This window comes from Durio zibethinus, chromosome 1 (assembly GCF_047325235.1).
Source record: "Durio zibethinus cultivar Kanyao isolate XHJ-2024 chromosome 1, ASM4732523v1, whole genome shotgun sequence".
Lineage (NCBI taxonomy): Eukaryota > Viridiplantae > Streptophyta > Magnoliopsida > Malvales > Malvaceae > Durio > Durio zibethinus.
Window position 1 is genome coordinate 32,730,761 of NC_143162.1, and position 72,089 is coordinate 32,802,849.

Genomic DNA, 72,089 nt, shown 5'->3' on the forward strand with positions numbered 1-72,089 from the left:
AAATAAAGGTATGGTTTACAAAACTAGCTTTCTTCACATGTAATATGACTCTTCATTTTTACATAAAGTAGTTGTAAGCAACCACTAAATCAACCTTTACCATTTTTATGATAAAAATTCAAGGAACAAATGGTTTTTGTTAAAATGGTTGGTGTTGTATTAACTTTCATTCTAACTTATCGACAAAATCTATCACTATGACATCAACATAACCAATGACTTTTGGAAAGATTACCAATCCATATAGAGCTATAGCCATTGCCACTAACCTCTAATCATCATCCAAGTACCCCTGGATGAAGTCTCACAAAAACTCCATGGGATAGCCTTACTTCACCTTTTGTCTTGACATTTGCATCTACTTGAGGCAAGCTAAGTCCATTCCACGTCATTTCACTACTTTTTTTTTCATTCATCTTATTCCTCGTAAAAGATTCTCATTACTTTACCCTTAAATCATTTATAGCATTCATTTTTTTTTTTTTGTAAAAATGATTTTTTTTTGCTCTCTATCTTTGAGATCTTTTATGATCTTTTGCCTATTTCTTTTTCAAGTAAGTTATTCCCAAAACTTATTTCCTAGTATGAAGGATGATCTTTGGTTGGAGTTTTTCTAAAAAAATCATAACGAATACAAAGAGGTAGCAATTGATCGTTTTATAAATGGTAAAAGAAATACAATCATTTTTTATCTCAAATGTGAATACTTTCTTTGAAAATCATTTATCGGACAAAGATAAACTCATAAACCATTATAAAAGATTGCATGCTTTCGAGACATATCTATTTGATATCTACTCACAGATTACTTCTTTTGCTCAAACGGTCTTCATAGATCAATATAAATGAGTTTCCAAAATTAAATCCTAGAATTATTGTTATCATTGTCTAAATAATTATCATTTAAAATTTAAGAATGGGAATAAGAAGATATGAAAAATAACATTACATGAAATAATGACTTGGATGAAAGAGAAAATGTAATGAAATACATCAACTTGTCTTTTTATTAAAATGATAAAAGATGAAATCTTATTACATATAAAAAATCCTAACATTACTTTAAAAGAAATCTCAAAATGACAAGTAACTTTCAACCAGCCTTAACATCCTTATCCTTTTTAAAATTATGCCTCTGTGTGATCAAATAAAGAATTTTTATTGACATTCGACTTCTCTAATTCGTCGAAGCTCACTAAGCCTTTTCAGATTAAACTTTGCACCTTGTGCTTTAAAACATAACAAGTTTCTATAGAATGTCCCACATTCCTATTATGGTAATTACATATGGCATTAAGATCATACCATTTAAGATAAGATTGCTTCAATGGTTCTAGAATAACTAAAGACACCAAGTCATTCTTAACCAATTTTGAGAATAATTTAATGTAAGTCATAAGAATAAGATTAATGTGGGCCTTTTCTTGGTTATTCCAAGATCTTCTCAAACCATTCGCTTGGTTGTTAGGTTTTAAAGCTGATGTAGTGGTATGACTAGACCCATATACAGGTATTTGAAAAATTGATTAGTAGATTAGTGGGTAAGCTAGTTGTGGATATGGTTGGTAAAGGACTTACGCAATCTATTAATTGTAGGGTGGTAAATAGGATAAACATGTGATAGATATAGAGCATAGCTTTTGAATTATTGCCTATCAAAATTCACAGCTTGGGTTTCAATTTTTTTTTAGGCAACCTTATTTTTTTATTGGTTTATCTTTCTTGAAACTTGTCACTCTTGATAACATTTTCAATAGTCTCTCATGAGATCACCATATCAATGAAGTTCTTTATTGCATTCCTTATGATCTTTTCGTAGTATGAAGCTTTCAAGGTATTGACAAATAGGATGATGATTTTTTTTTCAGTAAGAGGTGGTTGGACTTGAGTAGTCATATCTATTTACCTTTAGGCATATTTTTTGAAAGATTTTATAGCTTTTTTCTCTTTCTTTATAAAAAGAAGTGATCTAGAGCCAAATCTATGATATATCAATACTGGGTGATGAATGCCTTTGTCAATTTCTTCCATGAAGTAATGTGAGTTTTATTAATTGAACATACTATTTTGCTACAAAACCCATAAGACTATCTTGGACACATGCATTAACAGTTTCTTATTACTTGTGTAAGCTGTCATTTTCTGACAATACATAGTAACATGAGTTATAGGACATTTTATACCATCGTACTTCTCAAACTCTGAACTTTAAATTTCAACAGGATCACTACATCCGAAACTAAATAAAGGTCATCTGCATCTATTGAGCCATAAAAATTCATCCCCTTAACTACTCATAATATCTTCTTGTCGTAACGGTTTTGAGACTGCCAGACATAAAGAATTCTAAAATTGAAAAAATAAAAAGAGTCACCACCAATCTTTTTTAGGGTGTGATTGACCACTCAAAAGTTTATCTTTTTAATAAAACTCTAAAAACAGGTTTAAAGTTTATCAAAAAGGTAAGTTTTGATCTACGAAAAATCAGGTTGAGCTCGAGAGTCAGTTACGTGTGGGAAAGGTTAGCACCCCCACAGAGCCCATAAATTGGTACCATTTAATCATGCGCTATTTTTGGTATTGGATGAAATATTTTTTGATTTGAAATTGAATAATAATCCCTTTTTATTATTTTAAAAGAAAAAATTAATTTTATCAAAATTTTTTATTTAGGAGTATTGAGAAAATCTTTAAATTAAAGAATTATCTTAAAATTCTCTAACATCTAGGCAGAACTTTGAAGATAACACTTTTAACTAATATTTACCACGACATCCTTTGAAAATGAAAACAACAATTTTTGGGAAAAATAATCGTTGAAAACTCTCCAACATCTAGGAAGAGTATCTAGAATTATTCTCCTCAGGACATTATTTTTGTTTTATTTCACATTTTTAAATAAAAACATTTTAAGCAAAAAAAGTAAATGATGGCATTATTAGATAGCAAGTAGAAATTAAAAACAAAGAAACACAAACGAGTACAAACAATAACAAAATAAATACATATAAACTAATAGGTGCTGTGTATGATGATGAAATGCAAATTTGAAATTGGGTTCTTAAATATAATGAGACCACTTTGACTCCCTAATATTTAGGTAAAGTTTAAGTGCGACTATTTATATTTAAGATCCTATTTTATTAGTATACTTTTATTATTAATTGATTTTAATCCCATTGTTAAAGCGAATTAAGGACTAGTATGAAAATTTAATGGAATAAAGTTTCCTAAATACCCTATCATTTAGGTAATATTCAAAAATAAATTATTTCACTTGAGATTTTTACACGTATCCTTAGAGTTTCGAAATGGTTTTGAGTATAGATTTAGGACGATGTTTTAAGATTTTGTGATTTTCGGGTCATGATTCGGGATTGTGTGCCAAATTTAAGGTTTTTAGAATTTTAGGGTTTGGGATTTTGAATTTTAAGAAATAAAGTTTTGAGTTTTAGATTTTGAATTTTGAATTTTAGAGTTTTGGTTTAAGTTTTAAGGGTTTGGATTTTAAGTTTTTGAAATTTTAGGTTTTGGTTTTAATTTTTTGAATTTTTTTAAAAATGCGAACATCTCTAAAAAACCCCTCCAACATTTAGACAGACTTTCGAAGCAAGTTTAATTTTTATAATTTTTTAAAATTAATTTTAAAAAATTCTTTTTTATGAAAATTTATTATTAATAATATTATTAATTTATTTAGTATTTTTTTTAATAATAATAATTCTCAACATCTAGGCTGAATTACCATTATTTAAAACACGATTGTATTTCCTTCAACATCTAGGCAAGGAACATTTTCTTATTACTAATTCATTTTATAAACATTTTATGTATTTATTATTATTTATTATTCTGTAAGGTTCATTAGAAAAATAACTATATATTTCATTACTTACTTTTTATTATTATTTTTTTATGTTGTTTCCATTTTTATTATTATTAAAAACAATCAAATATTTATTCTAACAAATTTAAAATTTTATCATACATAAATATTAATAATAAAGCTCAAAATAATAAAAAAATAAAAAATTTAAAAATTTAAAAAAATAAAAAAAACCTAAACTAGATCGATCAACACTTGTCTGATTGGCTCGATAGTTCAAATCGATTCGAACTGGTTCACTGACGGTTCATCTAGATCGATTCAACGCTGGCTAAAGCGGGTCATCAGGTCAAGTTATGTAGATCCGAGGTCGGATCCAGGTCCACGCGCGGATCTTTCTTGGCCTAAAACGATGTCATTTTAGGCTTTAGCTTTCTATATAAAATCAAATTTTTTTCAGCTCATTTTATCCTTTCTGTAAAAAAAAAAAAAAAAAATTTCAGAGCTCCAGGGAGAGCTCAAGAGGTTCTGCCGACATTCGATTACTAGCGTCCATGTCGTGCCGGTTGTCGGGTAGGTCACCGTCGGTGGTCGAAAAACATAAAAAAAAAAACTCTCAAATGTTCACCTCAACGTGATCTTTCTATATTTGATCTTCTTTTCACCGAAAAAAGCCCTGATCAACGTAGATCGGAGCTCAAAGTTTCGATGTTCTTTTTTTTTCTTTTTCTGAAAACCTAAACTGACGATCTCTTTTTTTTTTTGTTTCAAGAGTGCTTTGGTGCTGAGGTTCCTCCCTACAATGAGGACTGTATTTTTTTTTTTTGTATTTTATGTTTTTGTGTGGTTTTGGCTTAAGTGTCTATGTGGGTGGAAGCTTGGCACTGAGGTTTGTGGAATGGTATCTTGAATGGGCAAAGGTTATGGGTGAAGCGCAGACTAGGCAGAGGTACAGTTGGGGTTAAGCTTGGGTTCGATTTAGGTGCTAGGACTTTGGATGCAGGCACAAAGACCCAGGTCGTCTGAGCCTTGTGGCTTCGAGGTATGGGGAATTTAGGGGTTTCTGGAAGTCTAAGAACTAGGCATCCGAGCTTGGGGTTTCTGGTGTGTTCGAGAGTTTTGAGGATGAAAAAGGGAACTAGGTTCTTTAAGGAGCTAGGTGTATGGGAAACATAGGGTGTTGATGGGGCTACAATGCTCTGGTAAGGGGACTGGTCAAGGGGCGGCAGTATTGGTAGGGTATGGGAGTGGGTGTACAAGGCATGGCAAATGTGGGTGGTGCCGTGCACGGCACCAAGCACTAGCCCCTCTACATTTTTGTTTTTTCTTGTTTCCTATTTTTTATTTTTAATTAGTTATTTATTTATTATAATAATAATTATTTAATATTATTGTATTTTTAATATTACAAGAAAAAATGGGTTGGCTTAGGCCCCTAAAAAAATGAAATTAGACACCAGCTCAAATGGATTAAATTCGGGTCTAACCCATCAATATGATAAAACCCAAACTAATTTAAAACTAGGATTCGATTCGATGAACCGGGATAAAATTTGGTGTCTACACCCCTCTAACAAGTTCATCTTTTATTTAACTTTTAAGCCCTCTAAAGTCTCAACCACCTTCGGTCTCAATTTTTTTTTCTCTTTCAGATCATCTAAGTTGGAAACTTGTATTGATTTTTCTCCATTTTTTTGTAAAAACAGGATTGACATAACTTTGAAAATACCTCTGAGTTGATGTAGAAAGCACTTTCGGGTAGGTATATCCTGATTGGCTTGAGAATTGCTAAAAGAATGCCTTGGGTAGATTGGACCTAATATGGGCCATAACTAGAAGGATAAAAAGGATCAACAACATCCTATAATGGATGGTCTTATGGGCTGACATCTTTTTCTACGAATTTCTCTTTGTTTAACTTGTTTAAGACTTCTAAAATTTTATTTAACTCCCATTCGAGTTTTTTTTTGGTTTTCTTGATTTCTTAAGATGATTTGTATTTTTTTATTTCGTTTATTTGGCTCAAGCTTTAGTGTTGTATTGATGGTAGATAGTTTGAGCATGGTTATATTACACAGTTGAGTTATCCTTGAACCTTATGTACCACAATTAGCATGCTTAGGTTTTAAATGTGTATGCAAAAAAGCTTTCAAAATTAACCTAACTTTTTGAAGAATCCTATATGCATGAATGAATGAATGCATTGAATGCTTGACACAATAAACTATGATACATAAACACATAAATGTATGCATAACAATGTACGAATGCATGTACCGATGCTTGTCACATTATGATACATGGATGAGTACATATGTTAGTGATGCTGGATTATAATATAATATACAACATATAACAACTTAATAATAAACAAGGATCAAATAACATTTGTTATGAAGTTGATATGAATGAAGCTCAAAAGGCCCACTCATACGTCTTAATTAAGGTTACATTATAATAATAGGTAGATATGGCTCTAACCTAAGGTTAGCTTCTTATGTTTTATTACATATGTTTTGGGTTAAATTTAAAAGTTTGTTCTCACTTCATTGTCTATCGCAAACTAGTAAGACACTCCAATCCTCGCCCATCATAGGTTATAAACAAAAAAAATTCAGTTTAAGTAAGAGCATTTTGCCAGCCATTATGAAAATTATCATCTCACGAGAACATAAGTATTTTATTCTCCCCTAAGAAGGATAAAGCCCAAGTATAGAGCTCATGTGATGCACATGCATGTGATAGTGTGTGTGAAAGAATACATATATCTTTTTTCGTAATTTTCACAAGTCAAGTCAAAGAATGCAAAACAAACGATCAATAATTTAAGACCAAGTAAACAAAAAGTTAAGATAATTCAAAATTAATTAATGGTCTAACTCTCAGAGTCCCTAGTGAAGTTACCAAAATGTTATAACGTATAAATCTATAGACCTATAGCTAAACATAACCTAAAGAGTTGCCACCAATCTTTTATTAAGGTATGATTGATCATCTAGTGAATCTATCCTTTTAAAGAAATCCTAAGATTAACTAAAGGTCCCTAAAGAATAGGTTCTAACTTTCTAAACAAAACTAAGTTTAGGAGTTTGGTTACATTTAAGGAAGGTTATAAGACCCTTATAATGTCCATCCTAAAAGATGATACAATTTAATTTTAAATTATCCTAAAAGTTTATAGTTATAATGGTCTTAAATTTAATATTGAAAATAACTTTTAAGATTCTCTATCAATCTGACAGAATTCTTAAAAATACTTCCTCACCTTGAAAGTATTTAACAATCTCATTTGTTTTCTTGAAAAGGCTCCATTATTGGAAAAACTTAATCATTTACTTTTTTGTTAAAATTTTATTTTATTAAAAATATATATAATGTTTCCACCATTTGGGCTAAAATTAGAAATATTTTCTCACCTGAAAATCTTTTAGATAATCATCCATTTTTTATTACTAAGAATTTTATCATCGAAATTTATTCTTTAATCTTAAAAATTTTATTTTTAAATTTTTCACCATTTGGGTCTATTTAGAAATACCTTACAAGTTTCATTTCTAAATTTTTCATCATTTGATTTAAATTTAGAATATAAATTCTTGTTAGTCATCGTATGATTCTTAATCTTAAAAAAAAAAAAAGATGACAATTATTTTTGAAATCTCCTCTAAATTCTTTCACAATTTGGGTTGAATTTAGAAAAAAAAAAAAAAACTTTTACCTAGAAATCTCATAGAAATTTAGCCATTTGTGACTTTCCTTGAAATTTCATCCTTGGATAATCATCATACATTTTCACACCAATATTTTTTTAAGTTATAATTTTTTATTTTAAATTTTTATTTGAGAAAGAATATAATTCTTTTATTGAAATTTTGTCTAAATTATCTCATTGTTTGGGTCAAATCTAGATAAATTCATCACCTAGAGATTTTAAAAAAATTTACCATTTGAAATTTTTAAAAATCTCATTGTTAGATAATTGTTAATTCAACCCTAAATTTTTATTAAATTTGCTTATGCATTTTTTATTATTTGTTAAATGAAAATAAATATTAATTAATGTTATTAAAACTTTACCTAAATTTTTCCTCCATTAGGGTTAAATTTAGAAAAACATTTTCACCTAAAAATTTTCTAGAAATTAACCATTTGTAATTTTTAAAAATTTTATCATTGGAGAATTATTAATTATTCTCAAGTTTTTATTAATGTTTTTATTTTATATTTTTTTATAATTATTTTTCTCTAATTTTTCCTAAAATTTAATTATGCAAAATATTTAAAATAAATAAATAAATAAAATAATAACATGAAACAAAAATAAATAAATAAAAATAAAAAATAAAAACAAATACCAAAATAAAAGAATCGACTCGGCTCCACTTTAGCACTGGCTCGATGCAGAGATGATGAGCGGCTGAAACGCCTAGATTGAAGCTCGGCTTGGTTTTTCTCGGCTCAACAACATGCAACTAAATCGGATTATGAGTTCAGGATGAACGCAAGCGTGGGTCAAGTAAAAAAACATGAATTTTTAAAAAATTAAACGTCAAAACGACGTCATTTGGCAAATGTATAAAAACCCTTCAAAATCCTCTTTCCTTCGGATTTCTTTTTCTCCCTCTTATCTCTTCTCACAACTTTTTTCTCTAGGATGAAGGCTTATGTCGTTTTCTGCAAATCTTTATCGGATTCTAGAAAAACCCATTGAAATATGAGAAATCAAGCTATAAAGTCATTGAAAAATTCAAGCACCATCGGGAAATACAATGGAAACTAGAAATTTACAAAAGAAAAAAAAATCCAAAAAATTTAAAAAAAAATCACAACACCCCAAATCAACCCTCTAACCTTTTGAAATCTTTCAAAACACTAACTCTAAATCAAACTAACAACTCTAAATTCCAAAAAAAAAAAAATCCTAACAAAAACTTCTTTCCTTTCTCTCTCAATTTTGTTGCTTTGATTGTTGTCCTTGGGTTTTTCTTTGCTCTTGATTGTTGTGATTTTTGGCACTTGTCCCTTTTGTCAATCTATTCATTGGTTTTTATAAGACAATGTCCTAATTATGATCGAATCTTAATTTTTTCTAAAAACAATCTCATCACTAGATTAAGACATTATTTTCAAGAAAATTTTCTTTTTTTTTTCAATTATTATATGGGAATAATGATTCAACCAATCACAATCATCCTCTTTTTTTATTTTTAATTTTATTTAAAACCTCAAATCAAATAATATTCAAAGATAAATGCAAATTAATATAAATCAAAGATAAATAAATAAAAATCACAAAAACTAATAATAAAATAATTTATAAATAGATGAAAATCAATATATAAAGATAAACATAAAACATAAAAAATTCTAATCATAAAATAAATAAATAAATAAAATTGGACTTGAATTGGTTTAAGCCCAACTAATTTGGGTCAAATTAATTTAAATCTGAACTAAATAGGATGTCTAGACAAGATTTCTCAATCATTTCACAACCGTCAATAGATTTCACCCGCAAGAACGACCTCGTACCATTCCTTGCCAACCATAACGCCCAAAATGTAGAACCACACGCAGAAAACCATCTTTCCTAGCGAAACCACTGAGTAAACCCCCTCACACTGTCTCATCAAATCCTCCACTATTTGGCCAAACCCATTTTAAACCCCAATTTAAGACGGAGCACTAAACTCTCCAAGAGAAAGAACATGACATGTCCAGAGAAGACGTAATTGTTTCACAGAGAAAGCCCCTACCGATCGGTTCCCAAACAAGTTTATCCTTTTACATTAGTCCTCAATATTACTTCTTTAACCAAATTCATCAAATTCTTCAATAATTCATTTTCTCATCCAAATAGCTAGCGCCTGAAAATGATCATGTAATTGTTTGAGGGTGCAACATCATTGAGGGTAAAAAAAAAAGTATGGGTTGTCTATTAACTCTTTTTTTTTTTTTTAATTTCGTAGCAATGGTAGGACAGTCTGTTTCTCATTGTCGTGCCCAAAATTCAGCTACCAAAGATTTTTTTTTTTTTCAAAAAGCTAGTAATTCACAGTTAAGTCTAGTTTTATAATTCCTTTAAAAAAAAAAAGGTCTAGCCCTAAATTATGTTTGCTTCCTAGATTAGTTTCTTAGGAAAAATATCACAACTACCATATATTTTTAGTTCGTGTTGCATGGCTAAATGTCATCCATAACTTTACATGTTTTGCTTAATCTAGCATTGTTACAGTATCATTCAATCTGCTCAATTGTCAACACTGCATGAATTTTTTCTCTAAAAGTTGAATTGGAACCCTGCTTTTTCGACAAAGATTCTGCATTAGTTATTGAGCTAAATGGTCAAGTGTTATTTACATGGTTGTTAATGAAACAAATTTTTACAAAATATTTCTGGAATAACACTTGGACAAGATTATTAAATATATACACTTGACTGTCTCATATATATATATATATATATATATATATTATTCCTACAGCATCCATGACAGTGACAAGAAATGCGTTGATGAAGTGCAAAGTTGGGGATATATGTAAGCTCAATTATGAGATTTTGAGCTATCAAAATCTTTAAGTTCCATTTTTCTTAAAGCATTTGGTTCTTTCAAAGTAGAGAATATGCCAGAAATGAGAAAAAAAAAGGAAGTGCATAATATCCTTGTAGCATATATATAACTTTTTTTATTATATCATAAGAGTGATAACTGTTTTGCTTCAAATCTGAGATTTCCAACCCCAAGTTTTGAAGATGCAAATCAGTTTGGGGAAAGCATATGAAATATATATACAGGATTACATAAAGATTTTGCTTGGATATTTGGCTTCCAAAACACAGTTGAAATCTTCAAATAGTAGTTTCACTTTCTATTTTATATATATATATATATATATATATATCTGTGTGTGGAGTCTTTTCCACTCTTTTTTTCAAAAAGAATATATATATATATATATATATAATTCTTTCTTTAAAGTAAATCCACTTTTTCTCTTCGGAATAATGACCTAAGAAAGAGATGGACCTGGAGACAGAAAGAGGACATGGAACAAAATTTTAAGAATCCTCCATCCTGGTTTTGTGAAGCAGAAAGCAATGTGAGCGTGCAAAGTGCCGGCTCTGCCTGTACCAACATGCTATTTGTTTGTTTGTTTTTTAAGTTTTTAACTAAAAGGCTTGACTGGCTTGAGGCCCGAGGGTTTAATTTAATTAAAGGTCAGAGTTTTCCATAATCTTTCTCCTACCCACATGTAAATCCAAGTGGCAGAATATTTATGCTTGCTTATAGTTTATAGCCTGCCACTTGGAATATAACCCAAGTACTTTCTTTCCAAAGATTGTACTCTATATTTTGATATCCTAGCATGAAGATCTTCATTGTCTGTTTCTGCCTACCAGGCACATAAGTCTTAAATTCTTTATTTTGGAAATTGCTTTGGGTTAAAAACATCAAGGTGGTGATCAAAGTAACTTTTACGGTTGGGGATACTTTGGGCGCATAGATATAACAAAAGCTACTCTTTTATTATTAATTTATTTTAAGTCTAATGTTCATCTTAAAATTTATATCATGATATCAAGGTAGGGATTGTACTCGTTCGTTATTCCTTTCATGATAGGCCTACATGTGAGGCTGTCCTGGACACATAATTAAATATAACAACGGGTAATTTTTTACCTATTACAACTAGATGGCTATCTTAAAATTTATAAAAACATTGTGGTTCAAACTAAAATGATGATTAAAAAGCATGATATTTTTTAACTGCGATTCCAATTTGTGTTGAAGATAAACTGGATCAAAATGATATTCAATGTACTAATCAAATTAGTTTTTAAGAACCCGAATGTAATGCCAATATTCACCCTTTGTAAGCACATATAAACATCTTGATATTGGAAGGCTGTAAACTTGGTTGAAGTCAACGTCAGGCTAAAGGGCTCCGCAATTGATGATAATTAGGCTGACACCCTGGCAATGTAACAAAACGATTTGGACCGTTAAGTAGGAGAGAGAGATTGATTCATAGCTCAGCTACAGGGGGGTTTTCTTGTTTTCTTGTACATTTCTTAATTGAGTTATTTACACGTTTGGTATTTGAATTATAAGAAAAATATAAATTAGTATCTGAATTTTTAAAATATATTAATTGATATTTGAACTTTCAAATTTTTTATTAAGTTAAACCAATAATTGACATTGTTTGTACACATTTTGAAAGTTCAAGCATTGATTAATACATTTTAAAAAATTCAAATATCAGTTTGTGCATTTTATTATAATTAAGGTATCAAACATGCAATTAACTCTTTCTAATTCTATGTTATGATGCCTTTCCCATAAATATATTTTTTATTTGAAGATAATATATATATATATATATATATCAAATGGATGAATAAAAAATAATGATTGGTAGATGTTGCTATTACTTTGAGCTAAGGAGTTATCTTTTAGGGCTTTGGACCCATTTCTATTAGTGGTCCATATCCTTTAACTTGAGAAACCCTACATGTGAACAGCTAAGTTGAAGTTGAGATGTCTATATTTGTGCTACAAATTGTTGTTTTCTTAATAATTTTGCGAATGAAATTGTTAAGCAAAGGTGAAGTTTTTCTTGTGAGCTGCGCTTACTCTCTCTCGAGTGGGAGATTTTCAAAGGGCGTCATCACTTGCTTTTACAATGATCGGTTATTGTTTGGCACCCACAATCACATAAATAAAAGTCTATTCCATCTTCTTCAGTATTGTCTCTTTCTGAAAAAAAAAAATTGTAATCAATAAAAAATTAACATGGAAAAGAAGAAAACCTTTAACATAATTACTTCCAACTTTTTGGCACTGTTTTATGTTAATTGTGTTGATGTAATTGTCATTGATGTAAAATATCATAAAGTATAGAAAAATGCAATGATAACTGGTTTTAGTGGTATATATGAATTATGTTATATGCCATTATTGGCCTATGAATATAATCTCCTTCAGTAGGGTGCCCACCAACAAAACGAAATATCTTCATTGAATCATAGAATGCAAAGGTCTCATAGTAACGATATATATACAAATGAAAAAAAAAAAATTAACCAAAGTAAAAAAATATAAAATATCATATTTAGTTCAATTAATTTAAATAATTATCTTTAAATTTTCAACGTTTATAATTTATTTTTTTATCTCATGTTACAATTTACTTTATATAAAAAATTTTAATAAAATCTAAGAAATAATTAATAAATGGTTTACTCGATTGCTTAAAGAGTGTTGGTGGTAATTTCTCCTTTGCGTTAACATCGAATGTAGTTAATGATACTTTTTGACAGCAATATTCTTGCTCTGGTCTAGAGGTTGGAGCAACCTATACCTATCTGTCCCAAAGTTTTGTAGAAAAAATTGTTGGATGACAGATAAAGTTATGATGTAAATTGTAATAATTGGTGTCTGCCAATTAAATGGACATAGACAAATACCTATGATGCATTGATGTCTGCATGAAAGGTTGTCACTTCTTTCTTCCATGGATTCCACTCAAACTTGGTTCTTGAAAAAAAAAACGCTGTTTTGCACTCAGCAAAGTGCAAACACATCATTGGTAGCGAGAAGCAGCAATTAAAAAGACTCTTCCCGAAGCTTTTTTGCCGATTCATCCCTGTTGTTTTTTTTCCCCAATATTCATCCCTGTTGTTCACTGATTGTTTCCAGGTTGTTCAAGCTGTTACATTCAAATTCAATTTTGTGACTTGGTTGGAATTTCATGTTCCCCATGTCAAATGCTACAACATTTGGATCTATTTTGAAAGGTTCAAAGTTTCTTATAATTCTTTTTTCTAATCCTCAAGTTGGGTCCCTTTGTGTATCACCGAATCCTAATTGTCTTTGGATTACAGCTCACAACAAATGGACTAGAGGACCCAAAAACATATATGCTGACCAACAAACAAAAACACGCATACACACAAAAAAGACATAAAACATGAATTGTGCTACCTCTAAGGTACAAATTAATAAATTATGGGGACATATTGTACTCTGTTATACAATTATATATTAACTACAATGGAAAGAGGACATAATTTTCAGTTGAAAAAAAGAAGAAAAAAATTTAGAATTATATAGATGAAAAATATATATCGGCTGGTCCAAATTTTTAATTTAGATGAAATTCATGAAATATTGTGATGAAAATTAGTTGAAAAAAGTTAAAATTAAAAAAAAAAAAAAAAGGGAACTTGAGAGTGAATGTATATCCTCTGTTATATTAGTGGTATAAAAAAATTCAACTTAATATAGACATTCATTTTGTTCAATCTCATTTTAACTTAAATGTAATTTTTTTCATTTATTTATTTATTTATTATTATTATTCATTTTTTTTTCTTGTTTGGTTTTTTCTTTCCCCAAAAATCTTTGATCTTTGGTGTATTTATTGCATTACCTACAAGTCCACAGGCCGTGACACTCACCTAATCGTGCAACAAAAATCATGGTACCTAAAAGTTACCAACATGGCTCAAATTTCTTTCTCAAATCTCAGATTTTTTGAGATTTGAATCTCTCGTGATTATAAATTGAGCCTTATAGTTGCAAACAACTAAGACAAACAAAGAGAACAGAAAAGAACCTTGCAAAAGAAAAAAAAAAAAGATTGGAAGCTCTACCAAATCAAAACCAAACCAAAAAAAAGAAAAAAACATTTCTATCAAAACAAAAAAAAAAAATCTAAACCAAACACACCAACAACAAAAAAAAAATCACACCTCTTGGAATGGGGAACTCAGCACCAAGATCCAATAAAAAAAAATAAAAAAAAATTTGACCAAAAGTTTAAAGGTTAATCTAGGAGATTTTTAGGAGTTTTGGAAAAAAAAAGAAGTTAAATTGATGCTCAGGAGGCAAAACGATTTTTTTTTATTTTACTTTTGTATTTTTCAGCGATCGATGATGGTGGCTAACAAATGGTAATGGTTACGAACTGCTCGAATAGCTTCAGAGACCAGTTGTTTTTGGCAAAGGCTTGGGAGATTTTTTTTTTTTTTGGGTCTGAATTTTTTCTTTTTAAAGAAATGGTGGAAATGAGATTAAAAAAATGGGTTCTTTTATAACTAAAAAAAAAAAACCTAAAACGACGTCGTTTAAGATAAAAAGATAATGTGTGTACTTACAATTCAACTCACGGTCCGCACACTTGACTGTCACCACTACAATTGATCAACCATTGATCGGTCCAACCGAACCGCCTTTCAATCACTTTAGATCTGGACAAACCGTTCCAAATTGCATAAAAACTGCTTAAACCATTGATCGGCCATTTTTGGTATTTTATGTTATTTTTTCTATTGTTTTTCTATTTCTGTTTTATATATTTATTGAATATATGCATGTTTATAATTTGAATTTGTTAATGTGCAAGATATGTATAAAATAAAAAATATTTAAATTAAAATTTATTTACATAATAATTTAACAAATTTCAAGAAAAAATTGAAAATAATAAAAGAAATAAATAAAATAGGAATAAATATATTTCGAACAATAAATTTTCAAACAGTTGCAAATGTGCAACTGATAAAAAAAAACCTTTTTAATTTTACCAGAATGATGGTGAATTTAAAAGAAAATTCTAAAAATATTTATTTTGAAACAATAATAAAAAAATGAAACAAATAATAAAGATTAAATAAATAAAAGATAAAACCAACAATAAAAATCTAGAAAATTATGAATGTGTAATTTTCTAAAGAAGACTATTTTTGAAGTTTACCAGAATCATGAAAAATTTAGAAAAACAAAAGAGTTTGGGAATAATGAAACAAAAATAAAACAAAAAAATTAAGTTTGGGAATAATAAAAATCGTCTAAATTATGAACTTATAAGAAATCATGAAAGAGTAATTTTTTGTAAAAGGTTCCTATGTGTGAAAATTTATTCAAAATTTATCAAAATGTTAAAAAATTTGAAAAAAGATTTTTACACTGACAATTTCCGTTTTTTTTCAAGTAATAATAATAATAATAATAATAATAAATGTTATAAAATTTCAATAAATTAAAATAAATAAGAAAAATTGTTAATCAATAATAGGATTTTAACGAAAATTACAAACGAGTAATTTTCTCAAAAAAAAAGTTTCAATCTAAATTATTCCAAAATAATGGATAATTTATGATTTAAACCATTTTTTAATGAGTGATTCTTAGTGGAAATTTTTAAAGAATAAGATATTTCTAAATTTTGTCAAAATGATGAAAAACTTAGAATAAAAAAATTAATAAAATTATAAAAAGTTTTAAATAAAATTATAAAAGTTTTTATCAATTTGATGATAGAACCTATTTAAGAAAACGAAGAGATTCCTTGAATACTCTTGAGATGAAAAAAATTTTTTAAAGATTTTATCCAAATGGAGAAATCTCATGAAAATTTTTAATAATTAAATAATTAAAAAAAGATCATTTAATTAAAAACTAATTTAGGATAACACAAAGTTATTTGGTACCAGCTTGGGACAAGTGCTATGGGGTTGTTAATCATTTCCTACATATAATCGTACTTCCAAACTTAGCTTTACAATATATACAAAAACTTACTCTTGTTACGAAGTCTTAATTGAATTTAGAATTTCTTTAAAAGGGATAATTTTAACTTGATGGCTAATTGTACCTTAATAAAAAAAATTAGTGGTGACTCTTGATTATTACGTCTAACTATAGAGTCTTTGGACGAATACATTATGACACTTAATTATTGAATGAACTTTGAATTATGAAGTAAATGTGATACCATATCTAGATAAAATGCTCACATTGATATATTTATAATTTATGAAAACAAAGACGGTGATTCCCATCAATTGATGGATTTTGGATTTTTAATAATAATAATAACAATAATAAAATAATAATAATATAATTTTTATCAAATGAAAAAGAAAACACATAGAAGAATTTTGATTTAATGTTGGTATACTTTTATGGAATGCCATTACCCTCTTATGACCATTTAATTTAATGTTTGTATAAGAGTCAATAGAAAATAAATTTGATAATTCAGAACATGATATAGTGGTATAAGACAAAAATAATAAAAAATTCATGCAAGTTAAAACTTTAGTAATAATTATTTATTGGTTTAACAAAAATAATATATATATATTCTGTTTTTCATATCAACACAAATTATGATGAACAATTTTCATATAAAATATGATATAAATACATGAATTACCATATTTAACTGAATGTACGATCAAATAATCCTAGGGGTGAACCTTCATATATGGTTAAAGGGGCCTTCCCCCTAAATGTTTTAAAACCCTTTAATATGTAAATTCATTTATGTTCAACAAATTTAAATAGTCCTTTAAACTAACACTGTTAATATTATTTTTTTATAATTTCATAATTTAAATTTATGTTTTGCATTTTAAGAAAATTAAAACTACATTACTATTTGTCTTTTTGTTGTACCTATTAATTATTATTTAGAAATGTTCCAAATTAAGAGTTTTATTATAAACTTTAAATCACAATCAGGTGATTTTAATTTTCTAATTTTCTCAACAATACAAAGTCCAACCAAGTATTTAATTTGTTTTTGTTATCAAAAATTGAATCTTATTCATTTAAACTAAAAATTCAATACTCTATCAACTAAAAGTTTAATACTCTATCAACAGATTACATTATTATTAATGTTTTTTTTTATTTTTAATTAATTATAATTTTTCCTTTCATATCATATTTTACTTTTAATTACTCTAAATATTTATCTCAGTGTTGTCACATAATATTTTCAACACAAAAATTGTATTAGAACTATTTTTAAAAGTTATAAAAGCACAATTAATCTTCAATTACAAAATTTTCAACTTCATTTTTTAAAAACATTTTTTTTGTTTGTAAAAATTTTTTTACGATCTATTTAATCCTATAAAAAATTATTGATTTGTGCATTTTTTAATTTTAGATATAAAATGTCAAAAGAATCAGGAAATGTTTCATATTTATTAAAAGATTGGTTAATTAGTAATTCTATCATTAATATAAAAATTATTTTATTCTTAAACTTTTGGTATAATAATATTTTTCTTTTATAATTTTATAAACTCAATTTTTTATTAATATATTTTTATACATTTATATTTATATTAATAAGTATAGTAGAAAATATCTTTAAAAAATAAGTTAAAATATAATATTAATTAACCCTTTTATAATCAAATGTTAAAATTCGTCATTGAGTGGTCCAAAAACCTTTCTAATTTTTATTTAGAGTGTATTTTTTTACACTTGAAAATGACATAGGGATGTTCTAAATAGGCTATAACCATGCTACAACCTTTTTATTGTTGGGTGTTTAGGGTTGGGTAACATACTAACATGTTGATGTTGCATCCCTTATTTCCCTGCTAGAGAGTCATGTTACAACCTACGGGCTAAAGTTTGATATAGCCATTCTTGATCATCCAGTCCAGGCTCCAATGTCTGTTAACATTCCTCAGAGTCCAATAAGCCCAACCGAAAGTCGCTCTCCCCCAGACCTCTAATTGGGCCTTGGCGAACCGTTGGTAATCCTCTTTACTAGCTCCACTAACTAGCCACTCAGCCACCCATTCACCTGCAAATCAATGGTCATTGAATTTAACTCGCCATTGTTTTCATCAAACTAATGAATATCATAACATTGCAGGAGGTCAATTGATCGATTCTTACCAACAAAAGTGAGAGGACCATTAGATGTAGTAACATGATTCAGCTGTAAGGATCTATTCTGATATATAAAATCAATGTTCTGTTGGACAGTCATGTTGTCAAACATGTCTTGGAAAAGGTTGTAATAATGTATATCAATAACAGAACCCCTTAAGCCACTGGCCATTGGGAATAGCTCCCTTGGTTCCATTGGTCCTAGCCTATTTGACATCACCACAAAAGCTGTAGAAGAGTGCCTACGGACAGCAGCATAAGCCGCTTTGTAGTATTTGATCACGCTCTCCAGTGTCGCTCCAGGTGAAAGAGGCTCGTTAATCAGCTCAACTGCATAGAGGCTTTGGTTCTTTGCATATCTATTCCAGGACCAAGAGGGGAACCAGGTGCAGCCAGAAACAAAATTTAGAACTACTTATAAATAAAGAGTGGATTGCTTTAAATTGTTTTTACCTGGCTGTTAAAAATTCTATAACAGCTACGGTCTGATTTATGTTTTCATCTGTTTTACCCCATTCCTGGGAGCCATCTCTGGAACCGCTGTGCTCCCAACCATTTTGCGAACCTGGTGCGGCATGTAGATCAATTATAACTTTTAACCCATATTTCCTGGAAAACAGAACAAACTGTAAGATCAATTATAACTTTTTAAATGGAAAATAAGTTTCGGTTTGATCAGTCGGGTGAAAAAAAAGAAAGAACTTAACTGTGCCCATACGAAGGCATTGTCTAATGCAAACAAGGAGCCCCCGACAAAAGGCGGAGGAGGGGTTGGATCGCTGGCTATCCACCAACCAACTGGTATTCTCACAGCATTAAGCCCATTTTGTGATATGAATTTGAAGTCTTCTTCCACAATGAACGTTCCCCAATGCTCCTGAGAATGAGGAATCAGGTCAACAGCCAACCTCCATGATTTTAATTCAAAGGTCATATAGTCTTATCTATTTTAAATTAATTTTATCATTATCATATATATGCATCACACAACATTAGTCAACAAAATCTGCAAATAGTTCAGATTGCAATTTGTATGATGATGTTGGCTGACTGACTGGATGAACATTAACTCCTCAAATTGTTAATTGATTTGACTCCAAATTTCTTGTATAAAAATGCAAAATTAATCTGAAATTCACCTAAAGCGTGTATACGTTAAGCCAGTTAGCAAGAAGTTTGATTTCTTTTCAACCTATCATTTATATAGTAATTATTTGGAGATGGAAGGACTTTGATTTTTTTTTTTTTTGGTGCAAGGAAGTACTTTAGAAAATTTCTTCTTTCTTTTAGGGTTTTATAGTGATTAACTTATACTATGTTTGGATATATATTAATAAAAAAAATTGGTATATGCACCTTTTATTTGGATAGTTAAAATTAATGAAAAAAAAATCTAATAACCATTGTTTTTATAAATAGTAAAAAAAATTAATTAATTATAATTTTTTTTTAATTATAACTTTTTTTTATAAAGTAACATATAATATATAACTATATCTTTACACTACCTAATTTGTATAAACAAATTTTTTTTAAAAAAATTAAGCATATTTAATACGAAGATGTATTAGTCAGTTATTAATTTACTTTTAATTTTGTATTTAATTCAATCTTTTAATTTATTCTAACAATAATTTGATTTATTTTATTGTTAAGATTTGAAAAATCATAAAATATTTATAAACTGTAATACTATATAAAATACTTATAAAAGAAAATTATTTTTGTAAAAATTTAAGTTATATAATCAAATCTATTATCATAATAAAAAAATAGATATAATAATCTTTTCCTAAAAATAAATTTTTAAAAAAAAATTTCTGACTTTTTCCTCAAATTGAAGTATTAAAAAAGTGAAAAATACAAAAAAAAACTAAAAATTATTGAATTTTCGCATTTTTTTTAAATTAAAAATTTATGCAAACAAAAAAATAATTTTTCTGTTTTCATTGTTTTCTTTTATTTTCCTTTCATTTCCTTTCACTCCTCTTAAACCAAACATAATGTTAAAGATTTTGGTTAAAATATTATATTTATAGTAATATTTTGCTTTAAATAAAGTAATTGATAATTAATGTGATGATTTCATTTTAGACGAAAATGTTAAAGTTGTTTATATAGTAATATATAAAGAGGAGAAACACTCCTTAGCGTACTCTTTTCGTTTCTCATGACAGCTAATAATTAGTTGAAAAAAGATAATATCTCGAAGCTGATTTTAATTTGTTATAAAAGCAAATTTTGGTTCTCAAAATTTAAGATTTTTAGCTGATGCAAGAAGTATATTTGAATGTTTAGACAATTATAAATCAAAGTTTCTTAAAAAAGGTTTTAATGTTTCATAATAAATATTTAATGAATTTTTTTACATTTTCATCTAACTTTTCGATAATTAATTTTTATTTGATCTAATTTTCCTATTGATTTTATTTTTTTTTTAATTTAAAAAATTTGTTCTTTTGTTTATTTCTTTCATGTAATATTTTGTAATTTATTTTAATAAAATCAAATATTTTATTTTTTTCATATATTAAAAATATTATTAAATATTTTTTAATATTTTACTACATTTTCTGTGTAAAATTTACCAATTCTTATTTAACTTCTCTTGATTTTAGAACGGTTCTATTCTAACAGAATTTATTATAGAAGCATCAATCGAATGAAACAGATCTCTAACTAAATAATTATCATGCCATTATCATTATTAGCACTTAATTAGTATATTAATTAAATCTGTACGCTGTACTTACTCTCATGACTTGTGGGGCTCTATCGGGGCCATAGCCATTGGTTACTTGAAACTCGCCCTCCAGCCTTCCAACCATCTCCATCTTAAATACTGATGGATCATCATCTCCCCTTCCGTTACCCCCTTGCGAATCAGCTGTCACCAGCTCTTCTGTTTTTGCCTGTAATTTAGATTATTCAAAGGGCATTGGCACCATTATTTACTTGTACAGCTTGAATATTTTAAAAGCATGCTTTCTTCTTTTGGATTTATAATTCATGGAGTTGGGGAACACCTAACAAATATATAAATAGTCTATAAGGTGCCCATGATTGATTATTCTTTCAGGATACAACTTATCATTGGAGGTTTGGTTTTAAGACTGATTAAGCATTGGATAAACCATATTACCTGTAAGTAGTACCCATTGGGTGCTTTGATCCGAACCCGATTCTTATCATTGGAGTCCCTCAAAATCTCAAAGGTTTCTGAATTTCCAGGAGTTTTTGAAACAGCTACTATGTCAATCCGATTTCCGTTTGTGTCAAGTCCAATGAATTGCTTCTCAAAGACCCTAAAATTTAGGGCCGTATCATTGATCCTCCACAACTGTACTTTCACAGCAAGGGAAAAAAAAAATGAAGTTACGAACACTAAACTAATGAAACAAACAGGAAAAGTACTTCTTCTACAAAACTTGATCAGACAAGGTATAGCTTTGATTACTGTAAAGGTTTCCCAGCCAGAAGCAGATGTCCGGTTGGCAACTATGATACTTCCTCCACCTTGTTCGGCGCAAAGATATTTTCCAGTTGTTACTGACTTAAACTGAAGCGCAGTTCCATCCTGATGATCACATCAATGAAGCAGAAAAAAATATAACTTGAGTTAGTTATATGCTTTCATGAATATATAGTGGTGATCACAAAAGAGACAGGTCTAATTTCTAAAGAAAGGTTCAATATCCAAACCAAGAAATCTTTGTTGACGATGCCATCAAAAAGAGAAGGTTTAATCCAACCTTCAGTCACGAGCCAACCTCCTAGATTAACTGCTTTAATCCGGAAATTCGGGTCTACCGTCCCCTGACAGGAAGATAAAACCAGAGACAGGACACAAATGCTTAATAGATTTCTTGTTGAGGAGACAAACATTTTGAAGTTTCTTTTGTTTTCTCTTTCGTATGCCGACCTCTAACAAGCAGTGGCATGTAAATATAGATAGCTGGATTTGGAAGTCATAATCTAGAAGCGCTAAATGTTGACCAACCAGAAAACTAAGAAGAGTTGAAAATGGCTGTATATCATACATATGGATTGAGAATCTGTAGTGTATTTTTTCCAACATTTACAGGTTACATTCTCTTAACTTATTCTAAGAAAAATTAATTTTTAATTCTGTTCTCTTTTTGGGATTAGTCCAAATTAAAGCATTGTAAAGGCTAATATCAAAGTTTTGCCAGTCAAATCCAGAATAATGGAATGAATTAAGAAACACTATTATTTTTTTTAATAAGAAAAGTGCTAAAAACATTAATTTTCTAGCATTATAGACGACGATGGCAGCTGATCAAGAAAGTCTGTATATCATGATATATAAATTCAAAAATTTATAGTTAGATTTAATAAATTAAAAAGTTATCAATTTTTTTATTTAGATGTGATTGGTCACCTAAAGAATCTATTCTTTTAAGAAGCTCATAAGCTTAACTAAGGGTCCCTAAAAAAATAGGTTCGGGTCTACTAATCAGAATAAGATTCGATAATTCGGTTATATATAGGAAATGTTATAGCACCCTCACATACCCATCCAAAGGATGGTACCATATTATTTCAAATTCATCCTAAGGTCTTGAGTCTAATGGTTTTCAAATTTTATGTTACATATTGAAAAAATTCATAAGATTCTTCCATCAATCTGATAAAATTCTTAAAAATATATTTTTTCACCTTAAGAGTATTCAAGAATCTCATTTAATTTCTTGAAGAGGCTCCGTCGTCGAAGAAATTATCTTTTTTATTATTTTTTTTATGTCGAAAATATATCTAATTATTTCACCATTTTGGCTAAATTAAAAATATATTTTTTTTAATTTATAAATTTTTCACCATTTGGGCCTGTTTAAAAATTTTTTTTTCGAAATTGCTAAATTTTTTCATCATTTGGGCCTATTTAGAAATTCATTTTTTTCTTTTTTTTTTTTGGAAAGAAAATAATATAACAATTATTTTTATTGAAATTTCATCTAAATTATTCTACAATTTGGGACAAATTTAGAGAAAATTTCTCACCTAGAGATTTCTTAAAAATTTACCATTTGAAATTTTTAATAATCTCATCCTTGAATAATTATCAAATATTTTCAACCCAAATTTTTTATTTGGAAAAGAATACAATTACTTATATTGAAATTTCATCTAAATTATTTCATAATTTGGGTCAAATTTAGAAAAAATTTCTCACCTAGAGATTTCTTAGAAAATTTATCATTTGAAATTTCTAAAAATCTCATCATTGGGTAATTTATACTTAATTCCAAAAATTTATTTATTTTATTTATTATATTTCTATATTTTTTATTTTTTTTTGTTTTTGAAAATAAATATTAATTATTTTTATCAAAATTTATCTAAATTATTCTACCATTTGAAACAAATTTAGATAATTTTTCACCTAGGAATTTTATAGAAATTTATCATTTGAAATTTTTATAAATTTCATCATTGGATAATCAATATTTATTCTCAAAACTTTTTATTTTCAATTTTATTTTTATTAAATTAAATCATGCAAAAATATTCCTAAAACAAACACATAAATAAATAAATAAAATAAAAAATACCAAAGAATGGCTCGACTTACTGCTAGAATCGACTCAACTTGGCTTGAGACAGAGAAAACGGCTCAAAAACATGGCTCGGGAGTGCATAGCTCGGCTCCAGGGGACGATTGGCACGCGGGTCGCGATCAGGTCAGTTTGGCTCAAGTAGAAACACGCGGATCTTGGGTTGATTTAAACTCTAAAACAACGTCATTTTCAGTAGATATATAAGCCTAAATCTCAATTTTTTCGACAAAATTCTTCTTCCCCTCTTTCTCTCCCCATTTTTTTCTCTCTTCATCTCTCTAAAAAACCCAAATTTCAATTGAATGTTCTACCAGAATATGAAAAAACACGTCAGGAACTGAAAAAATCGTCAAAAAATTTAAGTTTGGCATAAAAATTCACTGGAAAATTGATCGAAATCTGAAATTTGTTCAAAAATTTTCTAGAAAAAAAACTCAAAAAATTTTAAAAAATCCTAAAATTGCTTCTGACACCCTCTAGAAATTTTTTTGAATTTTGCCTTCTGTTTTCTACTCTCCGTTTTGTGTGTGATCTACAGGTATTTATAGGGTTCAATCAAAAGAGTTTCTGATTGACCCTGATTCCCTCTTTAGATAAGATTTTCGAAAGGCATGAAATTGAATCCATATTCAATCCAACCAGTCACAATTCACGGTAATTTTTTTTTTCATTATCTTCTAGAATAATAATAATAATAATAATAATAATGGTGATGATGATGATGATAATAATAATAATTAAAATACAATTCATAATAAATAACCTAAAATAATAATAAAAATAAAAAATAAAAATGGGTCAATTTATCCCATTTGGACCAGGCCTAATTGATTAAGGCCTCGACCAAATTGGGTGTCTATAGCTACCCCTCTTTGTGCATTTCTTGTGCAACAGGAATTGCGCAAAGATGTAGACACCCTACACGTGATCATCCCACTATATTCGCACTTTTTTTAAGTAACAAAGTCCTTCTAAATAGAGGCGAAACAACTTTAAAAAAAAAAATTGCTCCTCTAAATAGAAGCAACACAACTTTTGAAAAATAAATTGCTCTTCGACAATCATATCCAGAGGAGTCACAGATCATGTTTGATGGAAACTCAAAGATTCACAATTTAAGTTTGCAATTCAAGGGCTTAGATTCGCAAGAACCTTTTAGCTTTGCAAGAATTCACTGAAATTTGATTATCAAAACTTCAGTTTCACAAGAATTCAAATTTATAGGATTTCCAAAATTTGCATTTGTGAGATTCTCATCCAAAGTTCAGGGATTCGCATGCAAATTGCAAAGCTCACATCCAACATTTGAATTTTGGAGATTCACATCCAAAAATTCAAAACTTCTCATTCGAGTCTAAAGACTCACATCCAATAAATTTCACGGTTGCTCATCTCGAAGATTCTTATTTGAAACTTAAAAATTTTTATCTGAAAACTCTAAAATTTTCATTTGAAGATTTCTAAAAGATTCTCTTTTAACGATTCACAATTTTACCTTTAAAGCCTTCATCCAAAGATTCATGATTCCTTTCTCAGATGATTTTCAAACTCAAAATTTAGCATGTAATGAATGTCATGATCAATGATGCAAGTGCTTTCCTAATGATGTAAGTGCTTTTCTAATGATGTAAATGCAACAACAACCTAGATCCTTACAATGCCATATTCTTAACAATGCAGATGTAATGTATGTAATAAAGATGTCCATGTCATAAAATTTTAGTTAATTGTGATACTTAAATTTTTCAAGCTCTTTTCTTGGGCCCCAAACCCTTCACTCTTCAGGTACCAAGACCAAATCAATGTAACTCTCAATCATCTCTCTCATTTAATTCTCATCTTTTCCTTTTTAAGAAATCTCTTTCCAAATTCAATGTCCGTATTAAGAACTGAACATTTTAAATTTGCCTTCATCACTTTCAACCTTTCCAATGTAATGTAAAAATCTTTCATGCTATTATTCATTTATCAATCATTATTTCAATCCCAAAAAGCAAGAATGCATTTACGCATCTCCTCCATTGTAAGGTATTAAAAAAAAAATAGTAAGAATGGCTAGGAAATAATCAACAAAAGAAACACACAAAAAATGAAATGAAATGTCTTTTATTAGCAAGATGACAGTAAACTTTGGCCAGTTGGCAAAGAAAGAATTACAAAAACGGGTATGGGGTCAAAGCCTACAATAAACAATCCAACAATCATGATAACATATCTTGAAGTCCTTTTCAAAATATTCAACCACCCAATACACTCAACAACTTAGTGCTCCTCAGAACATGCTAGCCTTTTTGCCAATGAACTTTTAAATTTGATATTGTATTCTCCTTATCTAAGCTACCTTTTCAGGTTTTTAACTTAGATAAACCCCATTTTGACTCAAATCATCCATTTAGGGTTTTCACCTTAAATTTTTTTTTCTCAAGTATAGTACTTTTTCACAGTATCAGAATTTATAAGATGAGGTAAATCATTTTCATCCATCTCAGCCAATATCAACACTCCGTCAGAGAAGGCTCGTTTCACGATATATGGTCTTTTCTAATTCGGAGTCTATTTTCTTTTATTATCGTGCTAACTTGAAAGAATTCTTTTTAAGACTAACTTTTCTTTTCGAAAATAATGAGGTTGAACCTTTTTATCATGAGCTCTCATCATTCTTCTTTGATATAGCTAACTATGGCACAATGCTGTCAATATCTTTTCTTCGATGAGATTCAACTGTTCATAGTGCTCTCGAATCCATTCAGCCTCTTCTAGTTTAACTTCCTTTAGAATTCTAAAAAATGAGATCTATACTTCTACTGCAGTACAGTTTCCATCTTATAAATAAAAAAAAATAAGATTACCCCAGTAGTGGTGCGCACCGACGTTCGATACGTATGTAGTGCAAATGGTAACTTCTTATATCAATTTTTATAAGTCTCAATCATCTTTTCAAGAATTTTTTTTATATTTTTATTAGCTACCTCAACTGTCCCATTCATTTCAGACGATATGGCACCGAATTATAATGCTTGATCTTGTACTGAACACATCATTCTTGTATCATCTTGCTATTCAAGTTCTTGGCATTGTCTAAAATGATTCTCTTTGAAAGTCCATATCTATAAATGATCTCTCTTTTTATGAACTTACAGATCACAGATCGTGTTACATTTCCAAATGATGCTGCCTTTACTCATTTCGTGAAGTAATCTATCATCACGAAAATAAATCTATGCCTATTAGAAGCTTTTGAGATAATAGGACCAATGACATCCATACTTCACATAAAAAATGGTTAGGGTGATGCTAAAACATGTAACACAGATGGTAAAGCATGAATCTTATCAGCATAGATCTGGCACTTGTGATATTTTTAAGCATAGTCAATGCAATCGCTCTTCATTATCAACCAATAGTACCCTACTCTCATAATCTATCTTGTCATCATATGTTCATTGACAGGTGCCTCACATATTCCATCATGCACCTCCTCAATAATTTTATTAGCCTCGATCTTATTTACACACCTCAACAATACTTGGTCATGATTTTTTTTGTAGAGAACATCTCCATCTATGAAAAAACTCATAGCTAGTCTTCAAATGACCTTTTTATCATTCTCAATTGCTTAGAATGGGTATTACCAATATTTCATGTATTGTAAGATATCATAATACCAAGACTTCTCATCTTCTTCCTCTTCTACATTAGAGCAGTGAGCTGGCACATCCTTATCATCTAAGTTGATGGGTTGAATGTCAATGCTATCATTAATTTGAACCATTGCTGCTAAAGTAGCCAAGGCATTAGCAATCAAATTTTTCTCCCGAGGTAAATGATCAAATTAAATATCTTCAAACTGTTTAATCAACTCTAGGATATACTTGTGGTATAGAATGAGTTTCAAATCTCTTGTCTTCTATTCTCTTTTCAATTGATATATAACTAGAGCTGAGTCTCTAAACACTTTTAATGCTTTAATTTTTCTGTATATAACAGCTTGTAAACCCATGACACATGTCTCATATTCAACGATATTATTTATGCAATTGAAATTTAACATCGCTATTATAGGATAATATTATTCTTCTAGAAAAATCAAGATTGCCCCAATTTCATATCCCAAGGAATTGGTAGCTTTGTCGAAATACATCTTCCAATGGTTCTCTTTATACCTTTCTTTTTCTAATTGGAAAACAGTCATCAAGTCTTCATCAAAAAATTTTAACCTCATCGGCTCATAATCCTCAGTAGCACGATCCGCGAGAAACTCAGTTATGGCATTCTTTTTTATTACCTTTTAGCTTACGTATATGATATCATATTTCGAGGGCATTACTTACCATCTAGCAATTCTTCCAAACAAAGAAGGTTTCTCAAAGATGTATTTAATTGGATTCAATTTTACTATAAGTCATGTGGTATGATAGAACATATATTGTCTGAGTCTTTTAGTAGTCCAGGCTAATGCATAACACATTTTTTCCAACGAAAAATACTTGGATTTATATTCTGTGAAATTTTTACTCATATAGTAAATAGCTCTTTTCTTTTGGCTAGACTCATCTTGCTATCCTAGTACACATCCCATTAAATTATCGCACACTGTTAGGTATAAAATTAAGGGTCTTCTTGGAATAAGTGATAACAACACTAAAGGATTTAATAAGTATTGCTTAATTTTATCAAAAGTCATTTGGCATTCTTCATTCCATTCTCTAGGGTTATTCTTATACAAAAGTTTAAATATGGGATCACACTTATAGGTAAGTTGAGATATCAACTGAGAAATATAGTTCAATTTACCCAAAAAACCTCAAACATTTTTTAGTGTATTTAGAGGTGACAAATTTAAAATAGCTCATATTTTATCTGGATCGACTTCAATCCCTTTTTCATTGACCACAAAGCTTAGCAACTTCCCTGACCTTGCCCCGAAAGTGCACTTAGCCGGGTTCAACTTGAATTGGAATTTTTTTAACCTCTTAAATAGCTTTCTAAGATTAGTGATATGATCTTCACATTTTTGAGATTTTGCAATCATATCATCTACATACACCTCCATCTCTTTGTGCATTATGTCATAAAAAAACGTCACTGTGACTTTTTGGTACGTTGTCCCAACATTTTTTAGATCAAAAGGTATGACTTTATAGCAAAACATTCCTCACATGGTCACAAAATTAGTTTTTTCTATGTCATCTTCAACCATTTTTATTTGGTTATATCCTGAGAACCCATCCATAAAGGAGAACATCGAATGCTTGGCCATATTATCTACCAATGTGTCAATATGAGGTAAAGAAAAATTATCCTTTAGGCTAACCTTATTGAAATCGTGATAATCTATGCATATTTGTATCTTTCCACCTTTCTTAAGAACTGGAACAATGTTGGCTACCCATTATAGATATGTGGCCACTTGTAAGAAACTTGTATCAAACTACTTTTTCACCTCTTTTTTGATCTTCAATAGCATTTTAGGTTTCATTCGTCTCAATTTTTATTAGACTGGCTTACATTCTAGCTTCAAAGGCAGTCAGTGTTTTACTATTTTTGTACTGAGCCTAGACATATTCCGATAAGACTAAGCAAACAAATCTATGAATTCTCGAAGTAGACTTTCCAATCGTTATTTGTTTGTCAACAAGAGTGATGTGATAATTTTAACCCCCTTCTTATTCTCCTCATCTCTTAATTTCACTAATTCAGTTGTCTCATGATTAGGCTTAATTGGTTTAGTTTTTTACTCAATCAATCTCATTAGGTCCAGAGGAATAGCATATTCTTCAGAATTATCTTCATTATCAAGTGCATCAATATTAATTGATTTTTTAAAATTAACCTTTTGATCGTTACTGTGATTATTTTTCTGTTCATTTAAGGACCTGAAATTTAATGAAATGGGATATGTTAGTGAAATGTATAAGAAGAATGGAAAAATGAAAAATAAAAGTATTAAAAAAATGAATAAAAATGCATCTTTCCTAATTTTATTAAAATAATAATAAATAAATAGCCCAAACAAGAAAGACCACCATAAAGCCTTGGGCATAAGCTATTGGGATGTTCAATTACATTGAATCAATATCAAATGTAGCAGGCATTTCGATAATGATTTAATTATTCAGCTCATAATTTGGTGGATAAAGACGAACCCATGTTTTCTTTTTATATCCATTTTTATCTCTGATCGCATAGATAGGCAACTCAGCAAAAGCCTTCCGTATGCTTTGTTTCAAGTCTTGTTCTGTAGTTGTGTACATGAACCCTCCAAGCCTGAAGGTCTCATATAAGTGTGGGATGATCATCATTGTCTTATCGACCTATCTCTCTTTAATTTTTTAATCTTTTGTTTCATAACCAAGACCTAATCTCTCCTTGTTATCCATCATTGTCAGAGGCTCTCTTATCCCCTATAAATTTTTACCCAATCTTACTTCAGAATATCACTATCTTTAAACATTATTGGCTTTTGGGTCCCTCTCTCATAAAGTTGACTAACTCAAAAGATCGATAAGAGCATTCCATTGCTTCCTCAGCAGCTTTCACATATGGAGCATTCAAAGGTTGAGTTACCAACATGTCTTCCTCTTCAAACACTACCACCAACTACCATTTCACATTAAACTTAATCTTTTGGTATAGGGTAAAAGGAACAACTCCTGCCATGTGAATCCATGGCCTTTCTAACAAGCAACTATAAGATAGGGAGATGTCTATCACTTAAAATTTTACGTTAAAAGTACATGACCCAATTTGTAAAGGCATCTCTATATCTTTCAAAACTTTTCATCTAGTCCCATCAAATGCTCGGACAACCATTTGACTATCCTTTTTATGTGAGTAATCAATAGGTAGCCTTGCCAAAGTTGACATAGGCATGATGTTAATAGCAGAATCATTGTCGATGAGGACATTGGCTATGATATAGCTCTTGCACTTGATAGTGATATGTAGAGCTTTAGTGCTTCCCCTTTCTTCTAGAGAAATCTCATCATCACTAAATGAAATGTAGTTTGGCATGACCAGGTTTCCAGCTAAGTGGTTCATATACTCAACAAATACATTGTGTGCCATATATGCCTGGTTCAGTACTTTTAGCAAGGTATTCTGGTGTGATTTTGAATTCAATAACAGTGATAATAATGAGATTCATACCGACATCTTATTTAATTATTCCACCACTGAGTATTCATTATGTTTTATCAGTTTTAGGAATTCACAAGCCTTTTTTTCTGACACTGGCTTTAAGTAATCCTTTTCAGGTACCACTTCTGGGTTATTCCGTTCTTCGCCTACCTTGGCCTTTTTTTTTCTAGCATTTCTAGAGTATAGCATATTTTGTTTCGGGTGATGCCCCTTACACCAGTTATATTAATAGCATCAGGCTTAGAGACATTCTCTTTTTACCCCTGGACTATTATATCACAGTCGTATTTTCATGGCATAGCCCTATTGCTCTTGCAAAGGAATAAAGTAAGGACTTTAAAGGTTACTGACCTAGGAGTGAATATGTTGATGGTTGACTTCGACCTATCCCCACAGTAAATTGTTAACAACTTTAGAAATAGTTTGGGTAGCTGGTCAATCATAGACACTTCAGCATTTTTTGAATCATACCTTTCCTCATAGAATTTAATCTGGTATGAATCCATGAGCTTTTGTACCTCTTGGTGAAATTACTCACAGATTTTAATAGAGTGACCAGATGCCTCACAACGGTATTTATAGCTTTTATCTGCTACATATACTCCATAATAAGTATATGGACTAACTGGTTGTATCATATCGACTTTTCATAAAGTATCAAATAGCTGACCAAGAGGGGTCTTAATTTTTACCACTTTTTTTTCAGTTGACGATCTCATTCTTCATTTAGAGCATTCACATTATGATTTGACAAAAGATTGCCACTAATGTTTGGTGTAGTTACCCTTCTTATATCAAAATTGATCATTTCATCCTTGATCAATCATTACACTTTATGTTTCAGGGTAGTACAATTCTCTGTGGAATGACCAGTAATCCCATAGTAATAATCGTAATGGGTTGTAGGATCATACCATTTGGGGCATGGTGGCTTGGGTGGCTCTATTCAATTAGGAGTAATTAGATGATTATTGTAAAGCTCACAGTATAACTTCGTATAAGTCATGAAGATTGGATTAATTATGATTTTTTCACGAGTAGTTTATTGTTCTCATAAACCACCTATTAGGCTAGCAGAATAGGTTTGAGGTCTCGAAAGAGGTTGAACATTAGAATTGTATGTGGCAACCATAGGTCTGAAAGAGGGTTGATAAGTCTGAGGGTAGGATGGCTGTGGATTTGGTTGGTATAGGTACGAAAAAACATTATTCACAGTGAAATAATTTGGGGAGTAGCCCTGTGGTGTGTAGGGCCGATGACCCTTGAACTATTGTCTATCAAAGCTCACAGCTTGAGATTCAGTCTCTTTTTTCTTTAAGGTTATTTTAGTGGATGTTTCCCCTCTTTTTAACTTGTCATTCTAGATGGTACTTTTAATAATTTTGTCAGAAATTATCATATCAGTGAAATTCTTTGTTGTATTCTCTATCATCTTTTCATAATATGGTGATTTCAGAATGCTGACAAATAACATTATAGTTTCTTTTTCAGTTATAAGAGGTTACACTTGAGAAGCTACATCCTTTCACTTCTGGGTGTATTCTTTAAAAGACTCATTTACCTTTTTCTCTATATTTTGTAAAGACAAATGATCATGAGCCAAATTCATGATATGTCGGTATTGACTGATAAAAATCTCAAGCCATATCACTTCAAAAATGGATACGAATTTTGTCTAACTGGACATACCACATAGCAGTAGAGCCAATAAGGCTATCTTGAAACAAATAAATTAATAGTTTTTCATTGTGAGCATGGGCTGTCATCTTTCGACAATATACGGTAATGTGGGTCTTTAGGTACTTTATACCATCATACTTTTCAAATTTTGATACTTTGAACTTTGAAAGAATAACCACATCTAGGACTAAGCAAAGCTCAGTAGCATTGACAAAACCATAAGAACCAATTCCTTTCACAGCACATAGCCTTTGTTTTGGCATACTAATTTTTAAATCTTCTTGAGATTTTACTTTTACCTTTTCTTTCTCTTTTTCTTTCAGTTCATCTAGATCAAGAACTTAAATTGATTCTACTACTTTTTCAGTAAAGACAAGATTCACATAGCTGTGGTAATGCCCTAAATTAGAGGCTGATGGTATTCCAGGATATGTGAGCTACGTGAATTGTTGTGGTGGGATTTCTTGTATAGACTGGGCTTGAGGTGGACCAAAATCAAGTGGATATAGGGGGTCAATCACTTCTTATGATGGAGAGTCCTATTGGCTTGTGTTCTATTTTATCTCATTTCCCTTGTTTAACTTGTTGAAAGCATCCAAACTCTTATTCAACTCATTTTCAAGCTTTTTCTATGCCTTTTCTATCTTTTCAAGTCGATGAGAGTTTTCTTGCTCTATTTGTCTAGCTTTAGCTCTTGTATTGTATCGATGAGTGGGGTTTTTACTAGATGAAGCATCTTTAAACCCTGAGTACCATAATTATATGATTATTAAAAATTATGTGTTCTATGTATGATATGTAAATGTATGCATGAAATATACTAATATTTGTCACATCACCATTATTGATAAAAGAAATCTCTATTTGAAATTTTATTTAATAAAATTTCAAAATTACATCATAATAAAGTCAAAGCAATATTCTAAAGTCCTAAACATCATCATTTATTTCTAATGCCTCCTTATAAACTTTTTAGCTTACTGGTAATGATTTTGTACATGGTCTAGGAAATCAAGCAATTGTCGCCTATAAGTTCCCATTGGTTGCACCACAGCCTTCAAATCTTTCATTTTTCTTTCATTTTTGATGCTTTATCTGTAGCAATGCATATCTGATCGAACAAATGCTTTAGATGCCCTTGTTTTTCTATGCATATGTCTTTCTATAGCTCACCCTATTTAGCTTGTCTTCTGCATTCATCAAATAATGCTTTTATTTGTGTTGTGCATCGATCCACTATTTCTTGTAGCATCTGACTATGTCTGTGTGCCCTAACAGTGGCTTTTTATTCTTTCTCCACCTTTGCTTTTAATAATTCATTTTCTTTTAAAAGTCGTGTAAGCTTGGGTGTGACTGATGAATGTCTCATGTCTAAATCATTAAATAAGGCTCTCCACTGATCTTTTTGCTCTATGAGGCTTTGGATTTTTAGCTCTTGAAGTTTCAAACTCTCTTTTATTTCTAACTTCAATCATTTATTTTCTTGTTCCAACTCGTCTTTCTCAGTTTGGAGCTTGCTCTTAGCAGTTTCCATTTTAAGCAAAGGATCTTGAAGAATAAGTTTTGAGGAATGCCCTAATTGTTCACTAGAAAGCACAATGTCTTTTTCCCTCATCGCATGCCACACACTATATTCTGGGGTGATATCGTAAATAAGCCTCCCTTGGTTAACCTGGTGGTTTACTTTCATCCTTTTTGATCCTTTCAACCATTCCATATACCCCTTTATCAGTGAAAAAGAATTCTCACTGGTTAAGTCCATGAGTTTCTGGAATGAATTATTCACATCCGGATTATCTTTTCACCAAAGCTGGGGCATAAGTAATAGCACTCCATAGGCCTAATATGAACACCAACGGTTGATCTTCATAACTATATAACACTTTATCATGACGCATTCAAGGTGCTCTCTAAATTATCCCTTGACTATCAAGGGCTTGAAAGTAGGAAACTCATTCTTCTTTTGACTTTGCTTGAGGCCATGTGCTACAATAAAACTCTTTGATTGGGATGCTAAAATGAAAGTATGGTTTATGAAACTGACTTTCTTTGCATTCAATATGACTCTTCATCCATACATAAAGTAGCTGTAGGCACCCACTGAATCGACTTTTATCATTTCTGTGGCAAAAGTTTAGAGAACGAATGGTTTTTGCCAAAATGGTTGGTGCTGCATTGAGTTGGTATGCTAACTGATCAACGAAGTCTATTACTATGACATCGACATACCCAATGACTTTTGGAAAGATCACCAGTCCATATAGAGCTATAGCCATAGCCACTAACCCCTGATCATCACCTATATGCCCTTGGATGAAATCTCACAGAAAACTTCACGAGATAACATTACTTTCACCTTTTGTCTTGACACATGCATTGACTTAAGGTAACCTAAGTCCAAGCATTTGGGCTAGCTTTTTACGATAGCCCACCTTGTTGGACCAATAAATCTTGTCTGGGTTTGACAAATCGAAGCAAAGTAAGATTATATATTCTTCAATTGTGGATACCATGTCTATTTCATTGAAGAAGAAACACCTATAAAAAGGATCCCAAAATTAGATGATGGCCCTAATCAAATTATTGTCCACATCCACTTGAAGTAGTGATGTTATGTCTCCATATCTGTTCTCAAATGCCTCATGCCTTGTTCTACTCATGCATCCCCAGACAATGCTTAAGTCAGCTAGATCATTTTACTATAAATCAATATGAACTCTCTTGATAATGATGAGATAAAATCATTAGGCAAGCAATCTCTTTATTTTTTTTTACCTTTCTCTGACTTAATTTTTAATTGATGAGCAAACTCATGATGGACTGATGTAAACTTTGGTTGCATTTGACTTTTCATGGATGTAAATGAGAGATCTAATTTATCAATAACTGATATGTGGTAAATATTTTCTATATGAGAATGATGCAAATGATAAGTGGGAGATCTAATTTATCAATAATTGATATATGGTAAATATTTTCTATATGAGAATAATGCAAATGATAATGTTAAAACATGATCATAAAAATGATGCATAGAATGAAATGGTATGATAATCTTAAAACATGATGATGGAAATGATGCATAGAATGGAATGATAATGTTATGATGCACAAAATCAAACAAACAAAATGGTTAGATAACAAACTGTTCCTTCTTATGTCCTAATTTTAAGTTATATCTATTGATGGGTAGGAAGCGCTCTATCTTAGGTTACTCTCTTAAGGGTGAACTATATGCAGGGTTAGGAGATTTTGACCACTAAAGGTTTTCAAATTATTTCTTACATCATCGTCCATTATAGACTAGTAAGGCAGTCCAATCCTCACCCATCAGGCTACCAACAAAAAAGATTCAATTTAAGTATGAGTATTTTGCTAGCCATTACAGAGATTATCATCTCATGAGAGTGTAAGTATTTTACTCCCTCTTAAGAAGGATGGAGCCCGGGTATAGAGCTCATGTAATGCAAATACACGTGATAGTATGTGTAAAAAAACATATAGGTTTCATGCCCCCAAAAATAAAATAAGAAACAAAAAGAAAAAATGTTAGTAAAAAAATAATTATAATTTAAAGCCATCAGATCTAAAGATAGAATAAATTTGGAAGTTATGGCTTGACTCTCTATAGCTATCCTCAGTGGAGTCACCAAACTGTCATAACATATAGATTCAAAAATCTATAGCTAGATTTAACAAATTAAAGAGTCACCACCAATCTTTTTTATCTAGGTGTGATTGGTCACTTAAGAAATCTATCATTTTAAGGAGCTCCTAAGCTTGACTAAAGGTTCTTAAAATAATAGGTTCGGATCTACTAAACAGAATAGGATTAGGAGTTCGGTTACATGTAGAAAAGGTTATAGCACCCTCATATACCCATCCAAAGGATGGTACCATATTATTTCAAATTTATCCTAAGGTCTTGAGTCTAATGATTTCAAATTTTATGTTAAATATTGGAAATGATTCATAAGATTCTTCCATCAATCTGGTAGATTCTTAAAAATATATTTTATTACCTCAAGAGTATTCAAAAATCTCATTTGATTTTTTAAAGAGGCTCCGTCGTCGAAAAAATTATCTTTTTTATTGCTTTTCTATGTCGAAAATATATCTAATTATTCCACCATTTGGGCCAAATTAAAAATATTTTCTCTTTTTGAATTTTTAAATTTTTCACCATTTTGGCCTGTTTAGAAATATTTTTTTTCGAAATTTTTAAATTTTTTCACCATTTGAGCGTATTTAGAAATATTTTTTTTCAAAATATCTAAATTTTTCACCATTTGAGCCTATTTAGAAATTTTTTTCTTTTTTATTGGAATGAAAAAAATATGATAATTATTTTTATTGAAATTTCATCTAAATTATTCCACAATTTGAGACAAATTTAGAGAAAATTTCTCACCTAGAGATTTTTTAGAAATTTACCATTTGAAATTTCTAAGGATTTCATCCTTGGATAATTATCAAATATTTTCAACCTAAATTTTTTATTTGGAAAAGAATAGAATTATTTGTATTGAAATTTCATATAAATTATTCCATCATTTAGGTCAAATTTAGAGAAAATTTCTCACCTAGAGATTTTTTAGAAAATTTATCATTTGAAATTTTTAAAAATCTTATCATTGGGTAATTTGTATTTAATTCCAAAAATTTTATTTTTTATATTTTTTATATTTTTATATTTTTATTATTTTTTGTTTTTGAAAATAAATATTAATTATTGTTATCAAAACTTTTATCCAAATTATTGCACCATTTGGGATAAATTTAGACAAAATTTCTTACCTAAGAATTTTATAAAAATTTATCATTTGAAATTTCTATAAATTTCTATAAATCAATATTTATTCTCAAAATTTTTTATTTTCAATTTTATTTTTGTTAAATTAAATCATGCAAAAATATACATAAAACAAACACATAAATAAATAAATAAAATAAAAAATACCAAAGAACGGCTCGGTTTGCGGCTGGAATCGGCTCGACTTGAGATAAAGAAAACGACTCAAAAACACGGCTTGAGAGTGCGCAGCTCCGCTTGGCTTGGCTCCAGGGGACGACTAACACACGGGTCAGACGTGGGTCGCAATCGGGTTGAGTTGGCCCAAGCATAAACACGCGGATCCTAGGTTGATTTCAGGGGGTATATAAGCCCAAATCTCATATTTTCCTTCAGAATTCTTCTTCCCCTCTCTCTCTCCCCATTTTTTTTCTCTCCTTCTCTCTTTAAAAAACTCATATTCCAGTTGAATGTTCTACCAAAATCTAGAAAAACACGCCAAGAACTAAAAAAACCGTCAAAATTTTAAGTTTGACTAGAAAGTTCGTCGAAAATTGATCGAAATCTAAAATTTTTTTTTAAAAAATACCAAAATTTGTAAAAAATCCTAAAATTGCTTTTGACACAATCTAAAACTTTTTTTGAATTCTGAATTCTGCCTTCTGTTTTTTGCTCTCTGTTTCATGTGTGATTTATGTGTGATCTACAAGTATTTATAGGATTCAATCAAAAGAGTTTTTGATTGACCTTGATTCCCTCTCTGGATAGAATTTTCAGAAGGCATGAAATTGTATCCATCTTCAATCCAACCAACCACAATTCACGGTAATTTTTTCTTTTTTTTTTTTTCATTATCTTCTAGAATAAAAATTATAATGATAATAATAATAATTAAAATAAAATTCAGAATAAATAACCCAAAATAATAATAATAATAAAAATAAAAATTAGTCAATTTACCTATTTAGATTAAGTCCAATTAATCTAAACTGAACCAAATTGGATGTCTACACTATTTTGAACTGAATTTTGTATGTATTAAAATACGTTAAACTTGACATTCATAGCTGGCTATTGCTCTTTCTGTTTCCCCAACTCAGCATTGAACTGAACAATTAAAACAATGAAGGGGGAAAAACTATCAGAAAAGAACAAGTTAGAAGAAAGAGAATGTCCTAAAAGTTATTTTATAGATGATGATTGCAAGGTAGCAGTTAATAAAAACTTGTCTGATGACAGAACCATGCTTTCATAAGTTAGCTTATGGTTACTTTCTACAATATCTTATCAGCGCCAAGGATGATCAGAAGTCATTGACAATAAAAGAAAGAGTTGAACTGGATTTATGGTTATGGTTTTACTGCAAGCCGCATCTCTATGGTGGGGTTCATGATAAATGAGTGGTAACAAATTGACAAGAACATATATTTAGATTTTTTTTGTTTTTTGTAACGCTGAGTTGGATCATTTACCACTAACATTATATGGAAATTTTTTTAGACATCATATGAACAGCAGTAATCAACCATCTTAAATACCACTTTGTTTGCCTCGATTTTTAATTTTTTACCAAACTAATTTATTTATTTTTTGTTTTTCTTAATAAATTTTGACTTTATATATGCAATTATGCATCTGTTATATAGATATATTTCCTACAAAAAAAAGTCTATTTTTATTTATTTAGGTCCATGTTCCCTTTCTGAACCGGTGAGGTCGTGCGTGTCTGCGAAAGAGCAATGATTGTCGGTTGAGAGGAAGAGACTGTTGACTTGAAAAAAATGATGGAACTCAATGGTTGAAAGTGGAAAAAGGTGTTTGTAAGGTTTTATTGCAAAGTTGTAACTATAGTTAGCTGACCATTTGCCGGTGAGAAGAGTGGAAAAGTCTTCTCTAGCAATGAGATTGACATTAGCTGTAGAATTTAGACATAAATTCATCGTAATCACTGAAAAATTAGTCTTACAGGCACATTTTCATTCCATCAAACCAGTCTGGCAGAAAGAAAACGTTGTTATCATGCCACCCTTTTTCCTTTTCTTGACCGAGTAAACCAGTGAAAATGAGCATCAATTTGGGAAGTTTCAATTTGAATATAGCATGGTTCTGGGAGCAGAATTTTGAGTTTTTCACCAGCTAATATCTATTATTTGACTGAAAGAAGAGCAGAGGAGAACCAAGTTGTCTAAGGCCTGAAAGTTGTGAAAGGAGGTCCAATTAGCCATGTTGATAAGCTAGATTTTGATGTAACCATTCTTGATCATCCATTCTAGACTCCAATGGTTGTTTACATTCTTCAGAGTCCAGTAAGCCCACCCAATGTGGCACGCTTGTAAACCTTTAATTGAGCCTTTGCAAATCTCTGGTAATCTTTTTTAGTTCCTCCCTTGAATTCCCACTCTGCTGTCCATTCCCCTGTAAACAATAACCACTGACAAGCATAAATAAATTTTCCGTTTATTGGCATTTTACAGCTTTTTTCTTTTATTGATACTTGGGAGAGGAGGGATTTAAAATAAAGATCATCCACTTTGTAATTAGAATGTGAACATTATCAGATCATTACTTGTCCTTCACATTATATAGCAATGTAGAATTATATTTGCATACCTACAAAAGTGGGAGGGCCATTAGATACATGATTCAATTCTGTGGAGCGATTAGTGTAGATGAAATCAATGTTCTGTTGGACAGTCATGTTCTTGAAGTTATCAAAGAATAGACTGTAATAATGGATATCGATAACGGATCCCTCTAAGCCACTAGCTAGCTGAACCAGCTCAGCTGGCTCAGATGTTTCTAACCGGTTTGACGACAACACAAAAATTGTTGAGGAGTACTTGCGGACAGCTTTATAACCGGCTTTGTAATACTTAATCAATCTTTCTATAGGCACCATTGGGGCACGTGGCTCATTGATCAGCTCAACAGCATAGAGGCTTGGGTTATTCACGTACCTAGATGTCACCGTGATCATGTTTAGAGTTTTAAAGTTCAAATTTGTTATCTTGTAATTGCATATTAATGTAGCGGATTATGACATTTAATTATATCCTGGAGGTTTGATCTGCAACTGGCTGTGAGAAATTCGATTACAGCTATTGTCCTTTCCAAAGCATCATCTGTTTTGCCCCACTCAATTGAACCATCTTTGGAAGAGCTGTGTTCATATCCATTTTGAGAACAGGCACAGTGTCATGAGCCAACCTTGTATAAGATCATGATTGGGACTTAGGTTGCCATGAGCCACCCATGTATAGGGCCATGACCGGATAGATCCCTTGTGCTAAGAAAAGTGTCCCTATTTCAAACATTGTAATGGTTACTGGTAGCATAGCTCTAAAATCTCTAAGGCTATTTAGGGGGGTGAGCCGGCAGCGTAGTGTTGGGCTGTCTCACCGGTTGCTATGCGAGCTTAGGCCACCCACTAAGGGCTGTCCCCTGGCCCTGGTGATGGTGGGAGGTCCCGATATATGATTCCCGTTTATAATAAAACTCACCCCGATTGAATGTCCCGATTGTTGCCACGATGTGTTTTTCTCTTTGTCTCGATGCGAATATGCCTTCTTGTGTGTGTGCTTGAGATTGATCTCGATATATTATGTCTTATTGTGAATGCTTGGGACTAACCATGGCTTATGGTTATTTGTTTAGATATCGATCTATTGAAGGTTGACTTGGTTGGGAGCGCCCATTCAAGTGCCGCACGGTCTATTGCTTGTTGAGAGAAAGCTTAGTCCGTGACACGTGGTATCAGAGCACGGTTGAGAAGTGCTAGAAAAATGGATGAGATGGCCACAAGTGGTGGACCGAATCATCAACAGAGAATTGAGGAACTTGAGGCCTCGGTGGCCGCAATGAAAATTCATATGGCGACTAAAGACCGAGTGAGGGAGATCGAGACAACCCAGCGGGAGTTGTCCGATACTCTCCACAATGTGAGCGAAGAGGCTAGAGATGCCTTGAACATTCTCCAAAAAGAGTTTGAGGAGCTCAGAGCATAGGTGAGCGTCCTACAAATGGCTGTGGCCAGATCGGGTTCGAGCTCGATGGAAAGGGGAAAAAGACCCAAGGTGCCAGAGCCTCGATGCTATGAAGGGGCAAGGGATGCTAAGGAACTTGAAAATTTCTTGTTTGACATGGAGTAGTACTTTCGAGCTGTACACACGGATTCAGAGGAAGACAAGGTAGTAATAGCATCGATGTACCTCGCAGGGGATGCCAAGCTGTGGTGGCGCTCCAAGTTTGTCGATGACGAGTGCCCGATTAAGACTTGGACAGATCTGAAGTGAGAATTGAAAAACCAATTTTTTTTCTGAGAATGTGGAGTATATGGCTCGAAGGAGACTTCGAGAATTGGTGCAAACAGGAACGGTGCGAGAGTTTGTAAGAAGCTTTTCTACCCTGATGTTGGATATTTGGGACATGTTCAAAAAGGACAAGATGTTCTATTTTCTTGAAGGCCTCAAGCCTTGGGCGAGGACAGAACTACAAAGGCAGAAAGTGCAAGCCGTAGCCACGGCTATGACTGCAGCTGAACGTCTCCACGATTACAATGATGGCTCCTCAAAACGAAAAAATCTTTCATCAGCTGGTAGTAACTTTAACTTTGGGAGTGGGGGAAAGATGACTAGGTTGAACCGGCCCTTCAGTGGGGGATCAGACAGAAGGTCCTTTGGTCGAGATAGCACCCAACCCAAGACAAGCAACGTAGGAATTTTCAAGCCTAGGCAATCGCTGCTTGTTTTTTTTTTGCAATGGGCCGTATCGGGTGGCTGAATGCCCACACAGGGGAGCCCTTAATGCCTTAAGGACCTCGTCTCAAAAGTTCGCAAAAGTGCCAAAAAATGTTGAAGAAACTGAAAAGAAGCCAGTCATGATGGGTTCAATAAGGTTTCTCAATGCTCTCCGTACCTAATTGAACACTATAAAGAAATAACAGAGTAGAGGCTTGATGTATGTGAACTTGACGATCAATGAGAAAGCCACCAAGGCCATGGTGGATACGGGTGTAACCGACACTTTCATCACACCAGAAGAAGTAAAAAGGTGTGGTCTTCATATTAGTAAAGACTGTGGATGAATGAAGGCAGTCAATTCACCAGCCTTTGCGATCAGTGAAAGCTCCAAGAGTGTGACAATTCGATTGAGGCCATGGGAAGGAAAGGTAGACTTTACAGTTTCCTCCATGGATGACTTCGATGTTGTTCTCATATTGGACTTCATGATGTTGGCTCAGGTCATCCCTATCCCCACCGCTAGCTACTTGTTGTTCTTAGGGGAACACCCATGTGTGGTGCCAGCCAACATTTTACCAAATAATGAAAAGAAAATGATTTCAGCTTTGCAGTTCAAGAAAGAGGTAAAGAGAGGGGAACCCTCCTTTGTGGCTGTGTCGATCTACAAAGAAGGGTCAAAAGTAGAACTAATACCTGATGGTATGGGAAAAATGTTGAAAGAATTTGAAAAGGTGATGCCAGAGATGTTGCCTAAGGTTCTACCCCTTCGACGAGCAGTAGACCATGAAAGTGAGCTCCTCCCAAGAGTAAAACCCTCTGTTAGAGCTCCTTACCGTATGGCTCCGCCAGAGTTAGTCAAACTAAGAAAATAGTTAGATGACCTGCTACAAGCTGAGTTTATCAGACCATCAAAGGCTCCTTTTGGAGCGCCAGTGCTATTTCAGAAGAAGCATGATGAAAGTTTGCGATTATGTGTTGACTACATAACCCTGAATAAAGTCACCGTAAGAAACAAATATCCTATCCCCCTTATAGTAGACTTGTTTGATTAATTGAGCAAGGCCAAGTACTTCTCCAAATTGGACCTGAGATCTGGTTACCATCAAGTCAGAATCGTTGAGGGAGATGAGCTAAAAACCACTTGTGTGACACGGTATGGTGCATTTGAATTTCTTGTTATGCCCTTTGGACTGACCAATGCTCCTGTCACATTTTGTACATTGATGAATCAGGTGTTCCATGACTACCTAGATAAATTTGTAGTCATCTATTTGGACGATATAGTGGTATATAGCTCCACTTTGGAAGAACATCAAAAACACTTGCACCATGTACTTCAAAGATTACAAGACCACCAGTTATACGTAAAAAGGGAGAAATGTGCATTTACTCAGACCCAAATCTATTTTTTCGGTCACATTATCGGATGTGGCCATATTCGAATGGACATGGAAAAGGTTAGGGCCATCAAGGAATGGATAACATCGAAGAACGTTAATGAGCTTCGCTCATTTTTGAGACTAGCCAACTATTATAGAAAGTTTGTGAAAGGGTACTCTCGCAAGACCACGATCCTCACGGAGCTATTGAAGAAGTAGTGTAAATAATATTAGACGAGTGAGTGCCAAGAGGCCTTCAAAGGATTGAAGGATGCTATTATGAAGGATCCCATCTTAGCTCTCCCTGATATTGAAAAGCCTTTCGAAGTTCAAACGGATCTATCTGATTTTGCTATTGAAAGAGTGCTTTTGCAACAACATCACCCAGTAGCATTTGAAAGTAGGAAGCTAAGTGAAGCTGAAAGAAAATATATGACCCAAGAAAAAGAACTCATGGCGGTGGTTCACTGCTTGAGGGCTTAGCGACATTACTTGTTGGGTTCACACTTTGTCGTGAAGACAGACAATGTGGTCATTAGCCATTTTCTCACCCAATCAAGGCTTATGGTAAAACAAGCTAGATGGCAAGAATTTTTAGTGGAGTTTGACTTTTATTTTGAGCACATTGCTGAAAAGATCAATCAAGTGGCTGATACATTAAGCAGGCGAGCAGATTTAGCGACCCTTAGAAGAATTACCCTAATGACGACTAGCAAAGCCACTACAAACATTCACAAGTTGATTGGAGATCACTTAAGAAAGGACTCGCAAGCTTGTGCCATCTTGAAGCTAGTGAAAGAAGGGAAGTTCAAGTACTTCTGGCAAGAAAATGAGGTCTTATGGACCAAGAGGCCGTGAGTGTTTGTGCCAAGAGCAGAAGGTTTGAGACAAATATTGATGAGGGAATGTCATGACACACCATGGGCGGGACACCTGGACTGGCAACGTACTTTGGCGTTATTGAAACAAGGATACTATTGGCCTCACATGCGACAAGATGTGATGGACTATACGAAGACTTGCCTCATTTGCCAATAAGACAACGTTGAAAGAAGGAAACCTGCAGGCATGCTTGAACCACTACCAGTACCCATCAAATCGTGAAAAAGCATCTCACTCGATTTCATTTTGAGCCTACCCAAGATTGGTGACCTTGGAGCTATTTTGATGGTGATTGATCGGTTCTCTAAGTACGCCACATTCATTTTCACTCACAAGTATTGCACAGTGAAAGACACAGCTCGACTATTGTTCAAACATGTGGTCAAATACTGGGGCCTCCCTCAAAACATTATCAGCAATCGAGATTCAAGATTCACGGGGTCCTTTTGGAGAGAACTTTTTAAGATATTAGGGTCTCAACTCAACATCTCCCCAAGCTATCACCCTCAAATCGATGGTCAAATGGAACGGTTCAATGGATTATTAGAGGAATACTTGAGGCACTTCGTTCAAACCAATCAGAAAGATTGGCCTTCATTATTGGACGTGGCTCAATAAGAGCTCTTCCATCAATAAGAGCCTTCTAACAAAAGCTCTTCCATCAATAAGAGCCTATTTGAGGTGGTCACCGGATAATTACCAAGACTACCCCACACTTTCTTGAAACAATATGAAGGAAAAAATTTGAGAACCTTCAATCTCAGCAAGGAGTGGAAACAAAACACAAAGATTGCACAAGCCTACCTGGAGAAAGCATCAAAACGGATGAAGAAATGGGCAGACAAGGGTCGTAGGGTTCAACAATTTCAAGTTGGTGATTTGGTTCTTGTCCGACTAGTTCTTGAACAAACTAGGTTCTTGAGAAAGAGAGATCGTAGATTGGTAAGCAAATATGAAGGTCCAGTAAAGGTCCTTTCCAAGGTGAGGAATGCTTCTTACAAAATCGACCTATCAAAGTGGATGAAGGTGCACCAAGTATTTCATGTGAGCAACCTGAAACCTTTCTATGCAGATCCTACAGATGCTAGTCGAAGGGAGCCAACCAGAGTCGCCATCACCATGAAGCCACCCTCAAAGCGTTGAGTCGAAGAGATCTTAGCTGACAGGGAAACCAAGATATCTCGAAGACTAGTTCGGGAGTACTTAGTGAAGTGGGAGGGATTAGGACTAGAAGAAACCAGTTGGGAGAGAGAACACGACCTCCAGAGATTTCAAAGGAAGATCGAAGAATTTTAAGCCAGCAAGTCGACGAGGACGTCGATAGAATAGGTGGGGGAGGATGTCATGAGCCAACCTTGTATAGGGCCATGACTAGGACTTAGGTTGCCATGAGCCACCCATGTATAGGGCCATGGCCGGGTAGATCTCTTGTGCTAAGAAAAGTGTCTCTATTTCAAACATTGTAATGGTTACTGGTAGCATAGCTCTAAAATCTCTAAGGCTCTTTAGGAGGGGTGAGCCGGCAGCGTAGTATTGGGCTGTCTCACTGGTTGCTATGCGAGCTTAGGCCACCCACCAAAGGCTGCCCCCTGGCCCTGGTGATGGTGGGAAGTCCCGATGTATGATTTTCGTTTATAATAAAACTCACTCCGATTGAATGTCTCGATTGTTGCTTCGATGTGTTTTTCTCTTTGTCTCGATGTGAATATGCCTTCTTGTGTGTGTGCTTGAGATTGATCTCGATATATTGTGTCTTATTGTGAATGCTTGGGACTAATCATGGCTTATGGTTATTTGTTCAGATATCGATCTATTGAAGGCTGACTTGGTTGGAAGCGTCCATTTAAATGCCGTACGATCTATTGCTTGTTGAGAGAAAGCTTTGTCCGTGACACGCAGCACGCAGATCAATAATAATCTTCAATCCATATTTCCTGCATGAAAAACAATGTCGGATATTACTAAGGAGATGCTGCGTAATTTACTGTGATGTTTCTGCTAGAGAGTGAGAAATTAACTTACCGAGCCCAAAAAAAGGCGTTGTCCAAGGCATTCAAGGATCCCCCGACATAAGGCAAAGGAGGCATTGGATCGCTAGCTATCCACCAACCAACTGGTATTCGTACTGCATCTAGTCCATTCTCCGAGATGAATTTGAAGTCATCTTCAACTATAAAAGTGTTCCAGTGCTCCAGCATGTAAGCCATTGCAAGTAGTTGACATATGATTGGGAGAATATTACTTTATGGAAAGTTAAAACATGCCATATATGCTGCAATGATGCTGATCAAGTATTCAGTAATACTTGGTAGTCCATCAATTTGATCCTACCCTCATAATTTGTGCAGCTATCTTCGGTCCATAACCATTAGTCACTTGATATTCTCCATGAGCAGTTCCATTAACCGTCACTTTAAAAACAGAAGGATCATCATTTCCCCATCCAGTGTTGCCTGCATAATCAGCTGTCACAAGATTATCTTTGTTCACCTAGAAATTAGAGAAACAGAAATAGTCAGAAGCCATGGGCTGCTATAACAGTGGCTATGCACTATTTTGTAGGATATAGTGTAATGCACGTAAAAAGAAAAAAATTATTTTAAATATTTTTATAAGTGAAAAAACACTTTAATAAAAATAAAAAATATATATGATTTATTCATAAATAATTCAATTTTTAATAAGGTTAGTATCTATAATTTGTTTGATTGACAATTGATCGAGAAAAACAAAAAGGGCTCATTCTCCTCTCAATTTTATACGGAATAGATAAATCAAAGGATATCAAATGAAAAGTAAGAATAAAATATACAAATAGAGTTGTCTTTCAAATGAAAAGTAAGAATAAAATATACAAATAGTAAGTAAATAATTTCCTTCAATTTTAAAGAAATAATATTGATTGTTAAATTTTGAGGTTTAATTTGTAATTGATAAACCCTAAAAATTTAAGAAATCCATTATCTTTTTTCAAGATTAGTTTGGATAAATCATTTAGACTTTAATTAGGGTCTAATAAAGTATTGAAAAATTTTAATAATGTGATTTTATTGTTGTAAAAATAGGAAACATAAATTTGATGGGGTTAGAAAGGAAATTTTTTGTTTCATAAAAACCCAGGTGTTTGCAATGATAGATTAAGATAATATTCTATATTAAAGGATAAGATACTACTATGATTATTATATACCGTTGAAAAGCTTGCTAAATTTACTGTCCAATGAAATAAATAGGAGTCAATTTTGAGTTTTCTATGAAGAGTAGTTTAATTTTTACTTAAGAATGTGCAGGCTGCCTAGTAGTAGCAACAGGGAGGAATTACGAAATTCCTCATAATTTTTTTATGCAAAGAATTACAGATTAAGCCATATATGTTTGGAAAGCTTATTAAGTCTACTTTTTAACGAAATAAGTGGAATTGATTTGGAGTTTCTTATGAATAAATGTGTAATTTTTATTAGAATGTAGACATGTTTTTTGATAGCAATATATGACATGGATTACAAAAATTATTATAATTAGTCTAAAAGGAATGATGAGATGGGCCATATATGGTTAGAAAGCTTATCGAATCAAGTTTTTAACGCATTAAAAAGATCTTAAGTTGGTTATATTGAGATATGGCTATTTTAGTGAAAGAAGCTTAGGCTATCAATATTAATTAGTTAAGTTAACCCTTAATTAACTTAATTATTTTTCGTATAATTGGTCTCAAAATTGGTTGATTAATTTTTATTATGTTAAAATTATCTTGAATAGGCCATTAAATATTTTTTGGGAAACAACTAAGTGGTGAAATAAAAAAAAAAGTAAAATTTTATACATTTTGCTTGTTTTCGAACCTATATATATATATGTATGTTTCTAAATGAGTAAATATTTTATTTCATTATTTTTTATATATAAAAATAGGACCAAGCATATGATTATTTTGTATTTTTGCTATGTAAATGATAGATCATGCTTATGAATGAAATGAAAAAATAATTTATATTTAAGGAATGAGTTTATGATAACTACGTTTTTACGTCCTTGGGAAGTGGGATCATCGACACTAAAACTAATTCTACGATTTTGGCTAACAGGTAATAGTAGTTATTATAGACATGATCATATGACCCTACTAACGGGTTATATTAGATAGCATAAGGCCTTGGCTAGTAGATTATAATAGTTAGTAATGATCATAAGGATAAAATTGTTGATACAACCAATATCATAGGTTATAGTAGTAACCATAGCTAATGATAAACTAACGATGAACTAATGATTTATGATAATGATGATTTATGATGATTTTAATGATTGATTCATGATTTGATTTGATTACAATAGTTGAATTGCAGTATATTTTGCAATGATTTATGAATTGACATGTTTTGATGTTGATTTATGATTTACGAACTATTTGACATAATGATAATTTTGGAAATATTTTGAATCATCTATATAATTTGTATGAAAACAATGCTTGATCCAATAAGGTGTGTGAGCTTATACTTGTTAAGCTATGGTTTACTCATTCCGTCTTTATTTTTTCTCTACAAATAAGTAAGTGATAAGTTTGCTTAACTTTGTGAAAAAGTTAAAAGATCAAATAGGAAAGATTACTTAGTCGTCGAAAACAATGTTGGTCAATGAGATCTTATAAAATGATTTTGTATTTTTAGATGGTTTGTATTTGGATATATAAAGATGTATCATTAGTTGGATTAAAGATATAGATTTTACTTAGCAGACTATATCAATTTATTGAAGAAAAGAAATAAAGCTCATATTACTTTGAGCTTTTACTTCAAAGTAATATGGTCATGTTACACATTGATCTGAAGGTGTGACATAAAGTGCTATCAGAGCCATATTGTGATTTTTAAAGAATTTTTTGGAGTTAGGTTATGATTTGTAGATTGTGATTATATTTTCCTTAAAAGCCTAAGTTATGTTTCTTGAAGATTTTTTAAAAGTTCAGGTTATAATCTTTAAACAATGTGAGATGTTAAAAAGCTTATATTATGATTTTGAGAATTTTCTAAGAACTACAATTATGATTTTTGGAGATTTTTAAAATGTTAAATTGTGATAATTAGATTAACGATGATTTTTTAAAAATGTAGTGTATGATCCTTATATTGAAAGTTATTATACGAGCATGATTATGATCCAAATACTATGTGAAAATTTTTAAAAATTTAAATGATGATATTTGGATTATATGGTGATTTTCTAGGGGCTAAGTTTGATCCATAGACTATATTCGTGACTATGAATAAATGATTCAATAAATTTTTGAAATAGTTAAAGTTTCAATGAATTTTGAGGAATCAATGATTCAATGAATTCATGAAGTAATTATTTTGGTTGATAATTATATATTGCTTTTGAGATTTTGTAGTTAAGAGAAAGTCTAATTATTTTGATATAGTGCGATTTTATAAGTTGAAGAGATTTTTGATAAAACTTATAATGAGACATAATTATCAAGTAAAGGATTATTCAAGAGAATAATTTGATCATTGGAGATCTTATGGGTTAGAGAAAAAGACCTTTGACTTATTGAGGTTTTGAAAATTATTTGATAAGTGTTAAGTAAATCATTGATCATGAATTAAGATTAGAATAGAAGTGTACATTGTTGTAATTAAAAGTATATAATATTGGAGTTTGTATGAAATGACATTTTGAAAATTTAAGTAATTATTTATGGATTATAATGCTTGAGAATTTATTTTGATGGATTTAGCCTAAAATATTATAATTATGGTAAATAGTTTTATATTCATAAAAGAGGATATTCACTTGATTTGATTCTAAATTTTATTGATAAAGTACTTAAAGTTTAATCACACGAGTTAGACATTTGTATGGTTAATTTAAAGTTTCTATTTAGAGTGTAAAAAATTTTCTTAATTGCCAAAGTGAATATTTGTGGTTATAGTTTATAGTATAATATTTGATTCCTTCGAATTTTATATTTATAGAAAACATCGCTTATTATGGTACAAGGGTGTGTACTTAGCAAGGAATTAAATTGTGGATAAAAATTAAAGTTATGGTTATCTATATGATTTAGTAAAAAAGTTGATTTTGAAGGAGTAATCGATTTATAAAAAAATATACATGTTTTGGTCAATGATTGTTTGAAATCTTATAAGTGCAAAAGATTGTTGAAATCTTATTGTAATGATTTTGTGTACTTTGTGATGCTGAGCATGTACTCAATTTTAGAAAATTTGAAAATTTTATGGAATAACATGATGTATTTAGTTATTATTCATAACTATACTTTTGGCATGAATTCAAGTATTTAGAATTTTTATTGTTTAAATTCTATAAAAGAATTTTATTTATGAGTTATGATAATAGGTTTTAATTTGGACTCAAAGTTGATAGCAATATATTTGGTAAAAAAAAAAATTAAGACATTATGATATTGGTGAAGATTATGAAAAATCAGTTGTTATATGATAATTGGTCTATTAAATTAGAAAGTACAATATCGAAATTGGAGACAACTTGGGTAACTAAAGATTTATGTTTGAATTTACATAGCATAAACTTATGGATATGATCTATTGCATCGATTTCATATGTTTTATAACAATTAATTGATAGAAATTTTCATATTATCGGTGGAAAAGAAAAAAAAAATTAAAGTACTATGTGATATCTTTTTGGTGACTAAAGGATTTGTTGACATTATTATTCAACTTTAAAGTTGTATATGGTTATGAATACCCGACGTAAAGTGAATTACATTAAATTTTATGGACATATGTTTTTCTTGTCATGAAACATGTTATAAAAGTTAATTTATTATTTTAGAATTTTACTAGAAGGAAATATCAAAGTATGTAGCTGAAGCTTAATTTGGTTTAAGTTAGAAATTATTGGGCTATTATTAGTCAAAAAAATGATGAATCTTTAATAAAAATAGATTAATGGATTTTGGATATCAATATTTTGGATAAGAATATTTTGTGTTCCTTCTAGTTTTAGTGGTTTTATCGATGGTAGACATTCTTCTAAGCAAAGTTAAGTCATGACTTGAAGAGAAAAACTTTTTATAACTATAGTCATAAGACAAACATTCAATGATTCATTTTGAGGTTTTGTATGGAAATACATCTAAATCTCAAACTTATTAGGATAAGAACGAGTAAAAAGAAGTTTTTATTTCTTGAATTTATGGATCAAATGGCTAATAAATTTTAGTTCATTAAGGAATGGTTTGCAGGAGTTTAAGCTTTACGAGGATGACACATTATGCTTTGGGAACAGGTTATGTATACCAAATGATTTTAAGTTAAAACAAAAGACCTTGGAGGAAGCACATGGGTCTTGATTCATTATACATCCTGGAGGCACTAAAATGTATAAGAATTTGAAAGAAAGTTTTTTGTGAAATAACATGAAACAAGAAATAACTTAATTTGTGTCCCAATGTCTAGTATGTCAGTAAGTTAAGGCTGAACACCGAAAACCATCAGGGTTGTTGCAACCTCTTAAGACACCGAAATGAAAGTCAGAGCACATCTTTTTGGATTTTGTGATGGGATTACCTAAGTCATCAAAAGAGAATAATGCAGTATGGGTAGTTATTGATATACTTATTAAATCAACATATTTTTTACCTATAAAGTCGACTACTCCACTTGATAAACTAGCACAATTGTACATGAATAAAAGTATCTGATTGCATGGAGTTTTAATAAATATTGTGTCATATAGAAATTCTAGATTTTTCTCTAAATTTTGGGCAAGCTTGCAATAAGCTATGAGGATAAATTTGAAATTGAGTATAACCTTTCACCCTCAAACAGATGGGCAAATAGAGAAAACAAATCAGATTTTGGAAAATATGTTTTGATTATGTATGATTGATCAAATGGTAGTTAGGGCAATTAATTACCTTTAGCAAAGTTTGCTTATAATAACAGTTACCAATCCAATATTGGAATGGCTCCTTTTGAAGTCTTATATGGTAGGAAATGTAAATCCCTTTTATGTTGGGATTATGTTGGGAAAAAAAAAACTTTTGAGGTCAAAAATGGTGCAACTGACTATGAAAAAGATCAAGGTGATTAGGGAGAGACTTAAAGTAGTACAAGATCATTAAAAAAGTTAGGCAGACAATAAGAGAAAGGAATTGGAATTTCAACAAAGGGACTATATTTTTTTAAAGGTGTCACCCACAAAAGGATTTATGATTTTTGGAAAGCAAGGAAAGTTAAGCCACGTTATATAGGATCATTTAAAATTTTTGATAAGGTGAAAGAAGTTGCATATAGGATAGCCTTACCACCTCAGCTATCTAGTGTGCACAATGTGTCTCATATGTATATGTTGAGAAAATATGTCTCTGACCCAAGTCATGTGATAACGTATGAACCTTTAGAAGCTTAAGAGTATTTAACATACTTGGAATATCTTATCCGAATAGTTAATTAGAAAGAGCAGGTCTTAAGGCATAGAACTATTCCCTTTGTAAAAGTTTAATGGATCAATCTTACACCACGAGAAGCAACTTGGGAAATGAAAGATGATATGAAGAAACGACATCCTCAGTTATTCAAAAATGAAGGTAAATGAAGTTTCGAGGATGAAACTTTTTATAAGTTGGGGAGAATGTAATATCCGTAAGAAAAAAAAGATTATTTTAAGTATTTTTATAAGTGGAGTGACTCTTTAATAAAGAATGAGAAATACATATGACCTATTGATAAATAACCCAACTTTTAACAAAGTTAGCATCTACCACTTTTTTGGCCGACAATTGATCGAAAAAAAAAGGGCTTATTCTCATCTCTTTCTTATACAGAACAGACAATCAAAGGATTTCAAATAAAAAGTAAGAACAAAATCCACAAAAAGAGTTGTTTTTCAAATGAGAGTAAATAATTTCCTTTAATTTTGGAGAAATAATATCAATTGTTAAATCTTAAAGTTTAACTTGTAATCGAGAGACCCTAAAAATTTAGAAAATCTATTATCTCTCTTTAAAATTAGTTTGGTCAAATTATTTAGACTTTAATTAAGATCTAATAAAGTGTTGAGAAAGTTTAGTAATGTGATTTTATTATTGTAAAAATAGGAAACATAAATTTGATGGGATTAGAAAGGAAAATTTTTGTTTTATATAAACCTTAGTGTTTGTAGTGATGGATTAAGAGATAAGATACTGCTATGATTATTATATATTGTTGGAAAGCTTGCTGAATTTACTGTCCAGTGAAATCAATGGGAGTCAATTTCAAGTCTTTTATGAAGAGCAGTTTAATTTTTACTTAAAGGTGTACAGGCTGCCTAATAGCAGTAGCATGGAGGAATTACAAAATTTTTCTTAATTTTTTTATACAAGGAATTATAGATTAAGCCATATATGTTTGGAAAGCTTATTGAGTCTACTTTCCAACAAAACAAACGAAATTGGATTTGGAGTTTCTTATGAATAAATGTGTAATTTTATTAGACTGTAGACATGTTGTTTGACAGTAGCATATAACGTAGATTGCAAAAATTATTATAATTAATCTACAAAGAATTACAAAATGTGCCATAATTGATTAGAAAGCTTATTGAGTCAAGTTTCTAAAGCATTAAAAAGATCTTAATTTTGAGTTGAAAATCATGAGTATGACTATTTTAGTGAAAAGAGCTCAGATATTAGTATTAATTAGTTGAGTTAACCCTTATTTAATTTAATTGTTTTTAGTATAATTGGTCTTAAAATGAATTGATTAATTTTTGTTATGTTGAAATTACCTTGAATAGGTTGTTAATTATTTTTTGAAAAAAAATTAAGTGGTGAAATCGAAAAGAGGTAAGTAAAATCTCATATACTTTACTTCTTTTCAAACCTATGTATATAAATATATATATATGTTACTAAATGAGTAAATATTTTATTTCATTATTTTTTATATATAAAAAGATGACCAAACATATGATTATTTTTTATTTTTGCTATGTAAATGATGGATCATGTTTATAAATGAAATGAGAAAATGATTTATGTTTATGGAACGATTTTATAATAGCTACGTTTTTACATTCTTGAGAAGTAGGATCATCGACACCAGAACTAGTTCTAAGGCCATGGCTAACGAGTAATAGTAGTTAGTATAGACATGATTATACGACCCTGCTAACGGGTTATAATAGTTAACGTAAGGCTTTGATTAGCAAGTTATAATAGTTAGCATTAATCATGATGATGAAATTATCGATACGGCGAATGTCATAGATTATAGCAGTGATCGTAACTAACAGCAAATTAAAAATGAACTAATAATTTATGATAATAATGATTTATGATAATTTTAATAATTGATCCATAATTTGATTTGATTACGATATTTGAATGACAGTATATTTTACAATGATTTATGAATTGATATATTTTGATATTGATTTATGATCTACGAAATGTTTAACATAATGATGATTTTGAAAATATTTTGACATTATGATTTAACAAATGTTTTAAATTATCTATATAATTTGTATAAAAACGATGCTTAATCCGATAAGGTGTGTGAACTTATATTTACTGAATTATGGTTTGCTCCCATTTTATTTTTTCTTTATAGATGAGTAAGTGATAAGCTAGCTTAATTTTGTGAAAAGCTAGAAGATCAAATGAAAAAGATTACTTAATCGTCAAAGATAATGTTAGTCAATAAGATCTTATGAAACAATTTTATATTTTTATATAATTTGTATTTGGATATATAAAAATGTATCATTAGTTAAATTAAATATATAAATTTTACTTGATAAACTATATCAATTTATTGAAGAAAATAAAAAAGATTTTGTATTACTTTGAGATTTTAGTTCAAGGTAATATGATCGTATTACGTCTTAGCATTGGAGCTAGACATATAGGTTGAGAAAAGATATCCCTCTGACTATGAGTATTTCATGGGAATACAAAATAGCATAGGATTATTGAAAATAGAAGTTTAGATTGTTAGTAAATAAAGTCATGTACATTACACAACAACAAGGTGATAATTATTTAGTTATCAGTATCTGGACAACATTAATAGCCTTTTCCTGATCTAAGACTAAGCAACCCCATTTCTGAACTATTTTAGAACCCAGAAGTCAAAACATAGTGTCAAGTAAAGCTCTCTAGTTGCCTACAAGCTACAGTGACTTCGAAAATCAAAGTATAGCTAATTACCTGGAAGAAGAATCCATTGGCTGCTTTAATCCATACAAGACTTGAATCATGAGGTTTCCTAACAGTCTCAAACGTTTCAAATCTACCAGGCGTTTCGGAAACAGCTACTACATGTATTCCTTTTCCAGCTTTTTCTAGTCCCACAAACTGGTCGTTGAAGACCCGAAACTGGAATGAGCTCTCATTCATCCTCCACAGCTGATGAACATATGAAAATTGCTTCTATCAATCAAATCATGTGAAGTTACTCTAAATACATGCCATTGGCAATTTCACTTACTCTAAAGAGCTCCCACTTTGAAACAATTGTCTTATCAGCAGCTATATTTGTTCCTCCACCAGAATTGGCACTAAGATATTTCCCATTTGTTACTGATTTGAACTGAAGTGAGTTTCTATCCTAATGAAACCGCAACCGGAAAAACAAAAAATGAAAAGCAGGATAAAACAGAACAGTGCAGTGAGGGATAATCGCACTTAGCACATACCAAAAACTCATTGTTTGGAATGCCATCAAAAAGAGAAGGTTTAATCCATCCCTCTGTAACCAACCAACCTCCAAGATTAACTGCTTTAATGCCAAAATTAGAAGTCATTCTTCCACAAGAAAGACATATTATACAAGAAGATACGATCCAGAGAAATAGTAGCTTCCTTGTTTGGAAAACTGCCGTTTGGTATGCGCTAGTTTTACTCATTTCAGCGTATATTTATTCCTGAAGTCAAGGGCTCCATTTCTTCCCCAGTTATTGATATACTATAGTTTTCATAGATTTGAAAACTCGGTTGTTGATCATGTGGGAAGGAAATTTTTGTCTTATCCTTCGATTAATTTATTCAGTCTAGGAAAGAAATATTTAAACGAAAGACTACATAATATCTCACATAGGCAAAAGGGAGGAGCAGTAATGATCTGAGGAGGTCAAGTTCTTATGAGCTTGAAAATAGCCATGCTTTGATCAGTTTGGAAGTCATTTTGATAATCCTATGATCTCTTTAGCCTGCTTATTCATTTTCAAAGACCATTTACTCAAGCTCACTGGATTTTGATTCCCCCTTTATCGAGGGGCAGAATCGGATTTTTTAGTTCAACTTGTTCATATTTTTTCTTATCTTCTACATATAAAAACATATTTAGAGCTGTCATTTACCTTCGTGATTAGCCCTTGAGTCTTTCTAGTTCTTATTACAATATTTAACTCCTGGCTCGAACAGAGAAAAAAAAAAAAAAGGGAGTACAGTGGATCTATTTCCGGCTATTGTTGATCTTGACATCTTGAAATTTGAACATTGTATCAGATTATAAGTAGTTTGAAGCGAATGCAGTACCTTGCATTCAGGATATGTACAACTTATTTAAACTAATTCAAATACAGATAAGATTACAAATATCAGATTTAACTAAGCTTGCACTGAGGCTAACACTATGTTTTAAATTCAAAAGCTGAATTCCCTTCAATACTTTGAACTTTTACTGTAGTGCTTGTTCTTCTTGCCTTCCATCCAACGCATGGGTGGGCTGGTAGTTTTTCTTGTCCTGTATATCCTTGAATGGAAAATAACAAAGTTATCTCTGAAATTAATTTAAAAAATGAAACTCGTACCGGTATGCATTTTTTGTGTGTAACAATTCACCAAGGGGAATTCAACAAAAATTTCGGATGCAATCTACAATAACGAACTCATGTAGGAACCTACGAAGAATGAGTTTCCTAATCTATTGTAATAGAGATAGTGATATTTTCACTTCCAAATTGGCTCTAAGATCAGTGAAGCGATGGAGCAGTTAAGCTGGGAACTGGAATTTGGAAGTAAAGAAATGTTATGTAAATCACTTCACTTGGAAAGTTTTCCAGTTTTCACTCTATCCTCGCCCATGTTTCATAAATCTTTCCCACGAGCTTAAGTCATAGTCACTTTCTGGGCTATAATCCAAACTCCGAAGGGAAAAACCATCACTTTCCAGGCCTGTCTCTAGGAACTTGAGCACTCGGCCCTTAAACCTTAAACTGGAGAACCAGGATTGACCCCTTAATGTGTATGAACACAAGTGGACTGGCTCACGAGCGTGATTGGTGGCGGTGAATAATGAAGGCAGAAATGCTCCTATGAAAATAAAAATTTCGAAAATAATAATATCCCCAACTTTGCTTGCTTTGGCAACCTTCTCAAGCACCCCATGTGACCACCGACAATTCACAATTGCCAGCTGCAATCAATCAGGACCAGTGTCACATCCTCTACTCTCTCGCTCTCTACTGTCCCCTCCACTTCACCAATAAAACCTCGCCACATCACCACCCTAACTCCATTCATTCACCGAAACACCCTTACCTTTCTCCAATATTACAAAATCAACACCACGGCTTTGGCGTGGCATCCAAAAACGGCAACTTTTATCATCTTGTCTACCACACATGAAAACACTCTCTTAACGCGGCTAGCCAGTTTTCATTTTTTTTTTTTTTTCAATTTGCACTTTTGTTTAGTTTCCTTGTATCACTGCACTTTATCATCGCCCCCTTTACTCTTTTTATTTGTTGCTAAGAATTTGATCTCCAAACCCTCTTTCCATTTCTTCATCACATTTCAAGAAAAAAAACCCAGGAAAAAAAAAAGCAGAAAGTATGGCTAAAATATTGTTGCTCATTGCACTATGTGTGCTTCCAGCTCTAGTTAGTGCTACACGGATGGTGAATAACCCATTGGTGGTGCAAGGACACGTGTACTGTGATCGTTGCCGTGCTGGTTTTGAAACCTCTAAGACTAGAAATATGGCTGGTACTTTCCATTTCTGTCATTCTTCTATGCTTTCTATGTTTTCTATGTTTTTTTTTTGTGTGTTATGTTGTGACATTGTTAGATCTGGTTTCTTGGTTTGTGAACTGTAGATCTGTGGAGTAGTTTCATGTTTTGATGTTACATGAGTGGTAGACAGTGAGGTTTTGTATGAATCATAAAATAACGGAAACAACCATGACATGTTGAACTGGTCGTCAAATAGTCTTTTTCACTGGTGAAAACCACAAAGTTCAAATCTTGAAAAAATGTCAAATGATAATTAGCCTAACAATATGAAAACTATAGTTTTTTCTAAAATTTTAACGACTGACAGATCAATCTTTGGTTACCTCTATGAGATTCAAAGGTGTAAGCTTTAACAAAAATAAGGTAAAGCTTTATGGTTCCAAAAATGACAGCTTTCCTCATAGTTTTATGAACCCAAAAATGCTGGTTCATGGAGATGGAACATGGTATTTTCTGATATCTGACTTAACTCCTTTAGCTTTTGGTATTCTGGGAATTAAATTTAGTTTCCACAAGATTTGAGTGTAAGTTTTTGCCTGTTGGGGTGATTAATGGTACAATTTGTTGTATTTGGTCCTGAAATTTGGTTTTTGTAGGTGCCAAGGTTAAGGTGGAATGCTCGGACAGGAAGACTGGCCAAGTTGTGTACAAGAGGGAGGGATACACAGATTCAACTGGACAATACAAAATTGTTGTGTCCGAGGATCACTTGGATCAGATCTGTGATGCTGTTCTTTTGAAGAGCTCCCAGCCTGAGTGTGCCAAAATGGCCCCTGGTCGTGAACGTGCCCGTGTGATCTTGACTAACTACAATGGTATTGCATCCAACAACCGTTATGCCAATGCCTTGATCTTCATGGCTGATGAGCCTGATGCTGGCTGTGCGGAGATTATGAAGTTGTACCAGGAGGAAGATGAATAGAGTGTGGTTTGGAGTTCTGTACGAGTCTAATTGACTAATCGGCATATGAATATGAAATTGTCTGCTATTTGTGTGAATTGTTTCGATGTTTTTCTGTTTGGAGGACCTTTAACTTATGTTCTTTGAATTCTATTACATTTATATATAAGTATGCTACGGCTTCTGTCTCAGAAGTATTTGTAGTTGCTGTTTTTTTTTTTTTTCCTTGAATGATGAATCTACCTTTAAATTATATCCTTCTCTGCCAACTCGTACGACACATCCTTTAAATCTCGTATTCCATTTGTGAGATACCTAATTATAACTTGAGTGAAAAACAGAGAAGCCATTGGCTGTTTATCAAGTTCTGTTCTTGAGGTTGAGTCCCAATGCTTTGCTGATTCCTGGGTTTGGTTTCTTGATGTTGAGTCCTAAGGGCAGCTGATATTAGCGCATGGCTCTAACCTTGAAGATGTGCAAATTATGGGGTTGCTTGAGTCGACGAGTTGTAGAAGCTACACGCGAACCGCTACCTGAACCTACCCCAGACGAACCTATTGACAGCTCCAATGGTGCCAGGTAATATTTAAGTCTCTTCTCGACGGTGGCTTAAAGAGCTAGGATCAAATCTAGCTAAACGGAGTCCTTCACTAACATGGAAAAGAATAAATAATTTGGAGGTCAAAATATAATATTACTCTTCAACTCATCAATGGATTGTACTAGCATGGAAACAGAAGATGGCCAACTATGGTTAGAGTATCGATGCCGATCTATATCTTTTTCTCTTCTGTTGAAAATGCTCACTCGCTTCTAAGCATAGGTTTGGCATTCAAATATTATAAAAAATTTGTTTGAGTTTACTTAAATGTTATTTCATGATAAGAAAAGTTACAAAAAAAAAATTTTAAGAGAAAAAATTTTATCTTGATAAATAAATTTGTATATTAATAAATAGATAGAGTTTTTATAAAATTAGATATGAAAAAAATATAAAAGAGTTGTAAGATTTTATTTGGTGAATACATCATAGGATTATTGGAGATTAATGTCTTTGTAAGTGTGTATAATTAAATATTTGTGAGTGAATTAAAGGAAATTAAAAGGGTATACATAAGAATAATGATTATTTTATTTAGGTGAATTAAAGAAGATTGAGATAATCCATATAGGTATAGATGCATATAAATATGTATTTATTTAAATTTGAGTAGATTAAGAGGGTTTAAAGGTATTAATTATTGAGTATTAATTGATATAAATTGTATGTTTGTAATTTTTTATAATTAATAAATATTTTTTTATTCGTGAATATAGATCAGTTAAATCAAATTACGTTAAATTATTATTTTTTATATAATTAATTGATGGTTTAATTTCGCTTCTACTAACTTAGATTGTTTAATTGATTAGAGCAATTTTTCTCTATAAAAGAATGTCCATGAGAGAAAGAAAATTGGACGTATACAATGACTAATCTAAACCATGAATATAGGAGGAAAGAAATCCATACTAAGTAGGAAACTACTGGATCCCAAAGTTTTCCCTTCCGTCGTAGAAAAGAGAAATGACTTCAAGTCCAGCTGTCCAAGTGCATGCGTTTGGGCTTGCAAAGAAAAACCAATGGACCTCTGTCTTTGCCCTTGGGCCGTTAAGGAGTCCAATCTTTTTCTGCATTCCCTCTCGAATGAATGAAATTTTAAAAATTTCCATTTCTCATTACTTTTTGTATTCTGCACTAGGGTTGACATCGGGTCGGGTTCGGGGCGGGTTTTGCTTGCCCCGAACCCGACCCGACTTAATGCTTAAAAAATCCGAACCCGACCCTACCCGAATTTTTTTTTGTTTTTTTCATACCCGAAACCGAACCCGACCCGACACTATATAAACCGTACCCGACCCGATCCTACCCGAAATTAATAAAATATTATTTTTTAAATATAAATATTTAAAAATATCATTATATAAATATATATATAATTAAAAAATTAAAAAATTAATTAAAAAAATTATTTTTATATATATATCGGGTCGGGTAGGGTCGGATTTACCTAAAACCCGACCCCGACCCGACCCCGACTTTGTCTTCATGCTACCCGACCCGGCCCCGACCCGACCTCCGATTTTCAAAAACAAAAACCGACCCTAAAAAATCGGATCGGATCGAAACCCGTCAGATACGGATTTTTTTGCCTTCCCTATTCTGCACAATACACGTCCATTTTCAAGCATAGATGTAATTTTTTTTAGTTTCACCTTGGTATTTATTTTCTTTAGCAAAACAAACCCTGAGCTATATTTATTGTATCTTTTATCGTGCATATATAGCGTATTGAAAAAAATCAACGGTGATACATAGCCTAAATGCAATCATAGATAAAGTAAACTAAGAATTTTTTATAAAAGAATCTTATCTTGACAACCAAAAACTTATTTGATTCAAAGAATTTTTATAAATTAATTTAGATTTAATTTAAATGCATGAAAAGAAGAATTCATTCAATCATAAAAAAAACACTCATAAATCAAAACGCGATGGCGAATCTTCTTCACCGTAAATAGGGCCATTAAAGTGGAACATACAGAACAATGCCTAAGCATAAAGTATATTCTTTCAGACGCCAGCAAGAATAATTAGACCTTACTTGAAGTTTTGCCGCAACCCAAAAAAAAAAAAAAAAGTCCCCCTTTTTTTAGCCTTAAAACAGGTTGTCAAGAAATCAATTTTGGAAGGCAGAGTTTGGTTGGTGTGGTTTTTGGTCCGAAAAAACTTTGCATGACACCTAAGCACGTGTAAGATCAAACCCAACTACAGGAGAATGGCAATGGAGTTAGGTGGTTTTAGCTTGAAGCGTTGAAGGGTTGCTTTATTTGTTGGAGACATGGGGTTAGAGAGGGTTTGGTTTGGTCCTTACAATCCCATGAAGGGTTGCTATCAACATCTTTCTTAAGAGTCTGAAAATTTAGGTTGAGTTACAATAAGTAAAGGTCATATCTATTTTTTTTTTAATAATAGTGATATCTATTAATAGAATATAAAATTTTAATTTTAATAATTAAAGTTTAATCTTTGATAATTTTAATTTTAAAAAAATTTTAATTTTTATTTTTTAAATAAAGAGGTTGCATTAATAATTCAACAACATATATAGCCATTTTTAATTGGTCATAGAATCATTGATTTTATTCATGTAGTTATTGAGTCACAATGGATATGAATCATGATCCATATATTAAATTAGCTGCAACTTGATTTAAATAAAAACATTTGATACTTTCAAATCTTAAAACTCAATTCCCAAACTAAACAAATTGTATAAAAAGAAAAAACTCCACGAATTCATAACTATATTATGAAATTATTTTAAGGTTGAATTCTAATGAGCTGCTAATGTATTTTGAATCAAATTTGTACATAAATAAATAATTCAAGAATTTAGGAAATCAATAACTAGTCCAAAGATAATCTTCTTAAAAGTTTATTAATTTTCAAAAAAAAAAAAGTTATAATGATAACTTTGACATAGCCGTAAACCAAAAAAAAAATGGTAAAATTAAAATTTTATATTTAATATGTTATTATTGTGTAAATTTTATACATAATCAATCAATTATATAGTATCATTTTATTAATTAACAAACATAAATTTTTACAAATTTTTAAAATAAATACATAAAAATTTAAATTTTTTTTAAGTTTTTAATTAATAATATATAAATTTATACGCAATGCATCATTTACAAACTTTAAAAATAATTTGTATACCCCGAAGTAAAATTAAAACAAAAAAATTGCCTGCCTAAGAACCAAAATAAAATACTGAAAACACCCAAGAAATTTGTGTCTGATACGAAAAAGGGTTCTTGTCATTAAGCTGTTCCAAGCGTGAGTGAATCACATCAAGAAAAAAAAACAGAACAGCAACGACAACAACATCAACGATTGTTTCTATATAAACTGAGAGTGTATGCATTTTTACGTTATACTCAAACAACTCAGAGTGTACCTTTTTCAACCTTTGTTTTTGTCTCTTGAAATTGTCATGTAAAAGTTTTGAATTCTCTAATAACCTCTGCTTCCTCTCCTTCTCCGTCGACTCTTATTTTTTCTTCCTTGTATTAATAATATAAACTCAGCCCATATTCGCATATTTCTTTGCCTCGGTTTCTTCGCTGTTGGCCTATATAAACTCAAGGTCAGTTTTTTCGTGTACCCAACAAGGCGAACAACCACTTTTCTCTTAGCATTTCGTTTTTGGTTTCTGGGTTGTTGATTTTAAGGTCTGGTTTCATTTTGTTCGTCATTTTTGTCCCCTTTTTTGGATTGATGTTGTCCTGAAACTTCATTGTTTATTTGCTTTATGGAAGAGAAGCCCATGTGGGTAATGTTAAATTTGAGTCTTTAATTGGGGAAACCTTTTGATTCTTGGATCTGTCAGATTATTTTTCAATATAGGGTGTTTGATAATTAATGCTTTTATGATCAACTTCCCGGCTGCCAAAAAACTTGTCCTTTTTTCTTTTTTTTTTTTCTCTCAAAGAAATAACTTTCCTAGTGTTCACTGATGGGGTAGTTATCCTAGAGAGGTAGGTTATGTTTCCTCAGGTTGTTGCCTCTCTTTTAATGTTGTTGAAGGTTCTTAATCCGCCTTAAGTCTAATTTAACTATTGATTTAGAATGAGAAAAAACCTTTAGTGGCATAATCATAATTGACAGTTATTTGCTCTAGCTTTCTTTTCCCTTAGTGCAATGGAAGGACAAATGCATTATTCTTGAGCAAAAAATTACTTTGTCTATAAAGAAGACTTTCTCCTGTATAGTTGTACTTCATTTTGTCAAGTTATAGAAGGTGTTCTTAGATTAGTACTTGCTTATCTTGAATTTTCAGAATGGCCAATGCTATGTTGCACCAAACAGTTGGAACTCTTCAGCTTCTCAGCAATTCTGGAACTCATTGGGAAGTTGGGAATAATTCAGTAAGGTTGTTTCCCAAAAGTTTTAAGTTGGAAGTTGGGATCTCAAAGAGAGGAACTTATAGTTCTGGAGAGAGGAAATTCAGTGTTATTCAAGCTTCAGCTTCTCAAACCTCTGTTTATAATCCTGTTTTATCTACCTCTGATAATGGCACCCACGAATCTCGCAAGAAATCAAGTAAGGCATATCATCTTAGACATAGTTTCATATTTAATTAGCGAATTTTAGACCAATGCACCATTTTTCTTCTTGATTATAAGCTCTATCAAACTGCACTCTATCTAGCCTTTATTAACTAGTTGTTTTAAGTAGCACAAATCTTAATTTTTAGAAATTTAAATGGCAGATTGCAACAGCACATTGATTCCAACTGATGCAAGTGATTTGGTATTTCCTCATAACTTGGGGAACAAAGTTGGATTCAGCTTGTGAAATATTCTGATTCCTTTTCATGATATTAATTGCAGATGAAGCAGCTTTGATACCGGTTCGCCACGGTGAATCATTGTGGAATGAGAAGAACCTGTTTACGGGTTGTGTTGATGTGCCATTAACCAAGAAGGGAGTGGAAGAGGCAATTGAAGCTGGCAAGAGAATCAGCAACATACCTGTCGACATGATATATACATCAGCGCTAATTCGTGCACAGATGACTGCTATGCTAGCCATGACTCAGCACCACCGCAAGAAGGTAACTTGAGGAAAAATAATATTTTATGGTAACTAAAGTTTAGGGTGCTAGTGACTGCTTGGTGATACTGAGCACCTCATACTGTCATCATTGGTCACTAGTAAATCATTTATGTGGGTAAATGGGTTTGAAGTTTTTTAAAACCCCCTTTTTTTTGTTAAAAGTCCAAGAGTGGTAATTTTATCATTCTTTAGTTTATTAGACTGATAGATTGACATTTTGGCAGGTGCCAATTATCATGCATAATGAGAGTGAGCAAGCAAAGGCATGGAGTCAAATATACAGTGAAGAAACCATGAAGCAATCAATTCCTGTTATAGCAGCTTGGCAATTGAATGAAAGAATGTAGTCAAATTTTCCTTTTCTCTTTATCAACAAGAATGAAATCATATTGCTCATGCTTTTCTGATATGCTGCTTACTGGCTGTCTCAATTTTTCTCAATCCTCTTTCATGAATGATTCGTGGACTATCCTTTCTATGCAGGTATGGAGAATTACAAGGTCTCAATAAACAGGAAACTGCAGATAGATTTGGGAAGGAAAAAGTTCATGAGTGGCGTAGAAGTTATGATATACCTCCACCCAATGGCGAGAGTTTGGAAATGTGTGCTCAAAGAGCTGTTGCTTATTTTAAAGATAATGTAACTTCTATATCTGATATATAATTTTTTTGATATGTTATTATTTAGTCAGTCTGTTAGGCCTTAGATAACTCTAGAGATTCAACTTCTTTAATACAATTTGTTTGGAACCTCACAACAAGTATACTGTTTGCAGATTGAACCCCAACTTCTATCTGGAAAGAATGTCATGATTGCTGCCCATGGGAATTCACTAAGGTCCATTATTATGTATCTTGACAAATTAACCTCCCAGGAGGTATGGACCCTTTTCTTTGTTCCATTCAGGATGTTTTTTATTTTCCTGGTATTTCTTGTTTTAACATTAAGGCTAATATTCGTTCTGTATTCTTTATGAGACAGGTTATCAGTTTAGAACTATCAACTGGGATGCCTATGCTTTACATTTTTAAAGAGGGGAAGTTCATTAGGAGGGGAAGTCCTGTAGCACCAACAGAAGCTGGAGTCTATGCTTATACTAGGGTATGCAACTTCCTCTCAGCTTATTCTTGATCTGTGTATGCAACTTCCTCTCAGCATTATTCTTGATCTGTTATGGACCCTTGTGTAGTCCCATTTACTTTACTGCTTTAATAGACATGCTTTTGCTTCAATTCAAAGTTATAATCTGGCCAAAAAAATAAAAATTATAATGTAATTGGAATAGAAAGACAGAGTAGGTATCATTTCATTACTTTTTCAGAACGAAAGGAAATAACAAAGACTTGGAAATCATAAGTGTTTGGGCTTTTGGTATATTTCAAATGTCCATGCTGTAAAGTTTTGAAGTATAAGGAATAGCCTTGGAGCTTCTGTGCGGAAAGGAAGGTGTTGCCTGTATCAATATCCTGATATGGGGATCACCTTATATAAATTATATAACAGCTTAGTTCTTTTGAAAAATCTTTTAGAAGCTCAAACTGGTCTAACTGGTGATACAAGATAAAATGCATCCATCATATGATATGTTTTCGGTAATTGTCACTTCTGTTGTCTTTTAGGGAAAAACTTTTTGGTTCATATTATTATAGATAAGAATCATGATTCCTTCCACTTCTTAACATGTATTGAATACTCTTTTGCTTGAAACCTAGTAGTCTTATGATGCTGAAGTAAAATTCTACTTGTTTCTTGAAGCTTCTGACTGAAACATAATCATTCTTGGAAAAAACCTGGATGGTATAAAGGAGCTTTTCTGGTTGAATTCTTTGGTTTGACAATAATCTGAAAATTATGCTTTTTATAGTCCGTCTTACCCTTGGTACCTTAGTTCTCAACCCCAAAAGGAAAAAACGAGAAAACTTGCATTAGACTTCTATATCCTCTTGTTTTCAGGGACTTATTCTGAGTTTTTTTTCTGGAATTATTAAAAGCTTAATCGAGAAGACTAATGCTTCTATCGATTTATTTTTGCAGAGGCTGGCTCAATACAGGCAGAAATTGGATGAGATGTTGCATTGACATGTCCTTTAAGTATAGGTAACATCAAATTCTGGCTTCCATCGTGTATTAGCCCCCTTTCCAACTCTTCAAATAATTGTTCCCCCCCTTTTTTTTTTTCTGTTTTCTAGGGGCTTCTCTTGCATTACCATCTACATCTATGATTTTATTGGTCATAACGTTGGACCCATAGCCCAAAAGGCTAGCTGCTGGTCCCAGTTGATTTTTCGTATGGGTGCGCCAACCTACTAGTTGCAAGTCCCTGCCTACGTCCTTATAATTCTGGTTAGGTTTGTCTGTGTCAAAGATTGTGAACATTCAAACCCTGTAACAGATATGCAGCAATAGGAATTTTTTTTTATCCAGGTTTTACTGTGCTTTTTAAATGATTTCAGTCATATGTCCTTGTATTGAGAAAATATGGACTGAAATTTTTCGTTTTAATAGACTTTGTTTGGGGTCGTGCCATTTGTAACAAGTTTATCAGTCCCTTTCTCTCTTTCTATCTCTCTCTGGATAGACGTAAAGTAAGATAGCATTATTCCAAATGCCAAGGAAACCTCGAATAAAATTTGCATGCTTAACCCATTACACTAAGAGTGGATAGGAGTTTCTTTTGATCGGTGAACGAAGCTCATTTCGGGATGAAATGCCAACAATTTCCGTTTAAAATCAGTGTCATTTAGGTATATGAGATGCCCACCTAAGCCCTTCAAAAAGGGAGCTCTTAACATCCATGGCCCTGCCTGTGTAAGGCCAATGCCCCTTCGGAGAGTGAAGAAACAAAGGGGAAGAAAGGGCCATTTGTCGAAGCACCGTCTCCCATGTGAAGGTGAAACGGCGGAAACAGACAATCTCAGTTCAATTTTCTTGTCACAGACCATATCACTGTTCATTTTAGAGCTAATAATAATAATAACAATAATTTACAACAAGATCATTTTAAATAGTTGATTATTTTAAATCTAGATATTATACTTTTCACTGATGTTATATTTTATTAAATAATTCCAGATTTCTAGCTTTATTGAAAATCAAGTGCATTATTGCATCCACATTTGAAGTACAACTTTAATCAAATGTCTAAACATTAAGTTCTTAGCCTATGTTGCAAAAACTTTTCAGCTAAATCAGTTAATGAAAATCAACTGAGTAAACTTGAAAAGGACAAAAAAAGCTCTTATTGAAGGAAGAAATCCATTCAACAGAAGTTTAAAACGTCAATGATACAAATTAAGAAGAGCTCTGCTTGACTTATATTTCGAACTAAAATAGTGAAACAGTCAGATCATCATACACCTTATTACCTCAACCAAGACAGGCTCAAGCTTCGAGTATCTGTATCTCTAATGAATTTCCCTGGAGCTATTTTCACCGCCCTCAGTAACCAATACTCTTTTATTGGGAGGGAGGCCCTCTGAATCTGAAACATGATTTGGGGAACTGCCTACCTTGCCATTGTCAGAAGCATCAGAATCAGAGCTTAGATTGATAGAATTCAAATCAATGGGAGATGTTGGCACGGGTTGTGGTGGTGGAGATGCTGATTGAGGATTTACCCTTGTCCAGAATTCGGGTATCCTCTTGTCATCTTCCCTCATCCTCTCGGCATACTTGACGATGTTGAAACCTGAATCATCATTTCCACCAAATGCAGACTCCAGCTTCTCTATATCAAAAAGATCTTCCATTATTTTCTTGGTATTGAGATCATCAGAGTAAACAAATTTTACTTTGTTTCGAGTCCTGGGCTCTAGAAATGGTTTGACCACCTGCAAAGGAACAAACTCCCAAATATTAAATCAACCATGCATATAAAACATAGACCAACAGCATAAGATGGCCACACAATAACTAAACTACAAAACAAAATAAAAAATGGCATTGAACACCATCCAAGGATATCTTGAGGCAAGACATAATCTGTAAAGGAAGGGGAAGGACATTGCAGTGACAACGGAGTCAAAGACCAAAAAAAGGGATTTGCATAGAGCTGCCCAAAAAAAAGCCTGCATAGAGCTGGATCTAAATGTTGGAATGAATTTTACATTGCAGATTTATTTTGACATGAAAAACAATTAAATATAGAAAAACAACCAAAAGCAAACTAGCATTGGCTGGAAACCAAAAGCAAACATGTAACTTAAAGAATCATAAAAGATGAAAGCTACTTTAATCTGGATCTCTGCAAAATCTCTGACTTGGAACCATGTATCCAAAAATGCTATATTAAGATGCTAGCAATTGCATATGCTTAAATATAAATCTCTGTGCAATGTGCATAAATCTGACAAACATACTAAGAGCCTCATTGATATAACTTATGTTATAGAAAAAAAGAGGCAAAGACATCAAAATGGGTTACCGTCCAGAATGGTTCGAAGAACTTGGGTGCGTTATATAATATTGCCATGCCCAGTCGCTCTGGATAATGGTCTTGTAACACATGTGCTGTTTCCCGTGTCAACTTCACTGATATATGTGACATGTTGAAGCCATTGAAATCGATCAACCAGACCATCTGTTCCTGGTCTGATGGAAGATTTAAAATTGCATTCTCCATGCAATAAACCAAATACCTAATCTGTCCTTTTGTTGATTTTGAGTTCTGCAGTCAAAACAATCTTAATTTAAGTTGTCCTGGCTAACCAATGTGCAGCTAAGTACTATTTTCTAGAAATTTGAATCTTCATGGCTGATATGGCCCCAAGAATATGGAAAAAAAAATAAAAGATTTTTTTCTTTTTTTTTTCTTTTCACTCCTAGTTTCTTCATTGTCAAATACCAACTCACTAATCCATAAGACAATCAAACATGTCATCCGCCTAAAGTTGGCAAATGACACTGGGACAGTGAGCTTTTGTTTTACTTACTAATGGCTTAAGAGGTAGTAGAAAATCCTATTGTTGGGGCAAAGATAGGACACCACCATGACCAAAAATCTTTAGCTGTTAGATTGGGATATATCTTATATATGTCTTTTGATTCTTTTTTTCTCTGATGTAGGATAATTTTCAAACATGAACTCTAACACCTTTCATTCAAAATTGTTTCAACTTTTCTGTAGTACCAGATTTACAAATTGCAAGGATATAGAGGGAAGGATGTCATACTGAACCTGGCAACCAGGTCTCATGACAAGAACTGTTCTCCCATGCTTGTCTATATAATTTGATCTGTAGATCTTCCCTGTCTCTGCTTCATGAGCAACCTCTTCCTGCATCGGACAAAAAGAATAACGTTGTAAAAACAAAATATGAAAAAAGAAAAAAGCTTGACCTAAACCAGCTATTTTTTCACTCAAAAAGGACAAAGCCGGACCTGCCAAGTGAACAGAGTTCAGCCCTAATAAGTAGATTGGATTTTGGTTTATTCTCTAGGGGTTAAATCCAGAGAACTTAAGACTAAACCATTCTGAGTGCATGAAAACAAATACAAAAAAAGGCAACCACTAAAAACGATCATCAGGCCACTGATTGTAAAATCCTAGCTAGCACTTTCAAACTTAAAAATAAAATTGAAAACCCGTTACAAGCATACTCCAAAGACCAAATCCTGGATGCATTTGATGCTTCCTGTTCGAAACTACAGATAATTCATAGGAGGATGAATTGTAGCATACCCAGCGAATCTCTTCTGGTTTGTATTCTGCTCTCCATTTTAAGGTTTCTTTCAGCATTTTAGTTGCCTTCTTGACATTCCAGTTTCGTGCCCTTAAATATCTAGCTATGGCTGAATCAGAACAATAAATGGCCAACTTCTCAGGCAATGGCTCTATCAACCTTCTTATTTCACTAATCTGCAAATTTCAACAGGTTTGAAACCTTTACTCTCCACAACATCTATGCTAGGCCAAAATGATAACCTATGTGAAACTAGGGATAGGGGATCAAATAAACAAAAGATACCTTTGCCAGCTGCTCTTCACATGTTAGAGACTTCTCACAGCCATTTGAAGAAGATTTCTTTAAACCCGCACTCATAGTTTCATAGATGTCTTCCTGTATGTTAAAAGAGTTAAATGTTTCAGAATTGTAGAATCATCAATCTCAGTGTCACGACATCTGCATTTTTTGTTTGAAGTGCAAACTTGTATAAGATAAAGCAAAACCATTGTCTTATTTTCAAGAAAAAAATGAGAAATTGCATAAGATCACGGGGGATGCAGATGTGTCAAATGACTTTCTTCTCCCACTAAAGCTGAATAAAATATTTTATATCGCACCTTTTTTGTATAAAAATGAAATTTAAATCCAAAATCATCAAATATATTGAGGCCTTAGGATATATTTGTATATTCATATTGTCTGTCAATCCTGCCTTAACTATTCACAACAACAGTTAGTATCAGACTGCTCTTTATTACAGCTTTTCTGTTTCAGTTTCTTATTATTTTTTGTTTTCCCTTTACATCCTTTAAAAAGACCATCTCTGTCGGAGTGTGAAATAGCTGACAGATTGCAGTCCTCTTGCCAGAGATAGACAAATGTAACCATTTTTAGTTTCTTTTCTTCCTTTCTTTCCCACAATTAAATGGAGGAATTGTTCTGCAAGTTCCCTTTACGGATCATGGTAATTTCTACAGATCATCCATCATAGGAAACAAGATATTGAAATTAGTGAATGATCAGTTTGATCAACAAAGTGACTTTAAGCACACTTTACTTCAAATTGGACTGCAAGTATGTAAAACCAGATTGCAAACCCAAATAAATTGAACCCTTTTCTAAGCTAATTATC

General features: G+C 31.8%; 4 protein-coding genes and 1 pseudogene across 6 annotated transcripts in view; 2 read left to right on the top strand and 3 right to left on the bottom strand.

Annotated features, from left to right (window-relative positions):
- Positions 1-18,070: 18,070 nt before the first annotated feature.
- Positions 18,071-22,466, bottom strand: LOC111311270 (putative glucan 1,3-beta-glucosidase A). The gene is made up of 8 exons (XM_022910645.2): positions 22,237-22,466; positions 21,992-22,111; positions 21,677-21,874; positions 21,288-21,446; positions 19,242-19,411; positions 18,988-19,143; positions 18,541-18,893; positions 18,071-18,445 (listed from the first exon to the last, which is right to left on the bottom strand). Exons 1-8 carry the CDS (start codon positions 22,417-22,419, stop codon positions 18,264-18,266), a joined length of 1,521 nt encoding a protein of 506 aa, XP_022766380.2. The 5' UTR covers positions 22,420-22,466; the 3' UTR covers positions 18,071-18,263.
- Positions 22,467-39,765: 17,299 nt separating this feature from the next.
- On the bottom strand, positions 39,766-56,524 carry LOC111310775 (putative glucan 1,3-beta-glucosidase A; annotated as a pseudogene).
- A 1,799-nt stretch (positions 56,525-58,323) lies between these two features.
- LOC111312364 (major pollen allergen Lol p 11-like) lies at positions 58,324-59,816 on the top strand. The gene is made up of 2 exons (XM_022912557.2): positions 58,324-58,694; positions 59,318-59,816. Exons 1-2 carry the CDS (start codon positions 58,541-58,543, stop codon positions 59,641-59,643), a joined length of 480 nt encoding a protein of 159 aa, XP_022768292.1. The 5' UTR covers positions 58,324-58,540; the 3' UTR covers positions 59,644-59,816.
- Positions 59,817-63,463: 3,647 nt separating this feature from the next.
- Positions 63,464-67,827, top strand: LOC111312365 (2,3-bisphosphoglycerate-dependent phosphoglycerate mutase 1-like). 3 transcript variants are annotated; one of them, XM_022912559.2, is made up of 9 exons: positions 63,464-63,818; positions 64,512-64,774; positions 65,065-65,288; positions 65,515-65,633; positions 65,774-65,930; positions 66,067-66,168; positions 66,273-66,392; positions 67,326-67,388; positions 67,481-67,827. In XM_022912559.2, exons 2-8 carry the CDS (start codon positions 64,513-64,515, stop codon positions 67,368-67,370), a joined length of 1,029 nt encoding a protein of 342 aa, XP_022768294.2. In that variant the 5' UTR covers positions 63,464-63,818; position 64,512; the 3' UTR covers positions 67,371-67,388; positions 67,481-67,827. The 3 variants fall into 3 exon arrangements, with proteins under 3 accessions (XP_022768294.2, XP_022768293.2, XP_022768295.2); XM_022912558.2 differs by having other exon boundaries at positions 63,606-64,209; XM_022912560.2 differs by having other exon boundaries at positions 63,784-63,903.
- A 687-nt stretch (positions 67,828-68,514) lies between these two features.
- The window catches only part of LOC111312366 (uncharacterized), a 4,323-nt gene continuing 748 nt past the window's right edge, over positions 68,515-72,089 (bottom strand). The window contains exons 2-6 of the mRNA XM_022912562.2: positions 71,258-71,350; positions 70,972-71,148; positions 70,468-70,566; positions 69,715-69,957; positions 68,515-69,121 (exon numbers count right to left, since the gene is read on the bottom strand). Coding sequence (XP_022768297.2) covers positions 68,696-69,121; positions 69,715-69,957; positions 70,468-70,566; positions 70,972-71,148; positions 71,258-71,332 — 1,020 coding nt within the window. The 5' untranslated portion in view covers positions 71,333-71,350 and the 3' untranslated portion in view covers positions 68,515-68,695. The remainder of the gene's footprint in view (positions 69,122-69,714; positions 69,958-70,467; positions 70,567-70,971; positions 71,149-71,257; positions 71,351-72,089) is intronic.

What these genes read in the sequence shown, in the direction of transcription:
- LOC111312364 (XM_022912557.2), top strand. Translation starts at nt 58,541, where the DNA reads ATGGCTAAAATATTGTTGCTCATTGCACTATGTGTGCTTCCAGCTCTA. An exon ending in TAAGACTAGAAATATGGCTG is followed by an intron (nt 58,695 to 59,317) that starts GTACTTTCCATT and finishes TGGTTTTTGTAG; the next exon opens with GTGCCAAGGTTAAGGTGGAA.
- LOC111312365 (XM_022912559.2), top strand. Translation starts at nt 64,513, where the DNA reads ATGGCCAATGCTATGTTGCACCAAACAGTTGGAACTCTTCAGCTTCTC. An exon ending in TGGCAATTGAATGAAAGAAT is followed by an intron (nt 65,634 to 65,773) that starts GTAGTCAAATTT and finishes CTTTCTATGCAG; the next exon opens with GTATGGAGAATTACAAGGTC. An exon ending in ACAAATTAACCTCCCAGGAG is followed by an intron (nt 66,169 to 66,272) that starts GTATGGACCCTT and finishes TTTATGAGACAG; the next exon opens with GTTATCAGTTTAGAACTATC.
- LOC111311270 (XM_022910645.2), bottom strand. Translation starts at nt 22,419, where the DNA reads ATGTTTGTCTCCTCAACAAGAAATCTATTAAGCATTTGTGTCCTGTCT. An exon ending in CTGGCTGGGAAACCTTTACA is followed by an intron (nt 21,875 to 21,991) that starts GTAATCAAAGCT and finishes GTGAAAGTACAG; the next exon opens with TTGTGGAGGATCAATGATAC. An exon ending in TGGTCCTCTCACTTTTGTTG is followed by an intron (nt 18,446 to 18,540) that starts GTAAGAATCGAT and finishes ATTGATTTGCAG; the next exon opens with GTGAATGGGTGGCTGAGTGG.